Source organism: Dendropsophus ebraccatus, chromosome 11, assembly GCF_027789765.1.
Source record: "Dendropsophus ebraccatus isolate aDenEbr1 chromosome 11, aDenEbr1.pat, whole genome shotgun sequence".
Classification (NCBI taxonomy): domain Eukaryota; kingdom Metazoa; phylum Chordata; class Amphibia; order Anura; family Hylidae; genus Dendropsophus; species Dendropsophus ebraccatus.
The window spans coordinates 12,836,091-12,908,179 of record NC_091464.1 but is presented as its reverse complement, the minus strand read 5'-3'; the positions used below and the strand labels follow the sequence as shown (position 1 = coordinate 12,908,179).

Here is a 72,089-nt window from a genome sequence, read left to right as displayed (position 1 = left end):
AAAAGATTTAATACACATCGTTTTAACATTAAACATAAATACGGGAAACATAGTGTGTCCCGTCATTTCGCTATATTTCATAATGCTGACGATAGCCTACTGAAAGTATTCCCAATAGAGCAAATACATTTCTCACTGAACAGATTTGCAAAATTATGTAAAAGAGAAAGCTATTGGATATTTAAACTCAATACTTTAGTACCAAATGGGCTAAATGAAACAATAGAACGAGTATGAAAGGAGGGGGTTAATAAGGGAAGGGTTTTCCAACAAAGTGAAAGTGGAAGTGACATCACAAAAGGGAGGGTATCCTCTTATATTTAAATGTGTGTGTGCAGTATATGTATTATCGTTCCTGAGGAAGGAACTTGTAGTTCTGATACATGTCGGACAGAATAAAGTTTTATAATTGTTATAGTAATACTCACAGTTTACTTCCAAGCACGGTGTGCACCAATCCGGGTGTAGGGAGAACTCACCCGGGAGGATCACTACAGATATCTCTAATACACAGGCCGCAACTGAAGACTCTGGGAGGACTTCAAGCAGCAGAATATTGCCTTTTTTAATACAAGCTATCCGGGCAACGGAGGGGAATAGGTCGATCTCCCCTCCGAGAAGTGAGTGAACATTGGTTTATCTTTCCCTTTCCTTTGATTGCATAATAGAGCTGGTTTTGAAGTTGATCGCTCCCCACTTTTGTTCTTTCTTGTGCGTGTTGCTGCTTCCTTCTGCTCACACCCTCCCTGTAGAATGCTTAGGTCACAAATCATGCCAAGAGACCTCTCCAATACAAATGAATATGGTCTGGACCAGTCCATTGTGCCTATTTGCCTGGGGCGTGCAGTTACTTGCTTTTAAAATCAGCAATATGGCGGCCCCCATGATAATGTACTTAAAATAAAATAAATTACAATTTTAAAATAGAAACAGATTAGAAAAAGAATATTTCAGTGTCTGGATCTAATCAGCAAAAAAAAAAAAACTAGGCGCCACATTCACTTTAAATGTTCATTAACCTTGAACAAACTTTGCTTAAATCAATGGGACAAGCAAATAGCAGATATTGAGTCTTTCTCTATCTATATACATAAATATAGCTCCTATTAGTAAAAAATATCTCTTTCTCCTCTTTCTCCACTTTATCCTCCACCCCCACCTTTCTACTCCCAGCAAGACTACGTTATATGCCATACATAGATGTCTTCAGGAGCTGCAAGGTGAGAAAGAGGTAAACAGAGGTGATCTAGTAAGTGTTATATTGAAATCCAGTACTTGATTCACAGCTTACACTGCATAGTACTGCTCAATAACGTCTTCTACAGCTTTTGATGATGTGCTATAGACATAGAGGTGAGCAGGATCAGATTTTCTGTATGTGTTCAGTATAATATGCAGATGTGTGCAGATATAATAACAACCGGTCTTCACCCACCACCTCAGGGATATGAAGATGGAGCCTGCATGTAAAGAATGGCCAACTTGTCCTGAAATGTTTGTTGAAAGGTTAGTGATTATTTAATGCAGATTTCTCAGTAAATTGAATCAATAGTCTGTTATAAATAGATTGCACTGCGCTTTGATCCTTTATGTCCTGTTCATTGAATGTTTAACTCCTTTCAGAAAGACTTTTGGGATAGCACAGACTTGCTTTGTAAAAATTTGATTGTACTTAATTACCACTAATCTGCACTAAGGAAAGCTGAGTATTAAAAGGGTGCTCAGGTACCAGAAAGTTATACTGATCTGTAAATTATTGCTATTAAAAAAAATCTCCAGTCTTCCAGTACTTATCAGCTGCTGTAGTTCCTGCAGGAAGTGGGGTATTCTTTCCAGTCTGACACAGTGCTCTCTGCTGCCGCCTCTGTCGATATTAGGGCAGGGCAGGAGAGGTTTTCTATGGGGTTTGCTTCTGTTCTGGACAGTTCCTGACATGGAATAAAAGAAAAGTATAGGTCCTCAAGACAAGTCAGAGAATATTTGGAAATAGTGTCGTGTGATGATTGAAATAGTAATTGACATGACATGGACAGAGGTGGCAGCAGAGAGCACTGTGTCAGATTTGAGAGAATACACCACTTCCTGCAGGACATACAGAAGCTGATAAGTACTGAAAGGCTGGGGATTTTTAAATAGAAATATGTACAGATTTGTATATCTTTCTGACACCAGTTGATCTGAAAGAATTTTTCCCACTGGAGTACCCTTAAGCAATAGCTATAGTTATGATTACTTGTGATCAAATACTGGCCTTTAAAGGAGTTTTCCGGCATTAGAAAAACATGGCCACTTTCTTTCAGAGACAGCACCATTCTTGTCTCCAGCTTGGGTGGGGTTTTGCAAGTCAGTTCCATTGAATTGAATAGAGCTTTAATTGCAAACCACACCTGAACTGGAGACAAGAGCAATGCTGTCTCTGGAAGAAAAGTTAGGCTGCATTCCCACGTTCCGTGATCCTGACGGATCACGGATGTGGAATGCATGTATCGGAGTTCCCCCGCGCCCGGACAGCATCTGTAATGAGATGTATTCATATGTATTCATGTGAGGAGACTGTATTCATAAGCGCCGCGCTGTAGTAACAGCACCGCGCGGCTGATTCATTACAGTGCGGCACTTATGAATACAGTCTCCCCCGCTCCCAGCATCTAATTACAGATGCTGTCCGGGAGCGGAAGGACTCCGGTACATGCATTCCACGTCCGTGATCCGTCATGCCGTGTCCGTGATCGCTGTGCCCGCTAATTAGCTAATCGGAGGCAGCTGTCAAAATTGACAGCTGCCTCCGATTACCAGAGGCAACCGTTCCCTTGTGTCTACTGGGGGAGATCGCTCCTCCGGGACATTGTCCCAGAGGAGCGATCTCCCTGTCTGATGCCGCCGGGGACTCATCCAAGATGGCGCCGTCCCCGGCTCGGCACTCGTTTGTTTCCGGCTGCAGCAGCCGAAAGCAAACGAGTGCCGATCTCATTGATCTTTGCTGTATATCTATGCATTAGAGGAAAGTATTCAAAATTAGACAGTAAAAATTAAAAACACGAATTTTTCCAATAATATGTTTGTTTAGTTTGAAATTTCTCAATTTCACGAGGAACAAGAGAAAAAAAAGTACCCCAAAATTTGTAATGCAGGTTCTCCTGAATACAACGGTACCCCATATGTGGGCATAAACCACTGTATGGGCACACAGGAGGGCTCAGAAGGAAGGGAGCGCCAATTAGCTTTTTCAATGCAGATTTTGCTGAAGAAGTTTCTGAGCGCCAGGTGCGTTTGCAGCGCCCCTGTAGTGTCCGCAGAAGAGAGACCCCCCCTCAAAGTCACCCCATTTTGGAAAGTACACCCCTCAAAGAATTCATCTTGGGGTGTGGTGACCATTTTGACTCCACAGGAAGGACTCCGGTACATGCATTCCACGTCCGTGATCCGTCATGCCGTGTCCGTGATCGCTGTGCCCGCTAATTAGCTAATCGGAGGCAGCTGTCAAAGTTGACAGCTGCCTCCGATTACCAGAGGCAAACCGTTCCCTTGTGTCTACTGGGGGAGATCGCTCCTCCGGGACATTGTCCCGGAGGAGCGATCTCCCTGTCTGATGCCGCCGGGGACTCATCCAAGATGGCGCCGTCCCCGCCTCGGCACTCGTTTGTTTCCGGCTGCAGCAGCCGAAAGCAAACGAGTGCCGATCTCATTGATCTTTGCTGTATATCTATACAGCAAAGATCTCAATGAGAGATCAAAGTATATAAACTAGAAGTCCCCTATTGGGGCTTCTAGTATATGTGTAAAAAAAAAAAAGTGTTATTAATAGTAAAAAGCCCCCTCCCCTAATAAAAGTCCGAATCACCCTCCTTTTCCCAGGTTTTAAATAAAAGTAAACAAATAAATAAATAAATAAACATGTTTGGTATCGCCGCGTGCGTAATCGCCCAAACTATTAATTAATCACATTCATGATCTCGCACGGTAAACGGCGTCAGCGCAAAAAAATCCCAAAGTGCAAAATTGTGCATGTTTGGTTGCATCAAATCCAGAAAAGATGTAATAAAAAGCGATCAAAAAGTCGTATATGCGCAATCAAGGTACCGATAGAAAGTAAACATCATGGCGCAAAAAATGACACCTCACACAGCCCCATAGACCCAAGAATAAAAGCGTTATAAGCATGGGAATGGAGCAATTTTAAGGAACGTATATTTGTTAACAATGGTTTGAATTTTTTACAGGCCATCAGATACAATATAAGTTATACATGTTATATATCGTTTTAATCGTAACGACAAGGAACATGCATAATAAGTCAGTTTTACCCCAGGGCGAATGGCTTAAAAACACAGTTCCCCCAAATAAAAGAAATGCGTTTTTTTTTTCAATTTCACCACACTTTGAATTTTTTTCTGGTTTCACAGTGTACTTAATGCAAAAATTCAGCCTGTCATTGCATAGTACAATTAGTGACGCAAAAAATAAGTGCTCATGTGGGTTTCTAGGTGGAAAAATGCAAGTGCTATGGCCTTTTAACCCCTGCCTCCGCAGCCTGTTTTGGCCTTAATGACCAGGCTCATTTTTCAAAATCTGACCTGTCTCACTTTATGCGCTTATAGCTCAGTGATGCTTTAACGTATGCTAGCGATTCTGAGATTGTTTTTTCGTCACATATGACACTTTATATTAGTAGCAAAATTTGGTCACTACTTTGTGTATTTTTTGTGAAAAACATAAAAATATCATGAAAAATTTGAAAATATAGAATTTTATGAACTTCTGAAATTCTCTGCTTCTAAAAAAGGAAGTCATAGCACATAAATTAGTTACTAAATCACATTACCAATATGTCCTCTTTATTCTGGCATAATTTGGGAAACATATTTTACTTTTTTAGGGTGTTACAGGGCTTAGAAATTTATTAGCAAATTATCACATTTTGTGAAAATTTCCAAAACTGATTTTTTTTAGGGACCAGTTCTTTTTTTAAATAGATTTAGAAGGCTTGTATACTGAAAAACCCCCATAAGTGACCCCATTTTGGAAACTAGACACCTAAAGAATTAATCTAGGGGTATAATGAGCATTTTAACCCTACAGGGGCTGGAGGAAAGTATTCACAATTAGGCCGTAAAAAATCGAAAATTAAAATTTTCAAATAATATATACGTTTAGATTAAAGTTTCTCATTTTCAAAAGGAACATGAGAAAAATGCATGCCAAAATTTGTAACGCAGGTTCTCCTGAATACAACGGTACCCCATATGTGGGCGTAAACCACTGTATGGGCACACAGCCGGGCTCAGAAGAGAAGGAGCGCCAATTAGCTTTTTTAACGCAGATTTTGCTGAAGAAGTTTCTGAGCGCCAGGTGCGTTTGCAGAGCCCCTGTAGTGTCCGCAGAATAGAATCCCCCAAAAGTCACCCCATTTCGAAAGTACACCCCTCAAAGAATACATTTTGGGGTAGGATGAGCATTTTGACCCCACATGCATTAGAGGAAAGTATTCAAAATTAGACAGTAAAAATTAAAAACACGAATTTTTCCAATAATATGTTTGTTTAGTTTGAAATTTCTCAATTTCACGAGGAACAAGAGAAAAAAAGTACCCCAAAATTTGTAATGCAGGTTCTCCTGAATACAACGGTACCCCATATGTGGGCATAAACCACTGTATGGGCACACAGGAGGGCTCAGAAGGAAGGGAGCGCCAATTAGCTTTTTCAATGCAGATTTTGCTGAAGAAGTTTCTGAGCGCCAGGTGCGTTTGCAGCGCCCCTGTAGTGTCCGCAGAAGAGAGACCCCCCCTCAAAAGTCACCCCATTTTGGAAAGTACACCCCTCAAAGAATTCATCTTGGGGTGTGGTGACCATTTTGACTCCACAGGTATTAGAGGAAAGTATTTAAAATTAGACAGTAAAAATGAAAAACTTGAATTTTTCCAATAATATGTTTGTTTAGTTTTAAATTTCTCAATTTCACAAGGAACATGAGAGAATCCGCACCCCAAAATTGTAACGCAGGTTCTCCTGAGTACAACGGTACCCCATATGTGGGCATAAACCACTGTATGGCCACACAGGAGGGCTCAGAAGGAAGGGAGCGCCAATTAGCATTTTCAGTTCAGATTTTGCTGAAGTAGTTTCTGAGCGCCAGGTGCGTTTGTAGTGCCCCTGTAGTGTCCGCAGAGGAGAACCCCCCCAAAAGTCACCCCATTTTGTAAAGTACACCCCTCAAAGAATTCATCTTGGTTTGTGGTGATCATTTTGACCCCACAGGTATTAGAGGAAAGTATTCAAAATAAGACAGTAAAATTGAAAAACTAGAATTTTTCCAATAATATGTTCGTTTAGTTTGAAATTTCTCAATTTCACGAGGAACAGGGGAGAAGCTGCATGCCAAAATCTGTAACGCAGGTTCTCCTGAGTAGAACGGTACCCCATATGTGGGCATAAACCACTGTATGGGCACCCAGCCGGGCTCAGAAGGGAAGGAGCGCCAATTAGCATTTTCAGTGCCGATTTTTCCGAAGAAGTTTCTGAGCGACAGGCGCGTTTGCAGCGCCCCTGTAGTGTCAGCAGAATAGAACCCCACCAAAAGTCACCCCATTTAGGAAAGTACACCCCTCAAAGAACTCATCTTGGGGTGCAGTGAGCGGTTTGACCCCACAGGTATTAGAGGAAAGTATTCAAAATAAGACAGTAAAAATGAAAAACTCAAATTTTTCCAATAATATGTTCGTTTAGTTTAAAATTTCTTAATTTCACGAGGAATGGGAGAAAAAACGTACCCCAAAATCTGTAACGCAGCTTCTTCTGAGTAAAACGGTACCTCATATGTGGGCATAAACCACTGTATGGGCACACAGCAGGGCTCAGAAGGGAAGGAGCGCCAATTTGCTGGAGCAAAACCGCAGCTAATAATAGTTATTAGAATAGTGCAGTTACTAAAATACAATAAAAATTAGATTACAGGTAATGTGGGGTGGTCACGGGCAACCTGGGGTGGTCATGGGCAACCTGGGGTGGTCACGGGCAACCTGGTGTGGTTATGGGCAACCTGGGGTGGTTATGGGCAAGCTGCGGTGGTTACAGACAATCTGGGGTGGTTACGGGCAACGTGGGGTGGTTACGGGCAACGTGGGGTGGTTACGGGCAACGTAGGGTGGTAACGGGCAACGTGGGGTGGTTACGGATAAACTGAAGTGCTTATAGGTAATCTGGGATGGGTACCTGTAATTTGGGGTCGTTACAGGCAATCTGGCGTGGTTATGGGCAATCTGGAGAGGGTCACTGGCAATTTGGGGTGGTTAGAGGCAACGTGCGGTGGTTATAGGCAACGTGCTGTGGTCAGAGGCAACGTGCGGTGGTCAGAGGCAACGTGCGGTGGTCAGAGGCAACCTGCGGTGGTCAGTGGCAACGTGTGGTGATTAGAGGCAACGTGCGGTGGTCAGAGGCAACGTGCGGTGATTACGTGCAATCTGGGGGGTTACGGGCAATCAGGGCTGATTACGCACCATCTGGAGGGGGTCACTGGCAATTCGGGGTGGTTACGGTTAACATGTGGTGATTACAGGCAACGTGCGGTGATTATGGGCAACGTGCGGTGGTTATGGGTAATGTGTGGTGGTTATAGGCAATGTGCGGTGGTTATGGGCAACGTGCGGTGGTTATGAGCAACGTGCGGTGGTTATGGGCAACGTGCGGTGGTCAGCGGCAACGTGCGGTGGTTACGTGCAATCTGGGGGGTTACAGGCAATCGGGTCTGGTTACGCACCATCTGGAGGGGGTCACTGGCAATTTAGGGTGGTTACGGTCAACATGTGGTGGTTACAGGCAACGTGCGGTGGTTATGGGCAACGTGCGGTGGTTATAGGTAACGTGCGGTGGTTATGGGCAACGTGCGGTGGTTAGAGGCAACGTCGATGGTTAGAGGCAACGTGCGATGGTTAGAGGCAACTTGCGGTGGTTAGGGGCAACGTACGGTGGTTAGGGGCAACGTGCGGTGGTTAGGGGCAACGTGCGGTGGTTAGGGCAACGTGCGGTGGTTATGGGCAATGTGCGGTGGTTATGGGCAACGTGCGGTGATTACGTGCAATCTGGCGTGATTACGGGCAACCTGAGGCGGATATGGCCAACCTGGGGCGGATATGGGGAACCTGCGGTGGTTACGGGTAATCTGGGGGGTTAGGAGTAATTTGGGAGTAAACTGCAATTATTACTATAATAAAAAGTGTGTGTTTTATTTTTTGTATGTTTGTCACTTTTTGTACTTTATACATTCATTTTCACTGTATTACTATGATTACTGTGATATTTTCTATCACAGTAATCATAGTTCAGTGACAGAGACCAAATTGGTCACTTAAAATTTTCAGAGCTGGCTGGTTGTGGAGTGCATGCGCACTTCATAACCAGCTAGGACGTTGAGGAGGAAGGAGCTCCAGGATCAGGTAATGTATATGGGGAAGGGGGGGGGGGGTGACTGGGGGACGGGGGTGACAGGGGGGGTGGGAGGCGACTTGGGGGGCGACACACAGACACTTTTTATCCCCTGTCACCAATGATTTATGGTGACAGTGGATAAAAAGTGCTTCCCTGCACTGGGAACAGGCGATCAGCGGTATATAGTATATACCGCCGATCGCCTGCTCCGGGACCACACGGGGGGGTCCTCGATCACTGCCCCATGCTCTCCGCTTCCTCCGGTGGCGGAGAGCATGGGGCTTTGATCATTTATTAATTTCCATCCCTGCGAACAAACATCGTTTGTTCGCAGGGATGGGGGCGGCCATCTTGGATGTGATGGCCGCCCGGGGAGGGTTAGTGATCGGCCACTAGGGGGGCTGATCTGGGGTCTGAATTATACATTTTCATCTCCCCCCACCGTGGATTCACGGTGGGGGGAGATGAAAGCGATCGGCAGCGCCGGTAATACCCGTTACCGGCGGATCGCCGCTATAACGGTAATAGCGGTGATCCGCCGGTATCGGGGGACGAGGGGGGGGGGGCGGGAGGACACATTAGAAGTGGCGGTGGGAGGAGGCAACGTTCTGCAGCCTCCTCCCGCCTCCCGATCGGCGGGAGGACATTGAATCTCCCCATAGACGCTGCGGTCGCATTGACCGCAGCGTTTATGGGGTTAACTGCCCGCAGGGAGCGCGGCTCCCCTCCGGGCAGAGGCAGCGGGAGGATGCTATGTGACATAGCCTCCTCCCGCTGCCCGATCACTGTTAGGGACAGCGGGGGGAGGCAGGGAAGCCATGACGTTTGGGGAACTTCATGTTGCGGGAACTACTTGTTTTACATGACGTTCCCCAAACGTCATTTTTCGGCAAGGGGTTAAACACAAGGAGGAAAAACTGAAAACGCAAAAACGAAAATGGGCCCCGTCCTTAAAGGGTTAAATAGAAGTAATTAGCAAATCTATAAAACTTTATGGTATCTATTGATTCGAAATTTTTTTCCTGCTGGAGTTCTTCTTTACTGCCACCTCTGTGCATGTCAGGAACTGTCTAGCACAGGAGAGGTTTTTATGGGAAATACACCACTTTCTGCAGGACATACAGCAGCTTACAGTATATGTCAGGGGTGGGGAACCTTTTCCATGTCGAGGGCCGGTCGGGCATTAATAAAATCATTCGAGGGGCCGCATACTGTGCGCGGCAGTTAGTAGCGTGGGTTTGCAGCACATGGGGCAAGGCAAAGTATTATTCCCCCATTGCCCCTGCTATTTTAGTTAACCCCCAGTGATGCCCCTTGTAGTCTAGTTAACCCCCAAGTCATGTCCCTGGTAGCCTAGTTAACCCCCCCAGTGATGCCTCTGGTAGCCTAGTTAACTCCCATCAGGCATGTCCCTGGTAGCCTAGTTATCACCCCCATCAGGCATGTCCCTGGTAGCCTAGTTATCACCCCCATCAGGCATGTCCCTGGTAGCCTAGTTATCACCCCCATCAGGCATGTCTCTGGTAGCCTAGTTATCACCCCCATCAGACATGTCTCTGGTAGCCTAGTTATCCCCCCCATCAGGCATGTCTCTGGTAGCCTAGTTATCCCCCCCATCAGGCATTTCCCTGGTAGCCTAGTTATCACCCCCATCAGGCATGTCCCTGGTAGCCTAGTTATCACCCCTATCAGGCATGTCTCTGGTAGCCTAGTTATCACCCCCATCAGGCATGTCCCTGGTAGCCTAGTTATCACCCCCATCAGGCATGCCCCTGGTAGCCTAGTTATCACCCCCATCAGGCATGTCCCTGGTAGTCTAGTTATCACCCCCATCAGGCATGTCTCTGGTAGCCTAGTTATCACCCCCATCAGGCATGTCTCTGGTAGTCTAGTTATCCCCCCCATCAGGCATGTCTCTGGTAGCCTAGTTATCACCCCCATCAGGCATGTTCCTGGTAGCCTAGTTATCACCCCCATCAGGCATGTCTCTGGTAGCCTAGTTATCCCCCCCATCAGGCATGTCTCTGGTAGCCTAGTTATCACCCCCATCAGGCATGTTCCTGGTAGCCTAGTTAACCCCCATCAGGCATGTCTCTGGTAGTCTAGTTATCCCCCCCCCCCCATCAGGCATGTCTCTGGTAGCCTAGTTATCACCCCCATCAGGCATGTCCCTGGTAGCCTAGTTATCACCCCCATCAGGCATGTCTCTGGTAGCCTAGTTATCACCCCATCAGGCATGTTCCTGGTAGCCTAGTTATCACCCCCATCAGGCATGTCCCTGGTGGCCTAGTTATCACCCCCATCAGGCATGTCCCTGGTGGCCTAGTTATTATTCCCATCAGGCATGTCCCTGGTAGCCTAGTTATCACCCCCATCAGGCATGTTCCTGGTAGCCTAGTTATCACCCCCATCAGGCATGTCCCTGGTGGCCTAGTTATCACCCCCATCAGTCTTGTCCCTGGCAGCCTAGTTATCCCCCCCATCAGGCATTTCCCTGGTAGCCTAGTTATCACCCCCATCAGGCATGTTCCTGGTAGCCTAGTTATCACCCCCATCAGGCATGTCCCTGGTGGCCTAGTTATCACCCCCATCAGGCATGTCCCTGGTGGCCTAGTTATCACCCCCATCAGTCTTGTCCCTGGTGGCCTAGTTATCACCCCCATCAGGCATGTCCCTGGTGGCCTAGTTAACCCCCAAATAAAAAAAATAAACATCCCTCTCACCTTTCCTCCGTTCCCACGCTGCCCAGGTCTTCTTCTGTCCCAGGTCCTCTGTACCGGTCTTCTCCTGCAGGCGGCGCGCGCTGAAATGACGTCATCGCGCGGCCCGCAGGAGACTGAAGACACACGCCGCTCTGCTGGGGAAGAAGCCGGCATAGACAGCGGACACCGGAGGATGCTGTGTATGCCGGCTTCTTCCTCCTCCAGAGCGGCGCGCATCACAGGGGAGCTGCGGGCTGCGGGCCGCGGGCCGCATCGGGAGGTCTCAGGGGCCGGATGCGGCCCGCGGGCCGGAGGTTCCCCACCCCTGGTATATGTACTGGAAGACTTGAAATGTTTTACTAGAAGTTAATTACAAATCTCTGGCACTTTCTGGCCCCAGTTGATTTAAAAAGAAAAACTATTTTGGTGAAGTACCCCTTTAAAGGGAATGTGTCATCAGAAAATGACTTATTGTTCAAATAATGTTTTTATGTTAAACATTTTTAAACTATTTTTTGTGAAATTTTTTCCAAATTTTTTTCCGAATAATCCTGAAAACACAGAAAGGTTATGTTCACACACTGTTGAAATTGAGTGGATGGCCGTCATTTAACCCCTTAAAGACCAATTTATATGAGCCCTTATGTTTTTGCGCCACTAATTGTACTTTGCAATGACAGGCTGAATTTTTTCATAAAGTACACTGCAAAAGCAGAAATAAAATAAATTTGTGGTGAAATAAAAAAACAAACCCGCATTCTGTTTATTTGGGGGGTATTTGTTTATACGCCGTTCGTCCTGGGGTAAAACTGACTTGTTATATATGTTCCTCAAGTCGTTACGATTACAGCAACATTTAACATGTAACTTTTATTGTATCTGACGGCCTGTAAAAAATTCAAACCATTGTTAACAAATATATGTTCCTTAAAATCGCTCTATTCCCAGGGTTATAGCGCTTTTATCCTTTGGTCTATGGGGCTGTGTCAGGTGTCATTTTTTGCATTATGATGTGTTCTTTCTATCGGTACCTTGATTGCGCATATGCGACCTTTTTATTGCTTTTTATTGCAATTTTACAATTTTATGACATTTTACAAGTTTTATTACATTTTTGATGCGCCTAAAAATGCGCAGTTTTCCACTTTGGGATTTTTTTACGCTTACATTGTTTACTGTGCAAGATCAGGAATGAAATAAATTAATAATTTGTGCGATTACGAATGCGACAAAAAATGTTTATTTATTTATTTTTATTTATAACATGGGAAAAGGGGGGTGATTCAAACTTTTATTAGGGGAGGGGGCTTTTTATTAATAACAACAATTTTTTTTTTACACTTATACTAGAAGCCCCCCTGGGGTTAGGGTTATTCCCCCTGGGGTTAGGCTTATTCCCCCCTGGGGTTAGAGTTATTCCCCCTGGGGTTAGGGTTATTCCCCCCTGGGGTCAGGGTTATTCCCCCTGGCGTTAGGGTTATTCCCCCTGGGGTTAGGGTAATTCCCCCCTGGGCGACTTCTAGTATAAGTACAGCATAGATCAATGAGATAGGCACTCGATTGCTACCAGCTGCTGCAGCCAGAAGCAATCGAGTGCCGAGATGGGATCAGCGCCATTACGGTGTAGACACCCGGCCGGTACGGACATGTGGATCACTGGGGGGGTGGGGGGCGATCTACCCCACTAGACACCAGGGATAAGGCTGCATAAAGGATTCAGATGTAGCTGTCAAATTTGACAGCTGTATCTGAATCCTTAATTAGTGGGCACGGCGATCGGACCGTGCCTGCTAATTGCCGCAGTCCCGGGCTACATGCCACACTCGGGACCACAGCGACCTCGCTCTGAACTCCCCGAGGTGGTCGCAGGGCATAAATATAAGCCCGCGGTCGTTAAGGGGTTAAAGGAGAAGTTCGGCAAAAACCTATATTAAAGTATTGTATCTCCCCCCAAAAGTTATACAAATCACCAATATACACTTATTACGCAAAATGCTTATAAAGTGCCTTTTCCCTTGCACTTACTACTGCATTAAGGCTTCACTTCCTGGATAACATGGTGATGTCACTTCCTGGATAACATGGTGATGTCACTTCCTGCATAAAATGATGATGTCACTTCCTGGATAACATGGTGATGTCACTTCCTGGATAACATGGTGATGTCACTTCCTGGATAACATGGTGATGTCCCTTCCTAGATAAAATGGTGATGTCACTTCCTGGATAAAATGATGATGTCACAACCCTACTCCCAGAGCTGTGCGGGCTGTGGCTGCTTGAGAGGAGTGGACAGAAGCGCACACATCTCCATACACAGGACACGCTGTGAGAGCGTATAGGTCTTGGCACACAGGACGCACTGCCGGCACACTACCAGACATAGACACAGTACTTATTACAACAGGGACTATCAGGAGTTAGATCGGTGATAGCCACTGCTACACTGAGGTCCTGACCCAACCACAGAGGTTCTTTAAGTAATGTTACAGATACAGCTGCCCTGAAAGGATTGAATTATACTGACACTACAAGATTGAACAACTTGGTGTTGTTTATTACCTATATATATAATTTTGGACTGACCTCTTTATTGCCCCTGATGTCATAACATCTAATGACTTAAAGACGTTTAGACCGACACGGGTCTTTTGAGCTATGCATTTGTCGTTTTTGTTGGACTGACACTGGCCAATATATATGTTTGGACTGACAGGAGTCCTAGTTGTTCTTTTCTTTGCTACGGACCGACAAGGGTTTTCATGTGTACTATGGAACATAACAACAGTCCGAACTTGACAGGGTATTTATAACCTGGACGTGCAGTCGGGCTGATCTTTTGTTTGTAAATATTTTTGTATATAGAACAAATATTTAGGAGACTCTTTTACTTGCCGTGATTTTTAACGGCCTGTGATTAATCACATTTATTACGCATAACCCTAATTTCAGTTTTTTTTTTTTCTTTTGAATAAAGTGCGAGGGTTCTTGTTACATCATGCATAGTGTTTGCTGTACACACTGTAGATTTTTATTGGGCTGGTTAGTGACCTGATTAATCTCCACACAACCCTCTGCTGAAGAATTGTGAGCAGAGCTGGTGTGTGTGGTGGCTGGAGCAGCAGAGCTGAATATGACAGCAGTTCCCTCTGGTAGCATTTTCATGGTGACGGGTTCCCTTTAATATAAGTAGTGCTATTAAATTTCAAGGATTTTATGAAACACATTACAGTAAATTTTCAGTTTACTGTGTATGAACTGATGCATGCTTCATGGTATTTTTTTTTTAATAAAGAAACCTATACACAAAATTTTTGCTTAAAAATAGAACTGATGGGGCAGTATTATTAGGTTTATACACCATAAACTGAGAACTAAATGTCATTCACAACTGCACTGGACTTTAATAACACTAGTTATATTAAGTAGCAATAATTCTTAGGATCATGTAATCTAGTAGAGGATCATATCCAAAAATTTGAAAAACAAACTGCTTTCCCTCTCGTTGACTGATATCCTTTAAATTCCTTCACTCCAGGGGCCTCTTTAATTAAATGAAGATTTAAAAGAATATCAATGTATAATCCAATTAGATCAGAAGCTGCTGGTGACTTAAAACCTTCTGCGTGAAAAAAATTGTTAAGTCGTGAACTGACAAAGAGCCGGAGCAGACAGGTTTTCATCTATTAACCATTTAATGCTTTGGTGTGGGATACATTGCCTGTACGCTTTAGTATAGTCTACTAGCAGCTGCTCACGTGGAGTATATGGCTATGGCAGTGCAGTCCATAAAGCGTGCCCGGAAATATCTACTGGAAGTTACAGCAGATATCTGGGAGTTAAACCAGAAAGCAAGTATCAAAAAATAAAATCTAGTACATTAAAAAATATTACCTTCTTTATTATGTGATCTAAAAAAATGGCTAGATGAAGGGGGTCATTTTGTTCCAGTACAATGTACAGTGATGAGCTCAATGCTCCTTGTGGTGCTTGGTTAAAAAAAAAAAGCTGGTTGAAAGGCCAATAAACGGACTTTAAGGCTGCGTCATCTTCTCCTTCATCTGCAATGGAGTCGGGACACTGCTGATTGGCTGAGAAGACACTGCAGGAGTCTCTGCACAGCCAATCAGCAGCTATAGCAGTGTCCCACCTCAACCACCGATTGGCTGATTGCAGATTAAGATAGAAACAACGCACGTTGGGAGCTGAGGAGGGAAAGTAAAACCCCATTCCCTCCCAACATTTAACCCCATGGGTGTCAGACTGGATATGCTGTGCTTTGGACCTCACTTAACCCCCTGGGGCCAGACTGTGCTCCAACTGGTATTATTAGTTTGGGGAGGGCCAAAATAAATGGCCCTTCCCATCCTGGTATTACTAGGCTGCTGCTGTTTGGCGTTTTACCTGGATGATTATGGAAAAGAGGAGGGGGTCCTACATGCTTTTAAAAAAAATAATAATAAAAAAAATATATATATTTATTTTTTTCTAAGGTTTTCAGGTGAACCAGAAACCCTCCCCCCTGCCAAAGGAAGCTGGTTAAATGCTCGGGTCTCCCATTGACTTTAATGGGGTTCGTTACTCAAGTCAAGCACTCAAGCATTTTAGTGTTTTCTCAACACTAAAGAGGATGTAATAAAGAATGTAGTGTCCCTGTACGGGTGGTCCACTAAGTTATACCACCCAGGTAAAGTATCTCTGTTAGGTATCACACAGAGGGGGACAAAGCTGTACTTAGCAACATAGACTATATGAGCACAGCTGAAGGTTAAGGATTTACTGTTTCATTTACTGTGTTGACCAATCAGGTGCAGGTGCTTAACATGGTCCTCTACCAACCAAAATTCTTTCTCCTGTTTCCTATGCAACCCCAACAATAGGAGGTAAGACCCGGTCACCCATATATACACCTAGCTAGTTCCTGGTGGAAGGTCTATTGTTAGAGGATGGTGGGTTGAAAGACTGAGACAAGATACAGTTCCTGCTACAGTAAAGCCAGGCCTTGCCTAGGCCAGAGCTCTTGTCAGGGACTACAGACAAAGCCAGAGATTTTCTTCAGAGAGAAACTGTTCTTATAAATCAGTGCTAAACCCACAGTAGGGCTAACCGTCCTATAGGGACCACCTTGTCCATGGCAGGGATCTCTCTTTACCAGTCAGGACAGTCCAAAGGAGTCAAAAGACTGCTCCTCAGTAAGACAAAGCTCTGTAAAGCCGACGTATCTTACTGGTTTTGCACGGCTGTAAAGGGGAAGTATTGGGAAGTCTGCTACACCCACTTGTAACGGTCTGGGGCTTGCATTACCCAACCTGGCACTCTCTGATATGGTTGGGCAGAAGGGGGTAAGACATCTATACGTGAGTACGAGTATCCTTCTTCTTTATTATCCTCTATACTAATCCCGGCAGAGTACACTACTACATTGGACAAGGACCCCCAAGACTGTCCCTACACCTTCTCTACTGTCAAGCCTTACTTCATTTCTACCTCTCTCTGCTACTGCACGTACTATAGTCACCTGCACCTGTCCAGATCTGAGTATTGTTTCCTGTATTGCACTTAAGTTTACAAGTAAAATCTATTCCTGCTTAAAGGGGTATTCCAGGTTATTTTGATATTAATTCTACTGATTTCTCTTGTAATATAATTAATATATCTCATTGGTTTCTATAATAAATTTTGTCTCTTTCTCTCTATTTTTATGTAAGTCACGTGTTTCTGTGACGTCACCGAACCGGAAGTGTGGGGACTTCCCCGACTCGGCCGGCCTCTTGGTGTTTATGTAGTTAGAAAGCTAGCAGAGCTTTACAAACGGCCTCCCTGCGCACGGGAGGTCACATGACACCCTGTTCCCGGGCGGCCTGTCAGTGTGAAGGAGGTCGCATCCACCTCCTGTATAATCACTAAAACCCTCCACCCCCTGCCAGTATAATCCTCCCGATGTCTCCCCCGGCCCCCTCCATCCTGTGTATACAGTCCTTTTCAAAGATCTCTCACCCCATCCCCCGGTCTCGGCACCTCTTGCACTCAGCTGACAGGCTCTCTCTCTCTCTCGCTGTGTGTGAAGCAGGAGAGATTTCTTTCCTGCTCCGTACACAGTGCCTGTCAATTGCCCCGATAAAACTCAGCTGCCAGGAACTGTGTACGGAGCAGGAAAGAAATCTCTCCTGCTTCACACACAGCGAGAGAGAGAGAGAGAGAGAGAGCCTGTCAGCTGAGTGCAAGAGGTGCCGAGACCGGGGGATGGGGTGAGAGATCTTTGAAAAGGACTGTATACACAGGATGGAGGGGGCCGGGGGAGACATCGGGATGATTATACTGGCAGGGGGTGGAGGGTTTTAGTGATTATACAGGAGGTGGATGCGACCTCCTTCACACTGACAGGCCGCCCGGGAACAGGGTGTCATGTGACCTCCCGTGCGCAGGGAGGCCGTTTGTAAAGCTCTGCTAGCTTTCTAACTACATAAACACCAAGAGGCCGGCCGAGTCGGGGAAGTCCCCACACTTCCGGTTCGGTGACGTCACAGAAACACGTGACTTACATAAAAATAGAGAGAAAGAGACAAAATTTATTATAGAAACCAATGAGATATATTAATTATATTACAAGAGAAATCAGTAGAATTAATATCAAAATAACCTGGAATACCCCTTTAAGTGCTGGACTCACACCTAGTGCTAACCTTTCAGATGCAGGGCTTATGTGCCCGTGGGTGGGTATTACCGCTCCTAGCCACCGTGACAAGTGTTCCAACTACCTAAAACTAGACCCCACCTGCTGTATAACACCCTCAGCATCCCGGGCCATGGCAAGAAGATCATGTTTTACTAATAATGAGCATGCCAGACTACATTTCTTGTATGTCATAATTATAAAGTGTATAAGGACCTTTACATGCATTTTGCATATGTTTGGAGAGTTTGTCAAGGTAGGGTGTATTTTATTTTATTTTATTTAAACTCAAAAGGTGTCCATTAAGGTGAGATTTGTATCGACCGATCATGCCAGTGGGAGTGGCTGAGCATCTATGTGTATGGTGAATAACTGCAGTGTCCCACTGTGTGTCATCTATTCTGCCTTAGTGTTGTCAGTTACCCCCAAGTACTGTACTTATGGTTGTGTGCCCCATTGTATCTGTTACTTGTTACTATGTATTACTGTATACATGTGGTTTATATGTACGTAAAACACTGAATGGACTGTGATTGTGTAAACCTGCAGAAGGAAGACAGGGACCTCCATCTCCTTTGTTCCTTGGCTTTGGTCACCTACTTCTAAGGAATTACTGTCATTTATTGCCTGATTGGCTGAGAGTATCCCTTTACTGGATTGGATCAAGTTAAGAGGACGGCCATTATAAATCATAAGCCATTGTGTCTGGCATTGTCTTTCTGCACTTTACCACCAAGGACACCCCAGTGTCCATCACACTTGACGCCTTCTCTATGGAGTGCACTGGGAGAAAAAAGGGATCCTTGCCTACACTGTGGTTCCCAAGTGTCTTACATGCCCTCAAACATTTTTGTGAGTGGCCGTGGCACTGCAAGGCCCAGCAAACGTGCAGGTTCTATGTCCCTAAGAGGTGTTCCTTCTGTGCTTTGCTTTGCTTAGAGCAGCATATGAAATGGCACTTTTAATAAATTCTACTTCAAGCATAAAAAAATTATCCTTCCCAATAAAAACCTTTATTATTCCCAAAAAATGAAAAAACCCAAAACATACATTACTGATATAACCGCATTTGTAACAATCTGTACTTTCTGTACTTTTAAACTATGAAGTTATTAATCCCACACAGTGAACATAATATATAAAAAAGGCCAGAATTGCTGTTTTCCGTTATCCTGCCTCCAAAAAAGTGGAGCTAAAATGATCGCATGTGCCGCAAAAATAAAAAGTCTTATCAAAGGATTAGTCTGTCGAAATTTGTCAGCTGCCAGGGGCAGGGGGAGCAAAATAAACAATCACTACTCACCTCTCCCTGTGCCACCGTAGCGCTGGGTCGCAGGCTCCAGGACCCCGCCAGAAGACATTTTTCCACATGGATTGTCCCATCAGCCAATCAGTGAGTGCAGCCGTGTCCCTCCCCAGTCACTGACTGGCCAAGTGGGCCATCCATCAACTGAGTTGTGATGTTCCAGCCAAAGCAGATACCAGAGGCGAACAGAGGGACCAGCCAACACTGCAGAGTCACAGGGAGAGGTGAGTAGTGATTTTTTTTATTATGTTCCACCCTGCTTCCACCGGTTGACTAGTTTTGAAAATTGACTGACTTCTCCTTTAAGGACCAGTCTTACCTGTCTAACTTTATGTAGTTATAGCTCAGTGACGCTTTAACTTACACAAATGCGATTCAGAGATCTTGTATTTTAGGTTAGGGATGCATTTTGGCCAATATCCTTATGATTAAAAATGCCCCATTTCCTGAAAAAAATGGCAAAATTTCCATTTTTCTAACTAAATTTTTCCACAGTCATTGCGTGTGCATCATGACACACGTAGTGATACCAAATGTGCACTTTTCTACATTTATTATTTGCATTGGGGCATATGGGGATTATGAGTTCATTTCACTTTAGTTATTTAATTATTATTTTTTTTTTTTCATTTTATTTTACTATTGCACCTTTAATTGCCTGATAACAGGTACGTTACATAGGACTTGCCAGATATCCCTCCGGAAAGGACCCAGCCAAGGGGTGGCTCCTGTATGGAAACCACTGTACCGAGTGGCCCTATAAGTCAATGTAATGACAAGGGAAAAACCAAGGCCGGGTATCCACCCACAGACAGCTGTTTTGGAATGTTGCCCCTCATCAGTTTGGGGCAGGATTCTGGCTAGATGGGAGCAATGCCTAGTAAAGACATAAGAGAAACAGATCGCTGATCTCAGGGAGACCAGCCAAACGATAACACTGCCGGCTGCTAGTGAAAGCGCTCAATGCAGAGAAATCCTAGGTGCATTGCCCCCCGGGAAACAAGAATATGCAAAAGAAGAGCCCGTTGAGCCTCGTTCAAGAGACTCAAAAAACAGTCCTGTGTTCCGAGACTGTTGAATAAGGCTCCGATGGCTCTTTTTTATAGTTACATCCTTGGTCCTGAATCGGTTGATCTCTGAGTTTTTTGTGTTTACATTTTGTTGTTTCCATTTCAATATGATGAATTTTGCTGTTTGATAATGAAAGTCAGCAAGAAACAGATTGTTTTGTATGGCATATAGCAGAAGATATTTTAGCATCTCTTCAAAAGATAAATGTCTATCCTTTTCAAGAGTTTAAAATGTATACGAGTATAAAATGTATTTGTTAAATGCATACACAAACACAGTGTGAACCTGGCCAGTCACCATGAATTGCAGTTTATGCTGATTGAAGCAGCATTGTGTGACAATCAGGTGAAGGGGCGACAGCATAGAAAGTTGTGTTTCTGCCAGAAGTCTTCTTTTACTTTTATTCATTTACATTGGTGTCCTACTGCCACCTAGAGGCAATGTGCTGGAAAATAAAATTCAACAATATTAGAAAATTTCAGCACCCTTTAGTAATGACCATTGCATTAGTAAAATAGTTATCTGTGCTTTAATAAGAAAATCCTCTATACTCGACTTGTTGGAGTCACCTTAGAATCACTGGTCTACGCCTTCGTCTGTTTGCCATTTTCATCATACTATTCATGTGCCAAGCCCCTTATCCTGCTGAGAGGTCACTGACATTAGGGAATACCATTGCCATGAAGGTCTGCATCAGTATTTGAAGGTAGGGGGTACATTCCAAAGTAAAATCTTATGGCCACTTCCTTGGTCTTTCTTCACTTTTTGAGTGTTTTTAAATTGTTTCTGTATTGCTGCTCCAAACCCCCAGTACAGTTCATTAGCTTTTCTTAATCCATGCCTAGTCCTGGGCTTCTCTTGTCTTCTGGTGCTTTTATTCATGTAAAAAACTTCTGTTATTCCGGGATGAGGCCTTAGGCATCTGTGCCCTAGGCCTGCCGAAGGGCGAGCCAATGAAGAATAAAGGCAGGGAGAGAGGCGCTGCAGGCCTAGGGCACGGATGCTATAGGCCCCGCCCCTTTGACATCTCACCACTGCAATAAAATAATTTTTTTACTAGCCTTAGAGCTGCATACTACTTTTTCACCCACGTTCAATCAATTGCTACACACTCAGTTTGCTCATCTCTACATATGACTCTATGGGGGAGATTTATCAAAGGGTGTAAAATTTAGACTGGTGCAAACTGCCCACAGCAACCAATCACAGCTCAGCTTTCCTTTCAGCACTGCCTAAAGCTGAGCTGTGATTGGTTGCTGTGGGTAGTTTGCACCAGTCTAAATTTTACTCCCTTTGATAAGTCTCCCCCTATGTATCCAGAAGTGTACCAGCGGTGGAAGGGCAAGGAGGCAAAGTCCACTCACATGGGGCATTATTTGGTAAGAGTATATTTATTCAGTCATTCAGGGGCGGATTAACTTTACCATAGGCCCGGGGCTGTTCACCAAGCCTGGGCCCTCCCTACCCCACTGTAACTATATCTTTAGTATTGCTCCTCCATAGTGCAGACTGTACAGGACCTGTGGTGACATCACAGTCACATGATAAGGTCCTTTAGTATGTTCTTTAATGTTACTGAATTGTCTCCCAGCTACAGTTTTGCCCTGATTTGTGCAAAATAGCGGTAAAAAATCTGCAATTTTTTGCAAATCATGGCAGAACTGTAGCCAGGAGACAATACACCTCTGAAAGTATATGTCTCTTGGGTGGCCATGGGCTCCCCAGGAGCTTAGGGCCCCAGGCTACCGCCCGAAACGGGCCTATTATAATCCACTACTGCAGTCATTAGGTGGTTCCCTCTGTAAGTGGCACTATTTTATTATTGTAATGTAATGCACAATGCTAGACCATGGCCTGTGATTGGCTGAGCATCCGACGGTCTGTCAGTGCAGAGAAGGCAGAGCTGCAAACACCATGGAAGGCCTCCAAGGACACCAGAGAAGGCCTGAGGACACCAGGGAACATGGTAAGGTGAGTTATTACTTTCTTATTTTATCCTAAAGGCAAGGGCTGCAAGGACATTGCTAACGAGATTATATATATATATATATATATATATATATATATACTGCCCTTGCTATCCAGTAGTGGGCTCGTCTAATTGTTCAGTCAACGAGCTTCAATCTAGCAGATCGGTGCTCGTTTACAGTTTATGATCGGGCCGTGTAATAGGACCCTAAGGCTGTATGGGACTAGAACATTCCTGATGGTGGCCCTGTGCTGTGGGATAGACTGGAGTTATTTAAATAAAATGGTATGGACAAAAAAAATCCAACCACATTTACCTGAAATATAATAACTAAATACAAATACAGCTAAAAAAGACACACAAGTTTAATGGAACGGTTTGGCAACAACTTTATTTATATTAGACGAAGAATATAACAAATATAAACAGAACTTTTCTTCCCTTCATTTTTTTTCATGACAAATTTTTTTAGAAGTAATTATAATTACAAGCAGAATGTAAACAATACTGGATGTCACCGCACCCCGAAATATATCATTCTAATGCCTAGCTATGATTTAGAAGGTGGAGGGATAAGGATGGGGTTAAAAAAAAGCAGGTGAGGCTAGGCATGAATAAAAAAAGGAACAGCCATCTAAAACAATGGAAGGTAAGTGGGCATTCACACGTTTTCCCTGAAACACGGAAAGTACAGACGGGTAAGCGATGTATTGGAATAAATCACCGCCTGGCATCATGAATCAACATGATGTCGGGAGCAGGGAAAGTATTTGAATTTTCGGGGAACCGAGTTATTACAAGATTCAAACACTTTCCCTGCTTTCGGCATCATGTTCATTATTTGCCATTATATGGCGGCCATCCACTCAATTTCAACATTGTGTGAACATAGCCTTTCTGTGTTTTCAATCCACTCCTGGTTTTGGTTGCAAAATACTGAGCAAAAATACTGTGTGGGAACCTAGCCTAAAACTTTCTTCCAGAATTAAATACAGAAAATTCAATCAATGGGTATAATAAAAACAAGGTCGCCAGCCTCACTAGCCTCTCCTTAGACATACAGCAGCATCAAGCCCCTTGTCCCCTTTTCATGGCAACTATAGAAGCCCCAGTGTGCTGCTCAAATCAGACAGAAGGTGCCAGGTAGAATATTGGAAAAGGTGTAAGACATCTTGTATTTGATCAGGTGAATAATGTGACTCTAAAGGCCCTATTACACGGAACGATTATTGTCCATATTCAGCCGATATCAGCCGTTACGGACGATAATCGTCCCATAAGAGGAAGCAACGATCAGCCGACATGAACGATGTCGGCTGAACGTTGCAGTTGTTTGTCTTTCAATAGCAATGATCTACTACCGTCGCTCTGAGGAACAGGATCGGCGGCAGGAGACCGCTGCTATATGCTATGGGCTGCCCGGACGATCTAGCCCCCCGGAACACCCCCCCCCGGACTCACCTGCTCGTGTAATAGCTGCAGGAAAGGAGGAGCAAATGAGCACTGAAAGCGCTTGTTTGCTCCTCCAGTCGCCCCGTGGAATACAGCCTTAAGGATACCCCCCATTTTTCAAAGAACGACCTCCTGCCCTTTTCCTTGTGATGATCAATTTCCTGTCTCTCCGTCCCTCCACTCCTGGTAGCTACTGCAACAGGTGCTGCTGCCCGAGGACACTCTTTGCCACCCAAAAGATTATACGAACTATCATAGGGAAAGACTAGACCCCAGGAGGGTCAATGATGCTTGATCAATACTATGAAAAAAAGGAGAACAATGGCACCAAGTGGGAGAGGCAGTTTCCAATTACCGTATTTTCCGGCATATAAGACAACTGGGATATACTCGCCCTATAAGACTACCCCTCTTCCAACGCACATCAAATAAAAATGAATAAAAACCATCAGACAGCAGTGAGATCTGAGAGGCAGAGAAGGAGGTACAGAAATACAGGTAGGATACAAGGACGGGCCAGACAGGTGAGAGAGGTGTGTTTTTCCAGGCACAGCGCCACTCTACTATATCTCTTTTTTTTCCATATGCAGGACGCCTGCAGCTTCCTCTATCCTTCATACGGTTGCTGCAAACCGTGGGGATGTGACAATTTTTGAGCTCCCCCCACCATCACGGACCCTATAAGACGACACCTGGCGTATAAGTTGACCCCTGACTTTTGTGAAGATTTTCCTGGGTTAAAAAGTAGTCTTATATGCAGGAAAATACAGTATCTCCATGTAATGATTCACCTCTTTCCAAAATCGCTGCACTTGTGGGCACAGCAAGATGCCATGCTAGAAGTTGGAAGCTGGTTAGTGTTGATGATCCGTCCTTCCACCTACACCCCTCCACATAGAGAAGCCGAGACACTTGCTGCAGTCCCCTGTACCTCCAGGTACAAAAAGAATTATCCCCCCTTAACTTTTAATCCCATGTAAGTTAAAAGCCATAGTAGTGTATCAGACTGGCAAGATGCAATGCCTTTTCACTTACATTGGACTAAAAGTTATCCTGGATTCCTTCCAAGACATTCTTGATTTCTTATTTTCACACTTCTCAAGTACCAGGTGACTAGTCCTTGCCCAACTCTGTGCACCCTCCAAAGAAGTCTTGTTTGCTATCAATGATTTTTTTAAGTGAGCTAATTCCTACTATCTTTTATTTTTTTTATTATTACCACTTGCATTATATATATATACATATATATATATATATATATATATATATATATATATATATATATATTGTTAACACACAGTGGTCTCTTCTGGACCACTTCAAATAGTATTTCTTTGTGTCTTGAAATAGTATTCAGTTTTCTCCCCACCCCCACCCCCCGACCCTTGCCTTCTGAGACAGCAGTTGTACAGTTGCAGTCCACTTTGACTGCAACTTTGTAGCTTCGTTGTAATGCTGAGAAGCTTATTCTGAGGTCAAGTAGCTGGTAAACTCACTGTGATCCATTGCTACAAAGTTGCAGATAGGGACTTGTTTACATAAATCTTGGAAGGGAGAGGGAAAAAGCAGCAGCTCAGAACTGGGGGAAGGAGACTGAATAGATAATAACCAGTATTGAAATAAATTGTTAATCTCACCATGGGCAGCAACATATCAAAAGTTATGTTTTAGTGGAATACCCCTTAAGGCTGCGTTCACACTACGTATATTTCAGTCAGTATATGTATATTTCAGTCAGTATTGCAACCAAAACCAGGAGTGGATTAAAAACACAGAAAGGATCTGTTCACACAATGTTGAAATTGAGTGGATGGCCGCCATTTAATGGCAAATATTTGCTGTTATTTTAGAACAACGGCTGTTATATTGAAATAATGGCAGTTATTTACTGTTATATGGCGGCCATCCACTCAATTTCAACATTGTGTGAACAGATCCTTTCTGTGTTTTTAATCCACTCCTGGTTTTGGTTGCAATACTGACTGAAATATACTGACTGAAATATACGTAGTGTGAACGCAGCCTTAGGGTGCGTTCACACCTACAGGATCTGCAGCAGATTTGATGCTGTGTTGAGTTATTTAAATGAAATCTGCTGCAGAAAATCAGCTGTAGATCCTGTAGGTGTGAACGCACCATTAAGCTCCTTCGTCTAAAGAGCATTACAGACATTGATGTAGTGCCCCAAATTGCAAGACTCTAAATGTCAGGAGTGTTCCTCTTTCCTCTGTCTAATGCGGTCCTCTGATTTCAGCTGAATCTGGCTTTTCTTCATTGCATCCTAGGTTTTTGAACCGCTGACAACACAGATAATATATGCCCACATTCAGAGTAGTCACCAACAATTGTTATAAACAGTATAACCACAGTGAAGACACAGACAGAAAACATGAAGTAGCAGAACACTTGTAGTTACATTATTGGAAAATTTAGTCTCTTAGTAGATGTATACCACTCCGAACCATGGGCAACATCAAATTCAGACATCCTTCGTTTCAGAGAAAAAATGTACATGAAGCTGATCCATGGCACTGGGAGTAGTGTCTGGGGGCGGGCTACCCCTGTCTGTCTCAGCTCGAATGATAGGTCTCTTGCTAGTTGTGTATAGGGAGGATCCTGCCATTATTTAAAATGTAATACATATAATTGTTTAGAGCAGAGTTCTGCGTGCTAGTTTATATGCTATTGTCTGCCCATAATATAACACGTGTAACCCCTCATACAGGAAGATGCCAAGGGCAACCCGTATGTCAGTTGGTAACGTGTCCTCCTTCTCTTCAATGGGCAGGGTTATAATCACTAATCTGGCCCATTGAAGGGAGGAAGGATGGGTGTTCTCTGTCCTAAAAGGTGGGGGCCAAAAGCAGGACAGAGAGGACTCCTTAGCTCCTTTTTTGTGTCCAGAGGGGGAGCGAGTTAGGGAAAATAGCCAGAAAACAGCTCGAAACACATAATCACTTGCTTTGAGCAACATGTTGACCTATGGGTGGGCTATTTAATAGAAAAGTTTTATATAATAAACTTTTTTTTTTAATAATAGAAAAGTTTTTGGGTGGAATACCCCTTTAAGTAAGCAAAATTTAAAAATGTCCTAGTGCTCCATAGGAGTCTACCTAAATTACCGAGGCACCAAGTTATTTATTCACATATACATTTTCCCATTTGACTTGATGTCTTTCATTATCCGTCCAAACATTCAAGTAGAAAATAAAGCTAATTCTAGTACTGTAACATGTCTGTACAATCCCGTCAACAGCAGGCGCTCCCATGACAGTCTTCTAGAGGAGTTAACTTGATGGATTCAGTAAGATGACATTCTCTGCACTCACGGTACTGTGAAAGAATATACAGATTTGTATAAGATATACAATGATTGAAGTAAATATAACATTTTTTTCAGAAAATAGAAACAATTCTCTCCAGCTCAATATAAAATGTATTTTTTAATAACTGAACTCAGCTAGGTCTGATATATCATATACACATATATCATATTAATGTTTAAAGGTTATATAAAGTATAAAAAAAGATGCTGACACGTCTATCATTTCATAATGACTTGTCAGAATCTGTGATTGGAGGGTGGTCAAGGTGCAGTGTCCCCGTTTACCAGTATGAATAATATAGTCTTATTTCCGCTTCAAAATGAGGTCTGTCCAAAAAAGACAGCTGAAATATGGCCAAAAAAAAGGCGTTGAGTGGACATAGCCTAAAAGTGTACGGTGATCTCAGTCTCGGCCTGCAGCTACTTTGTTTTAAAAAGAGTCGCAAGTACGGTACATGACCCACCGCTCAGTTCATTCCTATGGAGGCCTTGGAAAGAGCCTAGTGCTATACTCTGCTCTCTCCAGTAGCTCCAATCACTCTCTATGGAGGCGCCGGTTAGAGCAAAAACTTGGCTTTTTCCAGTTGCTCCATACGAATGAAAAGAGTTGCAGGTTATATGCAGTCTACGGACTTATAATGGGAGCCTATGCAACTTCCGTCCGGAAGTTCCAAAGCCTCCATTTTAATTTCGTAGACTGGTTCTATTAGCAGTTATAGAGTAGATGATATGGACCCCCACTGATACACACTTCTTACATGTTGCTATGAGATGTCACATGTTTTTACAAACGATAGGCACCCTTTATTGGGGATTTTCTTGTGGCACTGTTATTGAGCTTTAATGGGGGTATTCTTGTGGCACTGTCATTGAGCAACATGATATAAACACGCTCTTTGTGCACTATATGTTCTGATGTGATGGATTTACTTATTTATATTGGACATTTCTGCTTGGCTTTTTCCACATTGCTTCTATGAGAGACACATGCTGATTTGTAGGACTGTATGTATATATATATATATATATATATATATATACAGAAATTATTAAATGTTTCTTACACAACACTACTATAACATGGTCTCCTTTATTGCTGGAAAATGACAAAAAGACAAGAAAAGTAATGTTATACTCACGTGTACTAGCGCTTCCTTTGCAAGTGTCTCGAAGGCCAGGTCCACATTGATGTTGTCTTTGGCGCTAACTTCAAAGTAAGGGATCTTTCTTTCTTGACACCAGGAAACTGCAAATTCCTGAGAGACCTACAGTGTTTTCCAATAAATTAAAAAAATGAGCTTTAAATAAAGGTCACTGGGGGTCTGTAAATATAGGTCACTGGGGTCTGTAAATATAGGTCACCGGGGGGGGGGGGGGGGGTGTAAATATAGGTCACTGGGGGTCTGTAGATATAGGTCACTGGGGGTCTGTAGATATAGGTCACTGGGGGTCTGTAGATATAGGTCACTGGAGGTCTGTAGATATAGGTCACTGGGGGTCTGTAGATATAGGTCACTGGAGGTCTGTAGATATAGGTCACTGGGGGTCTGTAAATATAGGTCACTGGGGGGTCTGTAAATATAGGTCACCGGGGTGTGTGTAAATATAGGTCACTGGGGGTCTGTAGATATAGGTCACTGGGGGTCTGTAAATATAGGTCACTGGGGGTCTGTAAATATAGGTCACTGGGGGGTCTGTAAATATAGGTCACTGGGGTGTGTGTAAATATAGGTCACCGGTGGTCTGTAAATATAGGTCACCGGGGGGGTCTGTAAATATAGGTCACTGGGTGTGCTGTAAATATAGGTCACTGGGGGTCTGTAAATATAGGTCACTGGGGGGTCTGTAAATATAGGTCACTGGGGGGTCTGTAAATATAGGTCACAGGGGGGCTGTAAATATAGGTCACAGGGGGGCTGTAAATATAGGTCACCGGGGGTGTGTAAATATAGGTCACTGGGGGTCTGTAGATATAGGTCACTGGGGGTCTGTAGATATAGGTCACTGGGGGTCTGTAGATATAGGTCACTGGAGGTCTGTAGATATAGGTCACTGGGGGTGTGTAGATATAGGTCACTGGGGGTCTGTAAATATAGGTCACTGGGGGTCTGTAAATATAGGTCACTGGGGGGTCTGTAAATATAGGTCACCGGGGTGTGTGTAAATATAGGTCACCGGGGGGTCTGTAAATATAGGTCACTGGGTGTGCTGTAAATATAGGTCTCCGGGGGTCTGTAAATATAGGTCACTGGGGGGTCTGTAAATATAGGTCACAGGGGGGCTGTAAATATAGGTCACAGGGGGGCTGTAAATATAGGTCACTGGGGGTCTTTAAATATAGGTCACTGGGGTCTGTTCTCATTTACTTCAGAGAATCCATTGCAAGAAAATTCTTTACAGGAAAATGATTCCTGCGTGCAGCGCTAGTTTTCCCATTGACAGAGACCTCGGTGGAACCTGATAAACTCCATTATAATTCTATGAGATTGGTGTGGACACTAGCAGTCTAGTGTTGTTTCCTTTCGTAACTACCCCCATTACATATGCGAACATATCTGGTGTCCTATACTCTATAGGGTCTTCATCTATCTTTCCCAGAACCCTGGATGACAAAATTGCCATGGTATGTATATGCATCTCCTATTCCTGTACAGCTGTTTATAACTATAATTGATGTATCCTTTTTCTCTTAAGGCTCAGACTCCATTAAATCCTCTTCTCTTCTAGAACTATTTCTATCCATTTATAAGACATCCCCTGAAAATAAGACCTAGTAGAGGTTTTGCTGAATTGCTAAATTTAAGGCCTCCCCCGAAAGTAAGAACTAACAATTTTCTTGTTTGAAAGCATGCCCGTCGCACAGAACACAAGCTGTGATTCTTTTTAGCCCGCCGCCGTTGTCTCCTACCATCACTGCCCATTGCAAAGCAGCTGCATGCAGGACATGAAGACCGTCACATACAGGTACATTCAACATTTTGATCGGGTTTTATAACTTTTTGAGGAGTCAAGATCAAACAAAGTAGTAATTCTGTCATTGTTTTATATTTATTATTTAAGGCACTTGCCATGCAGTATAGATGAGATGTAGGGGTTATTTTGCAGGTCATTACAATTACACCAAGTCCTAATATATGTATATTTCCAGACGAGACTGGAAAAGCAGTGTAGTGCTGGGAGAGAGGACAAGTTACTCTTCTTCCTTCCAGATTGCCCCTTTAAATGAACACAAGTGCGTAACAACTATTGCTGACAATGCAATAACTCAGATCATGTCCTTACCTGCCGATCCTCCAGGTCAATCTTGTTTCCTAGAATGATTATCGGGAAATTGGTCGCTGGTGACTGTATTTTATCCATAAAGTCTGTCCTCCAGGTCTCAAGACCTAAAAAAGATTCCATATCGGTGACATCGAAGACCAGAAGGCAGCCGTCAGAGCCCTTATAGAAGGAGGATACCAGGGAGCGGAACCGTTCCTGACCCCCTGTGTCCCAGATCTATTGAACAAGAAAATATATTGTTATACTTAGATTTCACAGATTTCCAGACTAAGTTCTTGGCTACAAAACCTTGAACGGATAAAATGAGTAATCTGTGGAAAATGTTGAGGGGGGTTAGAAGTCAGTCTGTCACCCTAATTCCCAAGTATTGTATAGCTAAAGCTTGGTTCACACTGCTTTTTAACCCTGTATAAGCATTAGCACTTCTGATGCGCACGGTTATCATCTATTTTTTTTTGTTAATTCCATATGGAACTTCTAATTCGCATTAACCCCTTAGTGACCAGGCCAATTTTCACTTTTTGCACTTTTTTTCCCCTTCTTTTTAAGTAATGGTGGTTTTACACGGAACGATTTATCGTTCGAATTTGCACGATAACGGTTGAATTTGAATTATAATCGTACGTGTAAACGCAGCGAACGATCAAGCAACGAGCGATCTTTTAAGATCTTTGATCTTTTAACAACTTCTCAAATCGTGCGATCGGGCGAATTATCGCTCGATGTAATAGCGCTGGCATTTTTTCACCTAGAGACCCACATGATCCCTTATTTTTTGCAACATTAATCGTACTTTGCAATGACAGACTTAATTGTTCCCTAAAAAATGCTGTGAAAACGGAAAAAAAAAAATTTGTGCAGTGAAATTGAAAAAAAAAAGGACCCGAGGCGTAAGTATGACGGATCGCACCGCAGCAAGCCGATTCCTCCACCGGAACACAACTGAAGACTTCTGGAAGCCATTTAAATGATACTGTCAGTTTTGATAGTCGCATTTAAATGGTTAAAGAGGTATTCCAGGAAAAAAATAACTTTTTCCTATCCACAGGATAGGGGAAAAGTACCCAGTACCCCCTGGCAATCTCCGTATTGCCCCCCCCCTATCTTTTTCCCCCCTTAATCCCCCACCAAGAAGTGAAGTAAACTACTTCTTACCTAATGACTGTTGACCCCAGGCTGCTCTGTGGCAGCCATTTTGTGACAGTGATATCATCAAGAGGGAGGCGAGTCTAAGCCCTGTTAAGCCAGCCTCCCTTTGTCAGGTGACACAGGTTGCTCATCTCTGATTGGCTGAACAAGCTGTAAGCTATCTAACAGTTTTACAGAGTCAGTTAGACATCACAGGAGACAAAGTGCATCATAAGAAAGCAAAAACTAGGAAGTAAAGAAAAAATGAAGCCACTAACTGAAGCTTCAGGGACCTGCAAACAGCGGGAAATTCAAATTGAGAAAGACTTAGGAGGGATGGTAAGTGTAAAAACTATGTTTAAATGATTCATTGTTTTTTTTTTTTTTTTTTATCAGCACCGGAGTACCCCTTTAAATTAACCGGCACAAACGACCGGTGGGTAAAAGCCACGGTCCCTGACTGCTGGTAGCAACACAGTACAGAGGGGGCGCAGGTCGTGATCCCTCTCCGTACCCTCTTAATGGCAGCATGATGTACATAGACATCATGTTGTGTTGAGGGGTTAAGGCTATGTTCACACACAGTAAGGGCCCATTCGCACAGAGTAAAATTCAAGACCAGAAACCCCGCCACGGACTCTGCTCAGAATTCTGTCTGCCTCATTGTCTCAATGTGATGTGAATCCTAAAGTGTTTTTTGTTAATCAAAACAGTATTTAACTTGATAAAACATGTTATGTTTTTGCCCCACTAACCTGCATCTTTAGGGTCTTACTTTCCAGCTGGATGGTTTTGCTTAGTATGTGCGCCCCCAATGTGTTCCTGTAGTCACTTCTGAACCATTTATGTACATATTGATTTAGAAGGGAAGTCTTTCCGGTTCTGTAAAGACAAGATTGTCATTTTATACAGGGCTTTTTTTATTTTTTTTTTTACTGTGGCATGTTGGCATCAAAGCTGTTCACATCATTATAATAGGACTAAGACACCGGCCGCTCCGTGATCCGGCCGTGTTACGGAACGGCCGGTGTCAGAGAAGATCATCCCTGCCGGTACTGCAGGATGATCTTCACTGCCGCTGATTTCAAATGTAGGCGCCCGCATCCGAATTCCCTGCTGCTCACAATGGAGCATGTGGCCAGAGCCGCTTGCTCCATTGTGTGCACTGACAGGGTTTTCTATGGCCGTTATTCAATGACAAGTCAAGATGCAGCACTACGTCAGTACTGTAGTAATCATGGCCGTTGTTGCATATGGCGGGATATAACAGTAAATTTATCATGGCAACCAATAAGTCCTTAGAAGGTGTTAGGCTTGTTAAATACAGAAAATAAGGCAAGGTCTTACATTATTTTTCATAAAAAAAAATGGCTAGGTCTTATTTTTGTGGTAGGTAGTATGCCCCTACACTGTAGCTCTACTCTGTATGATAGCCTACATACTGTATGTCCCACTGTTGCTAGGCTCCTATACTGTAAGTTCTCCTGTAGTTAAGTCTTCATACTGTATACCTACCCCCTGTAGTCTTTTCCCCATACCAATACTGTATACTTCCCCATACCAATACTGTATACATCCCCCTCTGTAGTTCTTTCCCCATACTGTATACATCCCTCTCTGTAGTTGTTCCCCCCATACTGTATACCTCCCCCCTGTAGTCTTTCCCCCATACCCATACTGTATACATCCCACTTTGTAGTTCTGCCCCCATACTGTATGCCTCCCCCTCTGCATTCCCTCTCTTATCCCTTCTGCCTCCCTGCAGCTTGTGTTGAGCAGGTGGGGGAGGAGCTTGGCAAGTCTGCCTCTGATCGGTTGATGCTCAGCACCAGTGTCAAGGATCTGGTTGGCTGATTTTATTTAGGGCTTATTTTGGGAGTAGGGCTTAATTTTGGAGAAACACAGTATTTGTGAACAAGGAGTAGTAAGTGTAGTGTTCCACTATGTGTTTTTTCTTCTCTCTTACACCTAGGTGTAGTATGTTGGAAAGTAATGGGTTAACTTGCTGGCTGCAAAATGTTACAATATTATGTACATCTGTCTGGTTGCTGGGTGAGGTTGGCAGTCTGAGTCTAAGGGCCCTATTCCACCGGACGATTATCGTTCAGATAATCGTTAAATCGTTTGAATCTAAACGATCATCGTTCGGTTGAATAGCAGTTAACGATTAACGACCGAACGAGAAATCGTTCATCGTTTGAATAGACCTGGACCTATTTTTATCGTTGCTCGTTCGTAAATCGTTCGCAAATTTAGCCGTGAAATAATAAATCGTTTGATCGTTCATTGGTCGTTAGTGGGTGTGCTCAAGTGCAAAATTCTATTGGCTAAACACATTGATTGACAGGGACCATCCTCCTTTGTTTCTACATGTGCGTTTTTTTTTTTTAATCGGTAGTGGATTGTCAAAATATAGACCATAAATGTAAAATGTTTACAAAACACACTGTGCATCCGCCACAGTCGAACAGTTTTATTATTAGCCTGTTCTGTACGCGCAGGCATGCCTTGTAAAACACGCAAAAACGATAGCTGCCACGTGGCGCTGGCTGCGGCAGCCTTTATTTCCGGTCGGTGAAAGATGTCGAAAAGTACCTGTCTTTCGTACGCAAAATCTTCGCTTAGCTTGACGCGAACGATTTTAAAATAAAATCATTCGGGGTGGGTCCCCTTAGCCTTTGGTCGACCGGAAGTTTAGCCGCCCAAGCCAGCGCCACGTGGCAGCAACAAAGGCAGCGGCATGTGTCTGCGAGCGTTGTGCGATTTTATTAGAGGAGGAAAAGTTAAAGCATATGAAGGTTATAGGGCGAAAGCTTTTAGTATTTTCCTCGCTTGGCTGGCGAAATTACGTAGCGTGGAAAGGGCCTTTGGTCGACCGGAAGTTTAGCCGCCCAAGCCAGCGCCACGTGGCAGCAACAAAGGCAGCGGCATGTGTCTGCGAGCGTTGTGCGATTTTATTAGAGGAGGAAAAGTTAAAGCATATGAAGGTTATAGGGCGAAAGCTTTTATTATTTCCCTCGCTTGGCTGGCGAAATTACGTAGCGTGGAAAGGGCCTTTGGTCGACTGGAAGTTTAGGCCGCCCAAGCCAGCGCCACGTGGCAGCAACAAAGGCAGCGGCATGTGTCTGCGAGCGTTGTGCGATTTTATTAGAGGAGGAAAAGTTAAAGCATATGAAGGTTATAGGGCGAAAGCTTTTATTATTTCCCTCGCTTGGCTGGCGAAATTACGTAGCGTGGAAAGGGCCTTTGGTCGACTGGAAGTTTAGGCCGCCCAAGCCAGCGCCACGTGGCAGCAACAAAGGCAGCGGCATGTGTCTGCGAGCGTTGTGCGATTTTATTAGAGGAGGAAAAGTTAAAGCATATGAAGGTTATAGGGCGAAAGCTTTTAGTATTTTCCTCGCTTGGCTGCCTTTACTATGCCAGTACTATGCCATTACTATGAAGTACTATGCCATAAATATGAAGTACTAAATACTATGCCATTACTGCTATTTTACTGGGCCACCCACCTATCATCTCCAGTTCAGGTGTAGTTTAGGTATGGAATACAAAAACCCAATATTCAGGCAAGAGATTTGCGTACTTAATACACCCTTATGGGCATGAACAAAAAAAAAAAACCCACCTACTTGAACGATAATCTGATGCTTTTCGTTCAGTTGAATCACTGAGAAGCGAGCGATCAACGAGCTGGAACGACCGCAAGAACGACTTGATTTAACGACCATCGCTTCATTGAAATGTGAAAACGATTTTAAAAAACTCGCTAAGCGGTCGTTTGAGATCGTTTATCGTTAACGATAATCTGAACGATAATCGTCCGGTGGAATAGGGCCCTAACCTGCATGGAATAAAGTAAGCAGCCCAAAAGCCTGGTCTCTGTTCATACACTTCATTTTGGCGACGAGGATGGCGAGATTCCTGGATTTACCAGCTATTGGACCTTTTGATGTGTCTGGAGATCACACTAGTCTGTCACAGTGTTGGGACAAATGGAAAAAGGGATTTCAGTTCTATGTTACAGCTACAGGAGTGACTGCACCTGCTCAGAAGAGAGCAATGCTGCTGCATACCTCCCAACTTTTGCAAAGAGCAAAGAGGGACATGTGCGCCGCGGTACCCATAGCCACGCCCCCATAGCTACCTTCTATAGCCACTCCCCTACAGTCACCACATGCTGCTGACGGAATAGTGCCCTATACAGTTTCCAATCCCCCCAAAAATGCCCTATATAGTATCCAATCCCCCATATAGCGCCCCACATAGTAGCCAATGCCCCCATATAGTGCCCCACATAGTATCCAATCCCCCATATAGTGCCCCACATAGTATCCAATCCCCCACATAGTGCCCCACATAGTATCCAATGCCCCCATATAGTGCCCCACATAGTATCCAATGCCCTATATAGTGCCCCACATAGTAGCCAATGCCCCATATAGTGCCCCACATAGTAGCCAATGCCTCCATATTGTGCCCCACATAGTAGCCAATGCCTCCATATAGTGCCCCACATAGTAGCCAATCCACCCCATATAGTGCCCCACATAGTAGCCAATGCCCCCATATAGTGCCCCACATAGTAGCCAATGCCCCCATATAGTGCCCCACATAGTAGCCAATGCCCCCATATAGTGCCCCACATAGTAGCCAATCCCCCCATATAGTGCCCCACATAGTAGCCAATCCCCATATAGTGCCCCACATAGTAGCCAATCCCCCCATATAGTGACCCACATAATAGCCAACCCCCATATAGTGCCCCAAATAGTAGCCAATCCCTCCATATAGTGCCCCACATAGTATCCAATCCCCCATAGAGTGCCCCACATAGTAGCCAATGCCCCATATAGTGCCCACATAGTAGCCAATGCCCCCATATATGCCCCACATAGTAGCCAATGCCCCCATATAGTCCCCCACATAGTAGCCAATGCCCCCATATAGTGCCCCACATAGTAGCCAATCCCATATAGTGCCCCACATAGTACCCAATGCCCCCATATAATGCCCCATAGTATCCAATGCCCCCATATAGTGCCCCACATAGTAGCCAATCCCCCATATAGTGCCCACATAGTAGCCAATGCCCCCATATATGCCCCACATAGTAGCCAATGCCCCCCATATAGTGCCCCACATAGTAGCCAATCCCCCATATAGTGCCCCACATAGTAGCCAATGCCCCCATATAGTGCCCACATAGTAGCCAATGCCCCCATATATGCCCCACATAGTAGCCAATGCCCCCATATAGTGCCCCACATAGTAGCCAATCCCCCCATATAGTGCCCCACATAGTAGCCAATCCCCATATAGTGCCCCACATAGTAGCCAATCCCCCCATATAGTGACCCACATAATAGCCAACCCCCATATAGTGCCCCAAATAGTAGCCAATCCCTCCATATAGTGCCCCACATAGTATCCAATCCCCATAGAGTGCCCCACATAGTAGCCAATGCCCCATATAGTGCCCACATAGTAGCCAATGCCCCCATATATGCCCCACATAGTAGCCAATGCCCCCATATAGTCCCCCACATAGTAGCCAATGCCCCCATATAGTGCCCCACATAGTAGCCAATCCCATATAGTGCCCCACATAGTACCCAATGCCCCCATATAATGCCCCATAGTATCCAATGCCCCCATATAGTGCCCCACATAGTAGCCAATCCCCCATATAGTGCCCACATAGTAGCCAATGCCCCCATATATGCCCCACATAGTAGCCAATGCCCCCCATATAGTGCCCCACATAGTAGCCAATCCCCCATATAGTGCCCCACATAGTAGCCAATGCCCCCATATAGTGCCCACATAGTAGCCAATGCCCCCATATATGCCCCACATAGTAGCCAATGCCCCCATATAGTGCCCCACATAGTAGCCAATCCCTCCATATAGTGCCCCACATAGTAGCCAATCCCCCATATTGTGCCCACATAGTGGCCAATGCCCCCATATAGTGCCCCACGTAGTAGCCATTCCCAATATAGTGCCCCACATAGTATCCAATCCCCACACATAGTGCCCCACATAGTATCCAATGCCCCATATAGCGCCCCACATAGTAGCCAATCCTCCCCTTTGTGTGGCCCGACCAGAAAAACAATAAACCAGTAACTCACCTGTCCGCCGGTCCCAGCAGGTCCTCTCCCGGCAGAGCACGCACTCCCGTCATCCTCTGGGGCGGGCAGCGGGGTATACAGACACTGACTGTGCTTGAAGTGGTTCATGATGGAGGCTGCAGGTCACTTCTGGCACAGTCAGTGTCTGTATACCCCGCTGCCCGCCCCGGAGGATGACGGGAGTGCGCGCTCTGCCGGGAGAGGAGCTGCTGGGGCCGGCGGACAGGTGAGTTACTGGTTTATTGTTTTTTTTCGGTGGGGCCACGTATAATGCGGGACACATAGCGTGCCGTTCCAGGATCGCGGGACAGCACCCCGAAAACAGGACTGTCCCGCGGAATCCGGGACGGTTGGGAGGTATGCTGCTGCACTTAGCTGGGCCAGAAGTCCAGGACATCTTTGAAACCCTGGGAGATACAGGGGAAGATACAGACTATGAGACAGCCATGAACAGACTGATTGAGTACTTTGGGCCAAAGAAAAATATTTCATATGAAAGATATAGGTTTAGACAGGCTGTGCAAGAAGTGGGAGAAACCATTGACAGGTATGTGAATAGACTGAAATATCTGGCAAAGTCTTGTGATTTGGGAAGTGTAACAGAGGAAATAATGAGAGATCAGGTTATTGAGAAATGCACCTCCATGCAGCTCAGGAGGAGATTACTGAGAGAACCCGGCCTGACACTGGCCAAACTGCAGGAGATTGCAAGAGCCATTGAACTGTCTGAGATCCAGGCTCTACACATTGAAAAGAAAGAGACTGCAGTTTCAGTCAATGCAATCTCCAAATCTGCCTATGATAATAGGAACACCAGGAGTAGAAAAGAGAGAACTGTATGTGTAAGCTGCAGTAAATGTGGCAGAGAGGGTCACACAAGCCAGGAGTGCACTGTGGTACAGAATAAGACATGCTATGCTTGTGGAAAGATGGGGCATTTTGCAGCTGTGTGTAGAAGCGCAACCACAGAAAATAAAACCAAGGGATTGACTGCAAAAGTAAATGTTATAGCTGCAGACAGGGGCGTAGCTAATGTCTCCTGGGCCCTGGTGCGAGAGGCCAACTTGGGCCCCCCCCTCCTTTCACGACCAAGTGATGCTATTGTTGTGTGTGTGTGTGTGTATATATATATATTATATATATATATATATATATATATATATATATATATATATATATATATATTTACACAGTGGTGCCTTGGATTATGAGCATAATTCGTTCCAGGACCGTGCTTGTAATCCAAATCCACTCTTAAACCAAAGCAAATTTTCCTATAAGAAATCATGTAAATGCAGACAATTGGTTCCACACCCCAAATATATTTATTATTCTGTACTGTACAGTAATGGAGAGGATGGGAAACACAAGGGCTGACAGAGACTGCAGGGAGCATGAAGGAATGAGCAGGGCAGATGTGGGCACATACATGCAGCACTCTCTGTCCGGGGAGAGAGGGGTTACAGCTATGGAGAGATTACCCCCCCCCCACACAGTCCTGTCCCCTGATGTAAGCCCCACCCTGAAGGGGATCTGCTATGATTTGGAAGGTGTTTAGAGTACAGTGCTGTAGACCCCGCTATGCAGGCCATGCCCCTTCTCCACTCGCGCTCCCACCCAATACAGGAAGTTCTTAAACCAAAGCAATGCTCTTAAACCAAGTCACAATTTTGAAAAACTGTGAGCTCTTAAACCAAAACGCTCTTAAACGAAGTTACTCTTAAACCAAGGTACCACTGTATGTATATATATATATATATATATATATATATATATATATACACACACACACACACACCAAGACAGATATTACCTATTACCGCCATACTGTTACCGACCAAATCCTGTATACTGAGACCAATATTACCAGTAATACCAGTATATAGGGAGGAAACATTACCGCCACACCACAACCACTACCATCACCACCATATTGTTACTGACCAAATCCAGTATACTAAATCACCTCACCCAGTCATATAGAAGTGGCCCCAGCTCTACACAGGCTCTATACACCATATACATTACTGTGCAGTTATATCAGGTGACTCACAGGAGACGTCTTCTCTGATCGGAGTTCTTTCCTTTGCATCTTCTTCTCCATCCGTCCTAGTCGGTTGTGAGAACTTCTCCGAGCCACGAATCCACAGAATCTGCCAGACAGACATATTAGGCTCCACACTCTGACACCATCTCCATCTATATACACACTGCACATCTGTACTGTCCCCTTTACACCCTCATTTAGTGGGTAGCCCTGACTCTATGTAACCTCCTAATAATATATGCCCCCCTCTGTGTATTCCCTCTCCCCCTCTGTTGCCCCCCCAAATAGATGGCCCCCTCTACCCCCCTCCCTTATAGATGGCCCCCTCTACCCCCTCCCTTATAGATGGCCCCCTCTACCCCCTCCCTTATAGATGGCCCCCTCTACCCCCTCCCTTATAGATGGCCCCCTCTCTCCTCACCCTCCCTTATGGATGGTCCCCTCTCCCCTCACCCTCCCTTATAGATGGCCCCCTCTCCCCCCACCCTCCCTTATAGATGGTCCCCTTCCCCCCCTCCCTTATAGATGGTCCCCTTCCCCCCCCCCCCTCCCTTATAGATGGTCCCCTTCCCCCCCCCCCCCTCCCTTATAGATGGTCCCCTTCCCCCCCCTCCCTTATAGATGGTCCCCTTCCCCCCCCTCCCTTATAGATGGTCCCCTTTCCCCCCCCCTCCCTTATAGATGGTCCCCTTTCCCCCCCTTTATAAATGGTCCCCTTCACCCCCCCTCCCTTATAGATGGTCCCCTTCCCCCCCCCACCCTCATAGATGGCCCCTCTTTCCCCCCACCCTCATAGATGGCTCCTCTTTCCCCCCACCCTCATAGATGGCCCCCTCCTTCCCCCCACCCTCATAGATGGCCCCCCTCTTTCCCCCCACCCTCATAGATGCCCCCCTCCTTCCCCCCCACCCTCATAGATGCCCCCCTCCTTCCCCCCCACCCTCATTGATGCCCCCCCTCCTTCCCCCCCACCCTCATAGATGCCCCCCTCCTTCCCCCCCACCCTCATAGATGCCCCCCCTTCCCCCCCACCCTCATAGATGCCCCCCTCCTTTCCCCCCACCCTCATAGATGGCCCCCTCTTTCCCCCCACCCTCATAGATGCCCCCCTCCTTTCCCCCCACCCTCATAGATGGCCCCCTCCTTTCCCCCCACCCTCATAGATGGCCCCCTCCTTCCCCCCACCCTCATAGATGCCCCCCTCCTTTCCCCCCACCCTCATAGATGCCCCCCCCTTCCCCCCCACCCTCATAGATGCCCCCCTCCTTTCCCCCCACCCTCATAGATGGCCCCCTCTTTCCCCCCACCCTCATAGATGCCCCCCCTTCCCCCCCACCCTCATAGATGGCCCCCTCCTTTCCCCCCACCCTCATAGATGCCCCCCTTCTTTCCCCCCACCCTCATAGATGCCCCCCTCCTTTCCCCCCACCCTCATAGATGGCCCCCTCTTTCCCCCCACCCGTACAGGCTGATAAAAAACAAAACTTAACTCACCTGACATCGCGCTCCCACGTTGATCCTCACTCCTTCGATCTGTCCCCGGCTGCTGCGCGGCTACCGCGTCTTATCCCCGGCAGCGCGCGCATCCCAGAACTCCCTGCGCGCCGGAAACCGGAAGTCAGGGCCCAAGGCGCGCAGGGAGTTCTGGGATGCGCGCGCTGCCGGGGGTAAGACGCGACACCCCCGGCAGCCGCGCAGCAGCCGTGGGAAAGTCGGAGCCAGACTCTTGTGACCGCAAGCAAAACAATGCTTGCGGTCACAAGAGTGACTGATCGGGGGGCCCCGCGGGCCCCCCTTGTGGCGGGTCCGGTCGCGGCGGCGACCCCCGCGACCACGGTGGCTACGCCACTGGCTGCAGATAAAAAGACTGCCTCAGACTGTGAATTCATATTCTCACTGGGTTCAATGCAAGCTGGGACATTGCCCATCAAGATTGGTGATACAGAGATTACAGTACTGATTGACTCTGGCGCTACTTGCAATGTTATGGACATAGCTTCTTGGAACACTCTAAAAAGCAGAGAAAATCACCTTAAATTGTGCAACACAATAAACAGATTTATGCATATGGCTCCAGTGTGCCATTACAACTTAAAGGCAAATTCTGCACCTCTGTTCAAACACATGGGACCAGATCTCCTCTGTGGACGGAATTCTATGTTGTGGATGGCACAGGCTCACCTCTGTTAGGCAGAAAAACTGCTATGGAACTAGGGGTACTAAGGATTGGACTTAATGCAGACAGTGCAAATGTGAACACGTTGTCCCCTTCTATTTCTTCACTGAAAGAGGAATTTTAGGATTGTTTCTCTGGGTTTGGAAAGTTAAAGGATTTTCAGTTAGAGCTGCACATTGACCCACATGTAAAGCCTATTGCACAGCCAACACGAAGATTCCCTTATAGCCTGAGATCACCTGTAGAGCACAAGCTTACAGAACTATTGGAACTTGATATCATTGAACCAGTGGAAGGACCCACCCCTTGGGTATCTCCATTAGTTGTCATGCCAAAGGGGACTGATATTCGGATTTGTGTGGACATGAGGTGTGCTAACCAAGCGGTGCTTAGAGAAAGACAACCAATACCCACTATTGAAGATGTGTTACATGAGATGAATGGGGCAAGTGTCTTCAGTAAATTGGATTTGAAATGGGGCTATCGTCAAATTGAATTGACTCCGGCATCTAGAGTCATTACAACATTCTCAAGCCATAAAGGCCTGTTCAGATACAAGAGACTGATGTTTGGGGTATCCTCAGCACCTGAGGCCTATCAACATGTGATCCAGCAAGTGCTACATGGATGCAAAGGCACACATAATATTTCTGATGATATAATTGTGTGGGGAACAAACACACAGGAGCACAACGAACATCTCCGGGCGGTGCTGAAACGCCTACAGGACAAAGGATTGACTTTAAATGAGAAGAAGTGCAAATTTCAAATGAATAAGATGACTTTCATGGGCCATGTGCGGTCTGACAAAGGCATTGGTCCAGAAGACAGTAAAATCAAAGCAGTGTCTGATGCCAGGAACCCTGAAAACCCTGCAGAAGTACGAAGCTTTCTTGTGTTAGTGAATTACTGTGCTAAGTTTATTCCAGATATGGCAACTATAAGTGAACCCGAGAAAGTTAACTCGCAAAGCGGTCCCCTGGAAGTGGATCTGTGTGGAACAAGATGCATTTAATGAGCTTAAAAGGCGTCTTACTTGTGCCACAACCTTAGCCTATTTTAATCCTAATGCACAAACTCAAATTATTGTTGATGCCAGCCCTGTGGGGTTAGGGGCCATTTTAGTCCAGAAGCAACGCACAGGCGACTATAGACCTATTCAGTACGCAAGCAGGTCCCTCACTGACGTGGAGAAACGTTATTCTCAGACTGAGAAAGAAGCCTAGGCTGTTGTTTGGGGATGTGAAAGGTTTCACACCTATCTCTATGGTCTTGATTTTGAAATTGTAACAGATCACAAACCACTGGAAGTGATATATTCTCTTCAATCCAAACCATCAGCCAGAATTGAAAGATGGGTTCTTCGTCTGCTACCATACCGATTTAGGCTGGGTTCACACTACATATATTTCAGTCAGTATTGTGGTCCTCATATTGCAACCAAAACCAGGAGTGGATTAAAAGCACAGAAAGGCTCTGTTCACACAATGTTGAAATTGAGTGGATGGCCGCCATTTAATGGCAAATATTTGCTGATATTTTAAAACAACGGTTGTTATATTGAAATAATAGCAGTTATTTACTGTTATATGGCGGCCATCCACTCAATTTCACCATTGTGTGAACAGAGCCTTTATGTGTTTTTAATCCACTCCTGGTTTTGGTTGCAATATGAGGACCACAATACTGACTGAAATATACGTAGTGTGAACCCAGCCTTAAAGTGCGATACAGACCTGGACCTACTAATGCAGCAGATGCACTGTCCAGATTGCCACAGTCTTCAGCACCATTTCATAATGTAGCAGAAGAGTACATTCGCTTTGTTGCTGCTAAAGCCATTCCCAAGCATTGACACCACGTGAGGTTGAAGAGTTATCATCAGTGGACCCAGAAATTGCACAGTTGAGAAATTGTATAAAACGAGAAACCTGGGAGGATTGTGACCCAGGATATCGCAGAATCAAACATGAACTGAGCATTGCTGGACAACTAGTGTTACGTGGGAATCGTATATTGATGCCTAAAAAACTACAGAAACAAACCTTGCACTTAGCCCATGAGGGCCACCAAGGTATGGTGCGCACCAAACAACGATTACCTGAGAAAGTTTGGTGGCCGGGAATTGACAAGGATGTGGAACATATGGTCTCCTCATGTCGAGCCTGTCAGCTGGTGGATAGCAAACCTAAGCCAGAACCAGTAACACACACTGTTCTACCTGCTGGACCATGGGAAGAGCTGGCTATTGATCTGTGGGACATTCCATCTGGATACCATCTCTTAGTTGTTGTGGACTATTATTCAAGGTGGCAAGAGCTGGTAGTTCTTACTAAAGCAACTTCAACAACAATAATTGAGGGTCTGGAGCGCATTTTTGCTTCTCATGGTTTGCCTAAACTGATTGTGAGTGATTTTGGTGCCCAGTTCACGTCTCAGGAATTTCAAGATTATCTCAACACAAATGCCATTGAACATCGTCGTACAACTCCATACTGGCCTCAAGCTAATGGAGAGGTGGAACGCCAGAACCGAACCCTATTGAAAGCTCTATGTATAGCTCATTTGGAGAGAAGAGATTGAAAAAAGGAACTGTGGCGTTTTCTTTTGGCTTATCGTAAACCCCCCATGCAACAACATGAGTGAGTCCTGCTGAACTTCTTTGTGGTCGCAAATTCAGGACAAAATTGCCGGATATTGGGGGTTCTTCTCCTATAAGTCGGGAAATGTTTCCAGGAAATTCATGAGGAAAGGAAGATCCGAGCCGAACAATATGCGCCATTGTCAAACTAGTGGCCTGAAACAAGGAGATAAGGTGTTGCTTCAAAATGAACGGTTTAACAAATTGTCCCCATCCTTTGAACCTGAACCTTATGTGTTAAAGGAAAAGAAATGCATTCAGGTGGTTCTGGAGGATTTAGATGGAAACACAAAAGTGCGCAATTCATCCTTTGTGAAGAAATTTATTGATCCAGAAAGCCAAGGCCTGAAGGACCATGAATCAGCAGAAAGTAGTAGTGGAACCTCCAGTAATTCAGACAACGACCCACAGCCATCTACTTCAGAAACTTCAGACTTGCCAAGAGCAAAGCGAGCAACGAATCCACCGGCCTACCTAAAAGACTATGGGAGGCATTTATTAAGTCCGGCGTTTTTTACGCCGGACTTAAAAATGCCCCCGCAGCTCCGGCGGTACGGGGATTTATGTAGAGGCGGACTGCCTGTACATAAATCCTGTGCGCGCCGGTGCGCACCGCCGAAAACCTACGCCAGCTGAGGACTGGAGTAGGTTTTCGGCGTACATTTGGGCGGAACGGATGATAAATCGCGCGGACTCTGAGTCCGCGCCCTCCGTTCCGCCCACTTCCCGCCTACTTTCCGCCCCCTGGCGTACTCGGCGGAAAGTGCCGATTTGCGATTATTTTATTCGCAAATCGGCCATTTGCGTATAAAATAATACGCAAATCGGCACTTTCCGCCAAAAATCATCCGTCCGCCGGATGATACATGTGGCCCTATGTGTATGGACAGGAGTTAACAGTTTAAAGTGTTAGGGGTTTCCCCTTGACAATTAATTGTTTATTGCTGTTTATTGTGTTTGATTCCTAGTTCATGTTCAGATGCTGTTCTTCAAGGAAAGGAGGGATTGTAGTATGTTGGAAAGTAATGTGTTAACCTGCTGGCTGCAAAATGTTACAATATTATGTACATAGCTGCACACACCCCCTTACTTCCATAGTAAGAACTTCCTTTGTTTTAGTGGAGAGTAGACTTGTTTAAGACCAGCTAGTTACTCAACCTTAATAGGTTGCTAGATAAACCCCCAGGAAAGCCGGAGACAAGGGAGTCTCACCCCTTGGCTACGTTGTGGATTTTTCTTACTTTAGGGCAGTCAATCATCTAAAGAAAGAAGAGGACTGTAAAGGCCGTACCCAAGTAGAGCACAGTGCAAGTTAGCCGCTCTCTACTGACTGAAACTCGGCTGAGTAGGTAGTACTAGCTAGCACCATCCAGTGACAGAAGACCTGGGACTGCAGAAGGCAGTCATATATGCAGGGAAATATATATATACACATGAGTATGCAGCAGGGGCTGGCTGGCAAATTTTAGCCTGGGGGGCAAGCCCACAGCACTGGCCCATGAGTAGCGGCTAGCGGCCCATCCTTCAAGGACCACCCTGTCCCTTACCTATTATTACCCTCCCCACATCAGTGCAGGGAAGGTAGATGGTAACTTGGAACTGTACGTCCTCCAGCAGCCATGTTCCCACAGTTCAGATAACGTCTTCGGGCCTTCCACTCATTTGTAAACAGGGAATTCCAATTGCTCCCTGTGTCACTTTCCTGTATGAGGCTATGTTCAAACACTGTATGACACTGGCCATTTCGTGACCCGGCTGGTGTCAGATAGTATCATCCTGGCCGATACTGCAGGATGATCTTCAGCGCCGTTGAATTCAGATGCGGGTGCATCCGTGCGCGCCTGCATCAGAATTCTCCGCTGCTCACAATGGAGCATGCGGCCGGAGCCGGACGCTCCATTGTGTGAACTGACAGGGTTTTCTGTGGCTGCTATTCAATGAATGACATGCTAGTTTCTTGCGGCACCACTAGGGATCCCGGCTTCTATACGGGACAGCGCACGCTCCACCGCTGTCTCCACTCAAAGAAGTGACATGTCACTTCTTTGAGTGGAGAGCGGCGGCAGCGGAAGAGCGCATGCTCTCCCATAGAGAAGCAGTTTCACACTGAGACAGGCGGGATTCTGCGGTGGAATCCCGCCTGTCTCAGTGTGACTATTCCGCCTGACTCCACAGCCCTGGTGTAAACATACCCTAAGTATATGGGACGGCTCATCACAGAAACAGAACCGTCCCATAGACTTCTATTGACAAAGTGACTTCTGGCCCCTTCACACAGAGCAGTAGAAATTCCCTGGTTACAAATGACCAGAAGGGCTGGAGAAGTTATCCGAACTGTCAGAACATCGCTGCTGACAGAAGTACAGGTCCGGGGTGCCATCTACCATCCCTGCACTGATGTGGGGAGGGTAATAATAGGTAAGGGCTGGAGTGCTCCTTTATAGGGAACCAATTAGCACAATTGTGCTGATGTGGTTTTCAGCTGCAAAGTATAGATCTACTGTGCAGCTCCCCGAGGCTACCAACCACTGAGTATAAGGGTATAAACCCACACACCGTATACACAGCGTATTTACTGCTGCGATACGCAACAAATACGCAGCAGATTAGATCTAAATAACTGAACACAGCATCAAATCTTCACCATCAAACTTTTGCGTATCTGCTGCGTATTTGCTGCGTATATGGTGTGTGGGTTTGTACCCTAATGCTGCGTTTACACAGAGAGATTTATCTGACAGATTTTTTTAAGCCAAAGACAGGAATGGATTTGGAAAGAGGAGTTATCTCAATCTTTCCTTTATGACCTGTTCCCTGTTCATAGTCTGTTCCTGGCTTTGGCTTCAAAAAGCTGTCAGATAAATCTCTCTGTGTAAACACACCATAAGATGGTGGGAAAGCTGGATAACCTCCATTATACTGACTACAGGATGCTGGAAAGCTGGGTGACCTCAATTACACTTACATACATGATGCTTGGAAAGCTGGGTGACCAGAGTATACAGAGAGGGGGCAGGGGATCCCCTCACCCATGTACTGTTCAGGGCCTGGCACCCATATAGACCCCCCTGCATATTTGGGCCCAGGCCCTGAACAGTACATGGGAGGGGGTACAGATCCCCTCTTCCCTCACAATACTGCTTACTAGGCCATGGTGCAGGGGAGAGGGGATGCTGTATAATTCATAATAAACATCTTACCCATATACTGTTCAGGCCTAGTGGATGGGCCCCCGCCCACGAAACTCCGCCCCTGCAACTTTGGCCCCGCCCACTTTCACCCGCGACCCTTACCTAGGCCATAGTAGATGGGGGTCCTCTCCATCAGTCCCAGGCAGGAGGGGGTGGTCTGTCCTCTCTTCCAGGGCAGTGGGCAGGAAGCTGTGAGCTGTGCTGCCTGCTCCATGAGTGAAGGAAGAACCACACAAGTAAGCACCCTCTCCCGCAGCGACCGTGGCCCCGCCCCCGCGATCATGGCCCCGCCCACTCACCGGCGACCATGGGAGAAAAAAAAACCTTTTCCCCTTCCCCTGAAGGTGCCGTCCTAGGCAAATACGGCCTGAATGTGCTTTAGCTGTTCCTGTTGCCTGTGATATGTAGAAACGGCCCTGCACAGCAGCCTTACTGACATCCGGCTGCCGCAGCCCTTGGTGTGTTGGGGGGACCGGCCCGGGGGGCATATGCCACCCTGCCCCCCGGCCCAGCCCGCCCCTGGTATGCACATTTCTACAGGACGCTATAGAGACACTTCACTGCATGCTGGGAGAGTACTCACTAATTAGGCAAGGGACATTCCTATATGGTCCCTGACACCTTCATCTGGTAACTTCTTCTATCAACTCCCCTAATTCCTATTGGTACCTGAGCACTGTTACTGATATTGCACTAAAGATATTTTTTGCTACATAAAGTTTGGACTTTGTTTAAATTAGGACTTTGTCATCTCTGCCACAGCACCTGCACCTACACTCTGCAACCCACATCTGTGCTAACCAAGGTCCGGTTGCTGTGTGTCCGGGGGTGGGTGTTACCACTCCTGGCCACTGTGACAAGTAGCCTCCAAAACATCAGAACCCACCAGCAGGCCTAACACTAGTTCCAGCAACCCTGGCCATGGCAGTAAGTCCATCCCTGACTTTATATTGACATTATATGAATACAAGTTATTCCCCTAGTTGATGACATTAGGGATTTTTTTTATTCCACAACCAAGCAGGTTGTTTCAGCTTTCCACATTCTATATCCAGCATCTCCTGTGATGTGGTTAGATACCAGTTACTCAGTTGTTGATCTAGTCTGCCTCTTAAGTTCTGGAGCTTGAGGGGCACAGGATTTACAGATGATGCTTCATATTTTTTTTTTTTTTCACATTTCCTGCTGTTAGACTACTCCTTTAATGTATTGTCCCGGACCCTTAGAAATGACTTTTCAATCATAGGCTATGTTCACACAATGTATGAGACCGGCCGGGTGAGCTTTCCGGACGCAGAGCTCTGATGCGGGCGCATCAGCGTGCGCCCACATCAGAGCTTACCATAGCACACAGTGAAGCAAGCGGCCGGAGCCGCTCTCTTCACTGTGTGAACTGACAGGTCTTTCTGCAGAAAACTGACCTGTCAGTTATTTGCGGGGCCGCACAGATCCCGCCCGGAGCGTATGCGATGTGTGTACGCTCCGGACGAGATCCCATTGCTTAATAGGCTGTGTTCCACTGCACAAAAACTACGTCCGTTGTTGCCATCGGCAACAACGGCCGTAGTTTTACGTAGTGTGAACATAGCCATATTATGTTATTTGTTACTTTACTCATAGCGACGAAATGTATAGTGGTGTTTTCAGTAAATCTCATCTCGAACTTACCCCATAGGGCCAATAATATTAACTTTCAGATCCACTTTCTGATTAGAATGCATGAAGAGCTGAAAGAAGGAGAACAGATATATGCATTATTGTTATTATTCAGTAGGTGAGGTTTGGAAGCTATGCATGTAAAATGAAATAATTATACCCTTTCCAGACCGCCGACCACAGCACAGGGGAGGTAATATAATATTAGGAATATTTGTGTCTGGGTCTATTTGTCCAGGAGCCAATGCAAATACATTTATAAAATGAACACCTTACCCTACTTTTATACCTACACATATACAAACACTGTGTCAAAGCCTGCAAGGGTAGGTGGCGGGGGGGGATTATGGCATTAAAGGGGAAACAGTCCAGGACAGGAATTCACCATCTGTTTTGTTCGTGTTCCACGGACAGGGCACAGAACGTGTGTATGCAGCCTAATTCTAGCAGACTATTACATAGACAGCAATCCATCTAAACCTGTAATACCACATTTTACTGTTGGAGCCCCTGCAGAGAAGATATATAGCTGCACACTAAATCTGATGTTTGTTGGTCAGCTTCCATATGAAAAAGGATGTTTATGATATGACAGCCCCTTTAACCTAATATAAACTTTATTCCTACGGTGTCTTCTTCTCACATTTGCTGAATGCATTTATAGGGCTGTCAGCAGAAATATTTTTGCAAATACGGTCATTTAGGAAACTTTCCTCCTCCTCCTGGGGCTCTTTGCCTCACATTGTTGACAGCTGGTTGTCTGGGTTCCCAACCAATAGCAGTGGGCTGGCTGGTGTATATATAGCTATAGTACACACACAGAGATATATACAGTATAGTGTATATCTATATTATACAGTACAAACATACATATACACAGTATATATATTATATACAGCACACACATATATTTATATATACAGTATATGTACTGTAGCTATATATACCCCAGCTATTTATATATAGATATTATACAGTATATATATATATATATATATATATATATATATATATTACATTATAATATAATGTATAATCTCTGCACATCTACACAATGGGGGAGATTTATCAAACATGATGTAAAGTAGAGCTGGCTTAGTCGCCCCTAGCAACCAATCAGATTCCACCTTTCATTTTCCAAAGAGTCTGTGAGGAATGAAAGGTGGAATCTGATTGGTTGCTAGGGGCAACTGAGCCAGTTTCACTTTATACCATGTTTGATAAATCTCCCCCTATAGGTATACATCCTTCATGTGATTAATTGAATGGTTGTGTGCGTCCTCCCATTTGGCCGTATAACGGGTCCCTTACACATAATTGCAGAACCTACATGATTACTTCGGCTCTAGTAATATAAACAAATAAACATAATAGAACTGTGTAGATTAGGATTGCACATGCCAAAAAAATAACAAAACTTTTTTTAAAAAAAACTTTTTAGGGCTATATGGCAAATCTTGGTAGCAGGACCAGGAACTTTCTGGCTGTGCAAACAGGCAGTGCAACACAGTGGTTTCTACCAACCAATCAGAGCTTAGCTTTTATTTTACCAGAGCAATAGGAGGAATGATAGCTAAGCTGTGATTGGTTGCTATGGGCAACAAAGAGATTTGCTAACTCCCCCTCATGGTCTTTGAGGCCTCTCCTTAGTCAGGCACCTGTCATGTCTTAGTGGCAGCAGAAGCATAACTATGGGTGCCTGCACAGGGGGCAGCCATACCTAGTCCTTAGAGTCTGAGAGGTCTCAAAAGGTCACAGGACCATATCAAGTGGTCAGTGCTCTATACAATGTGTGAGAATTGGGGGGCCCTGTCACAGATATTATATTGGGACCCAGGGGCTTCAATGATAGATGAGCGAAGCAGGCTTCATTAAGGGTTCTTTCGAAGCCAAACTCTCAAATTCTGAATCCTGCTGTCTGCTCGCTCTGTGGAAAAGGTGGATACTTCCTGAGGACTGCCTAGAAAATATATATACAGTCATAGGCCATAGGCTGTATCCATGTTTTCAAGGCGGGACAGACAGCGGGATTCAAGGCGGACAGACAGCGGGATTCAGAAGCCGATGGTTCTGCTACATATAAACCCTTAATGAAGCCTGCTCCACCCATCTAAAGCTTCAATGTATACGTCTAAGCAGTGAATATAGTAAGAGAACTGACCGATAATATAACAATGACGTAAATGCCATAAAATATATATATCCCTTATGCTGCTGGAATACAAAGAGACTTTCTTGATGTGTTTTTTTTTACCCTAAGGTGAAAACTGTACCTCACAAAGCAAGGAAGAATGACCTAGTTACTGAGTTACTCACCAAAACCGTTCTCGATACTTTCTTGGGCTACAGCAGACACTGAGAATACGGAAATTGTACAAGTCAGTAAAGTTATTGAAGTTCTTGTCTGTCAGTGGCCTCCACCTCCCTCATTCTGTGCAGTACAATGATGGGAGAAGCTGCAGTTTACATCATGGACTCTGTGATAGCAGCCGCCTGTTTCCCTGTGTGCCTCTCCTTCTCCTCTTACCCAGTCTCTTGCAGTTTTCCACCCTCCCTCCCTTCTAATAAAGGGGATGTCCTATACTGACAGTAACACAACATTGTTCACTTCACTTCTTCCACAACACATGGGAGGAGTGGTGTAACGTGTGAGCAGCTATTACAGTCCATGTGATTGTACAGCTGCAAGGCGTGCACAGCCCAGGGCTATGGGATAGTCCATGCTGCAACATTACAGCATTTTTACTTGACAGAATAAGTTGTAACCTAAATCTCCAGTTAAACAGAGAGGTCCCTCTAACACTGCCGCTTGCCTTTTTCCATTTCTCCAACTGGTAAAAGTGTCCCTCATTGCATCTGACAGCTCAGCAATATCACCGCATAGACAGTGGCCATTTGCAATATCTTCCTGGCTAGCAGAATCCAACTTGTACCAGGCTCTGTAGATAACATCATGCTGCAAATGCTCCTGGGGTTGCTAGATGGTAATAGCAGTGGGTTAGGTGGAGTTTTGGATGGGCACACTTGTAAGGGTGGCACAATGTGTGGGTGCAGGTGCAGAGGACAGAATGAAATGAGTGCAAAAGGTAATGATAAAAATTGGATTGTGTCCTTTTCCCTTGACGGACAACACAGACAACTTCGGTTCAGGTGCTTGAAGTGTTGAGGCAGCACTAGGTAAAGGTTTGCAGGTAGGAAGCAAGGGTTACTTGAGCCTGCAGGTGCAGGGGCTGTCTTGAGGCCTTGCCTAATAGTACAGTACTCTGCTCAGATGGTTTTAGAGTGTTTTGGTGTAGAAGACGATTCTCTTACTCACAGTTAAGATATAGACTGCCCTATGCCAAACAAGTCCAGCGAGTGTCAGGTTTGGTAGCACGAGTCCCAGGGTTGCACAGCTAGGCAAAGCTAATCGCTCAAGGTTTCCCGAGTAGCCGAGCAAGGTTGAGTGGAGTCCTTTAGCTTATGCTATTTGCTCCACTGTGGATCAGTCGCTTCTTGGTGGATTGTCCTGACTGTATAAGAATCCCAGGTGTAGGGAAGGTGTACCCAGGTAACAGTTACCTCCACCTTTGGGTTTAGCACTGCATAGCTTGTAAAGTTGCTCATAAAGGAAAGCTGTTATTCCTGACCTGGCCCAGGCCCGATAATAATCTTCCATAGGTGCTCTAATTGTTTGTCTGTCTCTCTCTCTCCACCATACACTAAAGAAGACTAGAAAGACCCACCAACCATGAACTAATTCTCCTCAATAGGGGTGAAATGGACACCGCAGAGATCCCAGAGCCCGACGGGGGGTCCAAAGGCCGGTCCGGTCGTTCACCGCAGGCATGCGGAGAGTTAAGTTCACACGTGTAATCCATTTCCCCCTTGCCGCTGTCGAATTTAAAAAATGGCCGGACTTCTCCTTTAAATGTCATCTTTAGAGGGTTTGTGCATAGTAGTTGTAATTTAACGATGTATGTTAGTTGATTCTTTTTAGATATAGTAATCAATGTTCCCAGTCGTTTATTGTGGCAAAGTAACAGATTTCTTTAGTTCGTACTGTGACAAAAGATGACTCTCTATTCATGTGATCTGTATCATAGATGAGAGGCTGTAGCCACTATTCATAGATCCACCCCTCACCAGACTCCTTGCGTTCTTCCAGAGGTTGTGAGACGCCCCAGCCATGCACGGTCTGATCTGCCACTGCGTTGTCTGTACTTACTGGTAAATGTCAGCGTTTTATCAATGTTCGTCAGTAGTGGATTATAATAGGTCCATTTTGGGCAGTAGCCCGGACCCTAATCTCCTGGGGGGCCCATGGCCACCCAAAAAGACTTATACTATTAGTGGTATATTGTTCCCTGGCTACAGTTCTGCCAGGATTTACAAAAACACAGCTTTTTTTTACTGCAGTTTTGCTCAAATTAGGGCATCATGACATTATCGCCTGGTAATCTTACCTATACATAAGCTTACATACAGATTTGAAATAAAGGTTTCTTTTCCTTTTAGAATTCCTGAAGTAAATGAGGAAATAGGGACTTTTTCTTAAAAATATGACACAAAATCCCTCCAAATGTCAATAACAATAATTCCCCTTTGGTTAGTTAACTGGAAAGAAAACAAATACATTTCCAAGTACATTAAAGGGGTAGTTCACCATTTATTTATTTTTTTCAAATTAACTGGTAACAGAAAGTGGCAGAGATTTCTAATTTACTTATATAAAAAAAAATCCAAAGTCTTCCAGTACTTATCAACTACTGTATGTCCTGCAGGAAGTGGTATATTCTTTCCAGTCTGGAGAAGAGGAGAAGTTTTCTATTGGTACAGTTCCTGACATGGACAGAGGTGGCAGCAGAGAGCACTGTGTCAGACTGGAAAGAATACACCACTTCCTGAAGGACTTATAGCAGCTGATAAGTACTAGATTTTTTTTAATAGAAGTAGATTACAAATCTCTAGCACTTTCTGGCACCAGTTAATTTTAAAGTGCCCTCTCCTTCACTCAAAGCAGGACAATGAGCACAGCGGGATTCCGCCATTGTTGCTCAGTGTGAACGAGGCCTTTAATGATAATTGCCCTCAGCTGATATACAACCTGCATGATGGACAGGGGTCTTTCCTTGTGTGAGTGCACAGAGGACGGGGATTTCCTATATTTGGAGGGAGCATGGAGCACAATTTGGGCGTGTGTATAATATTGATTTAAAGCAGAACCACTGAAGGCGGCCGACCCACCCTTAGTGGGAGAAAACCCTAGCCCTTCTATGATAGGGTTCCATTGATTCTAATGGAGTCACGTTATGGAGGGGCTGGGGTTTCTTCCCACTAAGGGTGGGTCGGCCCGCCTCCAGTGCTTCAGCCTGGGCCTGGTGGTACAGTCACTTTAACTCCTTCCCCATCACACATCTTTGATATGCTGACCCTGCCCACAATATCAGTAGAAAAATGTGATGCTTCTTCAGTTGCCTGGTTATGGTGTATTTAGGGTATATTCTACAAATGGCAGGAAGAAATTATTGACTCTTACTGTAAAGGTGTGAGAAAACATTTTATTATTTTTTTTTAACGTTAAATTGTTGAAAAAAAAAAACTGTAAAAATGTGTATGTTTGGCATATAGTATATTATGAGCCCAGTGTACTATCGTTTTGGCCCAATGCTCCTAAGGAAGAATATCTTTAAAAACAGCAAATGTTTCATATACAGTATGTATCTCTCTCTAAACAACATATCTCAGCTTCAGCATAGAGAGTTGTAGTAGGTCCCTATAGACTACCATTGGTGCTATACCTTCTGCACTGTTAGCTTGTATGCACCTGTACTTACAGACCAAAAAGACAAGAGCAGAGAAGAGCAGAGCCCTCTGTACTGTGTTGCAATCTGTTTTGCTTTGTTTAGCGTCTCCCTTAGAAATAGCAGCTGAGTCACCTCCTAACACGGCCAAGTATAGTTACATAACAGATCACCCGCCAATGACTGTGGGCTGACGAGGAATCAGCCGTCTAACAATAGGCTGAAATAACCAAGAAAAACAGACTCAAGACCTAGAATGACAGGTTTTAGAGATGAGGCAGCTTGACAATGATTTACAATGACTGAAAGGAGGGTTCCTGTTTTTCAGTTTATAACTGATTAATATAGTGAACTAGGCTGGAGCTTATACCTAGCCTTCCATTCTAGGTGCATTTCACCTAATATTACTTATGGGCCTGAAAACAGATTTAGATTTGTGTTCACACAACGTATCAGACCAGCCGTTCCGTGACCCCGGCCAGGTCAGGGAATGGCCGGTCTGTGCTCGGATCATCGTGCCCGCATCAGAGCTTCCCATAGCGCACAGTGAAGCAAGCGGCTCTTCACTGTGTGAACTGACAGGTTTTTCTGCGGCCTGAATTCACATGTCAGTTATTTGTGGCCCCGTATGGGATGCCGGCCGGAGCGTATACTATGTGTATACACTCTGGCCAGGATCCCATATCAGATAAGGTTATGTTGCGGTCTGCAAAAAGTACGTGAACATAGCCTTACTGTAAAGTGTGAACATAGCCTTACTGTTTAAAATGAATCAACATTCCAGCACAGTTTGCACCCAAAATCTGGACCATATTTAGCACTGTGTTTCTCCAAAAATAATGCAGGGTCTCTGAAAAAAGGCTAGGGCTTGTTTTAAAGGTAGGTCTAGTTTTCAGAGAAACACAGTATGCCCCTACACTGTAACCCCACTCTATATAGTAGTCAGCTGCTATACTGTATGCCCCACTGTTGTAAGGCTCCTCTAATGTAAGTTCCCTTGTAGTTAGGCCTTCATACTGTATACATTACAACAGAGTACAGACAGTAGGAGAAGGAAGAGGGCCCTGTGTGGGAGCAGAGGGAAGATGAGATGCATTTTGTAATTTTATTTGGTAAGCACCTATTAGGGGTGTCATTGGGAGGGGGTGAAATTACCAACTGGAAGCATCTAGTTAATTGGGGGTTAACTGCCTACTGGGGGCATCTACTTGTTATTCCTATCCATAGGATCTAAGTTTCTATGTTTCTAATTGCGCACCCCTTCTCTAGATCAGTGGGGTGCCCCCTAATGATCGGCTTGTTATTTCCTTCCTAATAGGAAGGTAAAAGTTGTATACCTAATGAATGAGTTACCTACTGTACCTACTCTGCGTATGTACCTAATAGGGGGTTCTACCTACTTGGGGGGGGGGGGAATCATTTTTTTTTTTATCAACTGGTGCCAGAAATGTATACACATTTGTAATTTACTTTTATTAAAAACAAACAAACAAACAAACCTAAGTCTTCCAGTACTGGCACAGACAGGGGTGACAGCAAAGAGCACCATATCCCACTGTATACAGCAGATGATTATTTTAGCAGGCTAGATTTTATTTAAATAGAAGTCTTTCACACACCTACTGGGGACTATCTAATCCGGGATTACCTTCCTACTAGGGGCATCTGCCTAATAGAAAGGAATTACCTACTTATCCAATTCCCCTACACATCCCCCAGCCCACTTTACCCACTCACACAACCCACTTCCTCTCTCATAAATGTAGGACACCACAGAGGTATTATTTGGAGCAGCCAGGGTACGGAAAAGGTGTGGAATGTGCTGGAAAAGTCATGGTTGTATTAAGCCTTCATAGTTGGCTGAACCAAACAGAGAGGAAAAGGAAAGAGAACAACTCCCAGATGATGCCCGCTTTGAGTCACTGGATGTATCGTCAATATAATGTCTTTATACTGTTTGCAGAGCCTGTGTAGAGGTGGGATCAGACCCCTGACCCCCTGTGAGTCACTGAGTGTAAATGCAGTGTAACCTTTTATACTGTCTGCAAAACTTGGATCAATATTATCTGGGCACAGTATGGGGGACACTGGGGGGTGGGCAGTATTTTGCCCTGCCCTAGGCGCTGCTGATCCGTGATACACTACTGCACATACAGGCATGTTTAGATTTCCCTACTGTATATTTATCAACCACTTCTGCTGGAAATTTGTTCAGATTTCCCCTTTGTTTTAGTGTTTAATTTCTTATTAAAAGCACACCCCTCTCTTAAAGCTTTTTTAACTCTTTAACATATTTAATCATTTTGATTGTCGATGCCCCCCCCTTTCCTTTTTTTCTCCAGACTATACATATTGGGGCACGGCAAGTCATGGTTTATGCCTGCTCGGGAGCAGGTGTAGATATCTGTGCAGCACTGCCACAGGCACAGGTCCTGCTGGCATTACTAAGAGGAGTGCATCTCGTAGTAAATTGGGCCTGGTAAATGGTGGCGGGAATTCATTTAAGACTGGAGTACGAATGCACCTGTATTAATAAATGCCCCCCATTTAGTTCTTGAAGTCTTTTCTAATATGCTCCATGCTGTAGACCCTCCACCATTTTTGTAGCCGTCTTTTGACCCGTTCTATTTTATCACTTTCCTTTTGTAGGTGAGGTCTCCAGAACTGGACACAGTATTCCAGATGTGATGTCACTAGAGGTTTATACAGCAGGATCACAATCACCCTCTTCCTAAGGCCCAGTTCACACTGAGGAATCAGCGCTGAATCAGCGGGGAAAGTGTTCTCATGGAATTCTGTGCAGAATTTGCACAGAATCCATGAGGAAAGTGTTCCTAATCACCTCTGGCGGAATTCCGCACAGAATCCATGTGCATTCCGCATGGAAATTCCACATGGAAAAATGTGGGAGGAGACAGACATTTTTTTCCAATTTCGCCCGGATTCTGCACCGAAAAATTTCAGAACAGAAAATCACTGCTCAATTCTATTCAATGGGATTCCGCCAGCGGAAATCACCAGAAGAATTGACATGTCAACTCTTTTGGAGGAAAGCGAATCTGCTGTAAAACTTTCCGTGTGGAAATTTCACTGTGTGAACTACAAAGTCCAAATTCAATGAAATTTGGCTTTGCACTATATTTTCACACAGAATTTTCAGTGCTGATTCCTCAGTGTGAACTGGGCCAAATGGTTATACAGTTTAAGGCTAGGTTCACACTATGTAACTGTGCGGCTGTATTTTTTATGCGGCTGTAAATGTGCGGATGAAACTCCGGCCGTGGGAAAAAATAGACATGCGGCTCAAAACATACGGTCATTTACTTTGAAATCTGGTTCAACTAAAAATAACAAATAAAATCTTAAGAAAGTGATGCAAACACCTCTGGATGCATCTGGGAAAGCAGGGAAACAGTTTACATGAATCGCTATTACCGGGGTTTGCGATCCTCTGCACTAATGCCGATGTCTCTCATGGTTAATCTATTAAAATAATAAAACACATTTTCGTTGTAATAAAGTGCCTTTCGTTGTTCAATAATTAAATTTAAACTAATCCATCATTTTGCAATTAAATATACTGTTAAAATAAATATATATATAAATAAATGTATATTTATATATATATTTATTTTTTGACAGTATATTTAATTGCACAATGATGGATTCGTTAGAATTAAATTATTGACCAACTAAACTGAATTTATTTAATCGAAAATGTGTTTTATTAATTAAATATTAATTAGTACAGGAAGCTCCATAAGCCGTTAATTCATATTGCCGGCAAAAGAGCTTTCTGTACTAAGCATCACTTTACTTTAATGAAAACATCAAATGTTTCTTCTAATTATGTTATCACAATAGCATTATTAGAAGAAACATTTAGAATTATATGTGCGCTCAGCTGATTGGCTGATCGGCTGAGCGCACATATAATTAGCGGGTCCGCAGCACAGTGACTTCATTGTGCTGCGGACCAGCGAAGAGGCAACATCGGGGTGAGTATAGAGCTCTCCCCACCCCCTCCCCAGCACTGCACCCCTCCCAGCAAGGAAGGGGGGGTCAGTTAACCCCTTCCTTGCTGGGATGGGTGCAGTCTGACATCAGTCTGGCCCCCAAGGGGTTAAGGGGGATGCAATACATCCTCCCTTAACCCCTTGGGGGCCAGACTGTAAGCAGCGATCTGTAAAGATGCTGCATACTGTAAGGTGCACAACACCGCTCACAATGATGGGTGTTGTGCTCCTGTTTGTGTGTTTTTTGTGTGTTTCTCCCTTTTTGTTTTTAAGATATCGGTATCCTGTGGATTACGTCGGATTCCGTGGACTACGTCGATGACCAGCGTTTTTTTAATGTTTTTTTTTTTATAAAATAGTCAATGAGGGGTGTGGGGGTGTTTTTATTTGAATAAAAATTTTTTTTAACTTGTGTCTTGTCTTTATTTCTTTACTTTATACACTTAGTAGTGGAAGCCGTCTAATAGACGGAATCCATTACTAAGTTGGGGCCTAGTGTTAGCCGGTATAAAATGGCTAACACTAACCCCCTATTATTACCCCAGTACCCAATGCCACCAGGGGTACTGGGAAGAGCCGGGTGCAAGTGGTCCCGGAGCGTCAAAATTGGCGCTCCTGGACCGGGCGGCAGCAGGCTGGTAAGATTTAGGCTGGGGAGGGCCTAAACCAATGGCTCTTCCCACCCTGGTGTTACCAGGCTGCTGTCGTTTGGTTTTTAACCCGGCTGGTTATAAAAATAGGGGGGACCCTATGCGTTTTTTTTTAATTATTTATTTATTTAAAAAAAAAATGCATAGGGTCCCCCCCTATTTTTATAACCAGCCGGGTTAAAAACCAAACGACAGCAGCCTGGTAACACCAGGGTGGGAAGAGCCATTGGTTTAGGCCCTCCCCAGCCTAAATCTTACCAGCCTGCTGCCGCCCGGTCCAGGAGCGCCAATTTTGACGCTCCTGGACCACTGGCACCCGGCTCTTCCCAGTACCCCTGGTGGCATTGGGTACTGGGGTAATAATAGGGGGTTAGTGTTAGCCATTTTATACCGGCTAACACTAGGCCCCAACTTAGTAATGGATTCCGTCTATTAGACGGCTTCCACTAGTAAGTCTATAAAGTAAAGAAATAAAGACAAGACACAAGTTAAAAAAATTTTTATTCAAATAAAAACACCCCCACACCCCTCATTGACCATTTTATTAAAAAAAAACATTAAAAAAACCGCTGGTCATCGACGTAGTCCACTGAATCCGACGTAATCCACAGGATACCGATATCTGAAAAACAAAAAGGGAGAAACACACAAAAACACACAAACAGGAGCACAACACCCATCATTGTGAGCGGTGTTGTGCACCTTACAGTATGCAGCATCTTTACAGATCGCTGCTTACAGTCTGGCCCCCAAGGGGTTAAGGGAGGATGTATTGCATCCCCCTTAACCCCTTGGGGGCCAGACTGATGTCAGACTGCACCCATCCCAGCAAGGAAGGGGTTAACTGACCCCCCCTTCCTTGCTGGGAGGGGTGCAGTGCTGGGGAGGGGGTGGGGAGAGCTCTATACTCACCCCGATGTTGTCTCTTCGCTGGTCCGCAGCACAATGAAGTCACTGTGCTGCGGACCCGCTAATTATATGTGCGCTCAGCCGATCAGCCAATCAGCTGAGCGCACATATAATTCTAAATGTTTCTTCTAATAATGCTATTGTGATAACATAATTAGAAGAAACATTTGATGTTTTCATTAAAGTAAAGTGATGATTAGTACAGAATGCTCTTTTGCCGGCAATATGAATTAACGGCTTATGGAGCTTCCTGTACTAATTAATATTTAATTAATAAAACACATTTTCGATTAAATAAATTCAGTTTAGTTGGTCAATAATTTAATTCTAACGAATCCATCATTGTGCAATTAAATATACTGTCAAAAAATAAATATATATATAAATATACATTTATTTATATATCTTTTTATTTTAACAGTATAATTAATTGCAAAATGATGGATTCGTTAGAATTAAATTATTGACCAACGAAAGGGACTTTATTACAAAGAAAATGTGTTTTATTAATTTAATATATTAACTATTAGAGGCATCGGCATTCGGCATCATTGCCGGCTATTTTTGAAGTACTCCGTACGGAACGCCTGTCAATCCTCAGCCGCATGTCCAGCCGCAAACAATGGTCTTGTTCATTTTTTACGGTTCCGTTTACGATCGGGCCGTAGATTCATACATAGTGTGCACTGTGCAGCCGTATATCCTATACTTTCCAGCGTACGCATGAACCACCAAAAATACCGCCGCACAATTACAGCCGCAAATACAGCCGCACAGTTACATAGTCTGAACCTGGCCTAAAGAAGGGGTCTGTGGAGCCTCAGTTGCGAGTCTCAAAACACAGGAATAGCCAGAGAAAGAAGCCTGTTGCTAAGGGGTGCCTCCCAGTGGGGAGAACACCAAACCACCCTGATACATAGCCCCTCACTCTGTTGCGAGCATTGGGACCTAAATAGGGAAACACCAGTGTGGCCCCTATAAGTCAAAGTCTAACTCTGTTGCGAGTGTAACGACATGACCCTTGTCTTATATCGTTACAGAGTGAGGACCTTAGGGGCTACGTATCAGGGTGGTTTGGTGTTCTTCCCACTAAGAGGCACCCCTTGGCAACAGGCTTCTTTCTCTGGAGAGAGGGATATCTGGCTATTCCCGTGTTTTGAGGCTCGCAACTGAGGCTCCACGGACCCCTTCTTTGCATATTCAAATTTTGTAGGGGGCAATCAATGGAGACTCCTAAATGAGTACTTCATTGATTTTTTTCACTGATCTCTCCGAGCTCAGTGATTGTTGTGTTTTGTTGGTCTATACCTGTGTACAGTCCAGCATTACACTAGAATGGGGAGAAGGCACAATCTACAATCTGGAAAGGGCAGATGCATGGCTATAGGGGGGTACAGGGATAGCAGTAAATTTAAGACTCTGGTGCAAATCTTAGGTATGTGTTACAGATTGTGTGCTGGGGTCTAGATGTTATAGAAGGGTTACCTGTCACCTAGATGTCATGCAGTTGGCAAGATGCCACTTTGAGGGACTGGGCCATTTACGTTATTATTTCTGTGCTGTATAATCAACCCTTTCAGGAATTAAAGAGGACCTGTCACCCCGCTTTCTGGGGAAGAGCCCGCCCGACCCCCCTTGGTGGAGCCCTATATACTTAGTACTACCGCCGAGAAATCGTCGTCGGAAGCCCTGCGCGCATGCTTATTACCAGAGATGAGTCCGACGTCTATAGAAAATGACTGGAGCAGTCATTTTCTTTGGACATGGGGCTCATCTCTGGTAATTAGCATAATGCACGCGCAGGCTTCTGGCGGCGATTTCTCTGTGGCAGGACCGGGTCCAGGAGCGGGACTTTGTGGAAGGGGTAAGTATATGGGGCTCCACTGGGGGGGTTGGGCGGGCTCTTCCCCGACAACTGGGTTGACAGGTTCCCTTTAAAGGCCCTCCAGCTGTTGCAAAACTACAATTCCCATCAAGCCTGGACAGCCAAAGCTAAAGCTTTGGCTGTCCAGGCCAAAGCTGCTAAGCCACATATCTGTAGTTGTATATACCACCAGGGCAGTGGGCATCATGCCACTTACAGAAAAGCCTATTAAATGCTGAATGTAGCAATTTCTTCCCTGAAATACACAGAGTAGATAGATAATGTCTGTACACAGGGCATGTTACAAGAAGACCTCCTCTAATCATGTGTCCATTGTATCTATAATCAGAGGTAACGTTATTTTCCATGACACCAGGTTGTCCCATGACCAATGTACCATCCAGAAGAATGCCAAGCATGTGAACATCATTGGCATTGTGGTAAGATTACGCCACAAACATCTGTGAGTCAAACACATCCCCACTTCTCTTTTTTTCACACACAGGCCGGACTAGGTTACAAAAGGAACTGGTAATATTGTTAGTGGTTGTTAGAATAAGTTCTTATATGTAGCAATGAAAGACTAGGCCTATGGATTGTGGAGGCAGTTACATGAAGCAACAGTCAAAAGAATAAAACTCACTAGTGCGTTTGTATTGCTGTCCATGTAAGTAGTGTGAGCCAATCTGACCCGTATCCTTCAGAAGGTGTTCCTCTGATCACCACTAACCAATACAGGTAGAAGCACTGTACATTGTATTCATGACTAAATGTCAGGAATGACTGTGATGTAGCATTATTCCATGTGCAATTAGCCCGTATTAGTAACATTTCAGAATCCTAGTGTCATACACATAAAACGGGTCTAAATCTGGCAAAAATGTTTCTCTATTAAAGCAGATGGTATTAAAAAGTTATATAGATTTGTAATTTACTTCTATTGAAAAGTCTCAAGTGTTATGCTATGTTATGCCTCCAAATATGTTGGACAAAAAATAAACCCCCTGCAGGGTGTGTAACTGCGCCCCCAAATATGTTGGACAAAAAATAAACCCCCTGCTGGTGCGTAGCTGCACCCCCAAATATGCATTGGCTTGTGCAGCCTGTTACAATCGGTGGGGCCTATCTTTTCCTCTGTAATATCAGCTGCTGTTTCATAAAAAGTAAGTGCCTGTGTGTGTGTATTGTGGATGCATGTATGTGATGTGCAAGTCTGTTTATATATGTAATGAGCACAGTATGTCCCCCTATCCCCCTTCCCTGCATCTGTGGAGTCCCACCACGGTTGCTGCTATTGGTTGCACCGTTCATAAAAGCCTGTACTTATTGTGAGTTGGTGGTGATGAAAGTAGTGATAAAGTTTCACCACTAGATTTTGCTGTTATAGGTATGTGTACTTAGATGCTTCACAGCTGGAGTATGGAAAGGGTTATTTTTTATTTGTGTGTCACATGGATCTGTGAACCTATGGGAATGTTTTCCTTTTCTATCCTATCATCTCTCACTTTACTACTTCTAATACACTCTTCACCCACTCCTTAGATACGCTGAGAATGGAAGTCACGCGGGAGACAGGAAGAGTAGAGCAGTCTCAGTCAGGTCCCCGTATGGATAGGAAGCAAGACAAGATGCAGCTAACAGTTTCTTCTCAGCTTACTTCACACAACACTATGCAGTGTTAAAAGTCTTACAGGAGAGGACAAGTCAGAGATAACCTCAACCCAAGCCGTGGACTAGGAGAGTCACAGTGCAAGACAGTATCCACAGACAGCAATAAGCTAGGAATTGATCCGGATAGAGCAAAGTTGCTAAGAGGAACTAGGAACTCTATCTCGCAGCGCAGTTGTCAGCAGGAAATCCTCAGCATTCCGCTCATCCCAGGTAACAAGGTCTGGGACCTTGTGTCACCCTCTAGGACGGGTCCCCAAAACTGGTAGGGCATTAGGTGGTGCGAAGACCCAAAGTTCAAAACATGGGCACAAGTATTCTCTTCTTCTTCTAAGTATTCTTCTACCTCATCCTCCAACATCTCGGCAGAGCACAGTACTACTTGGGTTGGAACTCTCACGACATCCTCCTTTCTGCTCCTCTGGTTCTTTGTATCTCTCAGCACACAACTCAGTCAGCATGACTGTACTCTTCACTGTCTCCCTATCACAGATCTGGTTGCTGTATTATCAAGTGTACTACCGAGTCTTTTGTCAAGTGTTTTATCAAGTTTTTAATCAAGGGATTCATCAAGTGTATCATACCCTGTCAAGGGAAAGCTGTATAACTTGCTGCACACAAGTACTTTCAAAGTAAAAACGAGATTATTTATGGTAAAGAGACTCTGTTTCCCACCCCACACCAACACAGTGTATACCCCATCCTTGGGACATTTCTCCTTTCTATGGGTGGCATTTCCAGTACCTCCACACCGGGGGTCACTACACATCCATCCCCTCCTTGGTTGATCTTGATGGACATGTGTCTTTTTCAACCGTATTAACTATGTAACTATGTGTGTGGTGTGTGGATTACTGATGTATGCATGTATGTATGTCCAGTATGTGGCTGTGTGTGTGTGTGTGTGTGTGTGTGTGTATGATGTGTGCATGTATGTCCAGTATGTGGCTGTGTGTGTATGATGTGTGTAAATGATGTGTACATGTATGTCTAGTATATGGCTGTGTTTATGATGAGTGCATATGATGTATGCATTTATGTCCAGTATGTGGCTGTGTGCATATGATGCATTTGTGTATGTACAGTATGTGGCAGTGTGTGTTTATGATGTGTGTATATGATGTATGCGTGTATGTACAGTATGTGGCTGTGTGTCTGATGTGTGTAAATGATGTATTCATGTATGTACAATGTATGTGAATATGATGTATGCATGTGAAAACCAAAATCAAATAAACAGCATCTTTCTTATGCAAAAGTCATTGCTTTTTATTCTGCCATATTGCATATACCATTGAGGCGAAAGCAGGGGGTTGCCATATGCTGGGATAGCTCTGGTGTTGTGGCAGCTGTGTGGGTGTAGGGTCACTTGGCCATTTGTCACGGTAGCCTGAAGTGCCATTGGTACCCTTCTGCAGGTTTGAGTAACCCAAGAGTAACCTGCAGTGTAGGTGCAGAATGGCAGAGTCCAGTAGCTTAACCAGAATAAAAGTTGTTTACTTAAAATCTTCAGTGAAATAAGTTACTGTAGGTGCAGGCAAGAGGTTGAAGAAGTATTAAATGTAAAAATGAGAGTAGAAGAGCGTCTTAAAGGGCCCTGTCCAAGTAGGGCCGGTTTTAGACTAAATGTGGCCCTGGGCAAAGTTGAAGGTGGGGCCCCAAATGCTGAAATATTGTAGCAACAATTTAGGATCCCAATACATTTAACAATTTTGCTGGTAGTACCTGCTGCTCGTGGTGGGTTCGTCCATCAGTGTAAGGTGTATGGGGCTCTCTGAACAGTCCTCTAGCACAGTGCTTCTCAAACTTTTTCTTCTGGAGCCTCAACCAACAGACAAAATGATACCTGGGCCTCACCAGACTGACCAAGAGGATGCTAGGGCCTCACCATCTATGGTAGATGTCCATGCAAACATAAAAACTATTGCTCAGTCTACCCTTTATTTGTCTCCTAATCTCTGTATAACATACAATAAGTACAAAATGAGTCAATAATGTTCCTAAACCAGAAATTGTTGGAGGCAGGGAATGCAGCTTATGGTCACTGTTGTGAGAACTGCCTCCTAACCTGTGCCTCACCAACAACTAGGGAGAGCCTCGCTGGTGAGGCCCGCTTCACAGTTTGAGAAGCACTGCTCTAGCAGATTATATTAGTGGACATATGGGGTCGGGCTTGATAGAAAATCGACATCCAACCTCTTTGTTCTCAGAGAGACAAGCCACCATTAGATCTGTCTGGCTATGGCTTACCCCTCCTATAGAGAACACAGGAACACTCAGATGTGCCGAACATTCCTGTGTATGGGGAGGACGGGGTCGTATGGGAGAGATAATTGTCAGCTGAAGGATTGTTCAGCCAGCAGCTACTGATAGTGTATTGCCACTTTAAAGGCCATATTGCACAGCCTGATATTCCGGAGAAGTGATGCCAATCTGGTAGAATGGAGCTCGCTCAGCGAGCCTACTACATGGTTCAATTATCGTGCAGCAAAGGCTGTATATATATATATCATTAGTGATGTGTGTGCAGCCCTTGCTGTATATAGTAAACAATAAAGATATATACTACCTGATCACGTTCCCCGGTGTCCTCAGGCCGTGTCTGTGATATATACTACCTGATCATCAGCCACTGATCAGCCAATGATACTATATACAGACTAATATTACTGCCTTAGACTGACGACCGTATAATGACTTTATATACACTATATACCAGGGGTCTCAAACTCACGGCCCAACTGCGGCCCTCGGGACACTAGTTTGCGGCCCCCACCTCAATGGTAATTTTACTGTAAGTGCGGCCCAGCCCCGGATTAAATGCCTGCCTCCCCGAATCTTTTTTTTCCCCGACATCTTGCGATCCAGATGCGGCTCTTTTGATGGCCTCATCTGGCTCGCAGGACACGTTGATTGGAAGCGTGCAGCACGGCCGGCCGCAGCGGCTCCACACTCCCTCCCTGCGCTGATTTGATTGGACAAGGACATCCGGGCACTACGTCGGGTGGGCGGTGTGAGGCTGCCGCTGCTTCCCGAGGTGAGGAGGCCACTGCGCCCGGGATGTGGAGGCCGGTGGGGATAAAGAGGAGGCCGTTGGGGAGAAGGGGGATGCCGAAGGGGAGAAGGCAGATGCCGGTGGGGAGAAGGCCGGAGGGGAGAAAGGGGAGGCCGGAGAGGAGACATGGGGGAGGCCAGAGAGGAGACATGGGGGCGGCCACCGGGGGGAGGGGAATAGACACTTGGCCTGCTGGTTCCTTGGAGGGGTACTCCGGGCTAGAGTACCCCTTTAATGCAAAAGTTGTGTGTGTGTGTGTGTGTTGGGGGTCAGGCAGTGTGTGTGTGTGTGTGTGTGTGGGGGGGGGGGGGTCAGGCTGTGTGTGTGTGTGTGTGGGGGGGGGGGTTGGGTTCAGGCAGTGTGTGTGTGGGGGGGGGGGTCAGGCAGTGTGTGTGTGTGTGTGGGGGTCAGGCAGTGTGTGTGTATGTGTGTGTGTGTTGGGGGTCAGGCTGTGTGTGTGTGTTTGTGTGTTAGGGGTCAGGCAGTGTGTGTGTTGGGGGACAGGCTGTGTGTGTGTGTTGGGGGGTCAGGCTGTGTGTGTGTGTGTTGGGGGGTCAGGCTGTGTGTGTGTGTGTTGGGGGGTCAGGCTGTGTGTGTGTGTGTGTTGGGGGGTCAGGCTGTGTGTGTGTGTGTTGGGGGGGTCAGGCTGTGTGTGTGTGTGTGTGTTGGGGGGTCAGGCTGTGTGTGTGTGTGTGTTGGGGGGGTCAGGCTGTGTGTGTGTGTGTGTTGGGGGGGGTCAGGCTGTGTGTGTGTGTTTGGGGGGTCAGGCTGTGTTTGTGTGTGTATGTGTGTGTGATGCCCTGACCCGTGAGGGCCACTCCGCAGTGCAGGTGTTACTAGTAGGCAGGAACCGGGGCAGCTGCAGGGTATAGAGTTGTCACGGTACTGGCACAAGGGTGGCACAGCTGTAGGCCGGTCTGCGGTACTATGCGGGAAACTGGGCATGCGATTCTTCGTTGTACCTAGTCAGGGCACCAGTAAACGGACACCAATGCCAGGGTTCAGTAACAGCGGTGGTTACAAGTTTATTGTAACTGAGGTAACTGGTAGCAACAGTCTCTTCCGGATGCAACCGGGTATATAACAGGCTTAAACAGACAGAGCAAAGGTGGTGCTGCATAGGCTGAGGTGAAGCGTGCCGGATGATGGGAGTAGTAGTGACAGAGGAATAGAGAGGCTGGGTGGATTATAGTAATTGCGGTGAATATCTTGAGTTGATGAGGAGATGGAGAGCAGGAACGACACCCAGATGAGAGGATACTCCAAGCACTTGAGCAGGCGGACAGCCAAGAACTGTTACAGCAGAGCACAGAGTCCACTCTTCTGAAGATGAAGAGGGACGCAGGAACACATCCGACCTCTCTGAGGTAGAGGGCAGAACTCACACAGACAACCTATCCCCTTTGTGGCAGGGAATAGACTGACTTGCAAAAGAAAATCACATGGTAACCCCTGCCCAAAGCTCGACGGCCATTGGAGGAACCATGGTTACGGGCACGGTCACGTGATCACCAGCCTTTGCATACCACGACACATAGTTATGCACACAAGATATACACATGAACCTGAGAATAATAGGGACTACACAGTAAATAGTTGCAGTGCATATAGTTTCCAGGACAGGCATGGCCATAGCAATAAAAGTAAACTCAAGTGAGAAACAGACAGCCTGTTCTGGGACACTGCATACCTCCCTAGCAAGTTTGAGCTGACCTCGGCGAATCTCGAGGGGTACATGAATGGACTGGACAATTAGACAACAGGAATGAATGGTGACTGAGTGTTGAAGTGTGTGTTTCCCACGCTCAAGGCACAGGCGGCAAAGTGACGAGAGAGAAAACCCTGGTGGCAGGACTTCATCTAGGGGTGCCTAACGTACTCTGGTTACAGGTAGTTAGTGCATGAACCATCTGACATGTAAGCCAGGACAACTTAACTGCTGGTGGGTGACCCTCAATATTCCAGCCAGTTAGACAGTAGGTTTTCAGTGAAAAGTGTTACCCTACTGGAGAAGAGAAAACTGTGAAGAACTGTGTATTACCTTGGGTGTTTGTGTGAAGTGTCCTGGACACCTGAAAGAGAAAGAAGAAAATAATAAAAGCAAACATACATCTGGGTACCCTCATACACACCACTCAATCATACCACACAAGCACTCCATAGGCCGAACACACGAAAAGGTATCCAGGGTTCAATGTGTATGGACAAGTGTAGATGTTAAGTATGACTATGTGTGATAACTACTATGTTGGGACAAGACAGAGGTGAACAAACACTGAAAACACAAGGAGGGAAAGACAAAAGACAACAAATAATGCGAGGTCTTGAGGTGAACTGGCTCAAATAGATCTGAAGACTTCTGAAGAAAACTGGCTAAAATAATCTTCCCAGTTGTAGATATAATAATACTGTAATGGAAAACACAAACTCCTACAAATACACTCCTACAAAACTATACTTTCTCTGAGATGTATATATGAACTGACTTCTCTTACTCAGAGGAGGAGCTATCTGACTGACACCAGAAAAATATATATACTGTTTTTTTTTTTTCAAAAGAGGCACTCTACTCTGAGGCTATCCCAGTGACCTTTGCTTACTCAGAGGAGGAAATACACAAATACCCTTGATACTACTGAAGTATGATACTAGAAATAAGTGCAACACTGAAATAAGTGCAATGATAACCTGTTGATATCACATAATCAGGCAAAAGTGCTTTAGGAAGAAATGGGTAAGTGTCTCTGTTAGGTATAGTCTCTTTTAGGCAATTGAAACCCATCGTCCATGTAAAAGGCTCTGGGACAGGCACTGAAACTTTTTATTTAATGTGAGTGTTATAACGCCTGGAGTAGTGGATCCACTGGGCCGTCACCAGCGATGGCACTAACTTCACCAGGGAGCAGAGTCTAAAGGGCCGCTGGTTTTCACCAGAGCCCGCCGCAAGGCGGGATGGACTTGCTGCGGCAGGCGACCCCCAGGTCGCTACCCCTGGCTTGGTTGCTAGTGACGGCAGGCGAGGCGTTGCAGGAGCAGTAGGCAGGAGATAGTGCAGGCAGAGGATAGTAGACGTGCTCGCAGGTGGCGGACAGGACTCAGGAACAATGGGAAGGCAGCGGGCAAGGACTAGGGACAAGGACTGAAGACAGGAACAAGGGACAAGGACTAAGGTCAGGAACAACAGGGAGCTGGGCCAAACGCTATGGGAAGCATATAGAGGCTCCAACACCTGTAGTGGGGCAGGGTAGGAATTTATAGGGAGTGGTTGAGTGCAACACCAATTAGGGGCGGACTGGCCCTTTAAATCTGAGACAGCCGGCGCGCGCGCGCCCTAGGAGGCGGGGACGCGCGCGCCCGCCGGCACAGACGGAGACAGGAGCGGAGGAGAGGGGAGGCGCCCCCAGGGGCCGAACTAGCAGCAGCGCCGGGTCCCTGCACATGGACCCCGGCGGCTGCATGGGGCAGGAGGAGGTTGCGGCGGCGGCCCGGAACACAGGACGCCGCCGCGGCCGTGACAGTACCCCCCCCCCTTTGGCCTCCCCCTCTTTCTTGCCTGCAGATGGAGGCATCAGGCAAGTCTTGGTATTCCGCCGGTAGGCCGGACAAAGGCTTGGCGGGCTCGGGTGACAACATAGAGTACTTGGGCTGAGATGACCTCAGACACTGGTTGGAACAGTCCTGACCCCAACTAAGAATCTTCCCGGTTCTCCAGTCCAGCTTAGGGGCATGTAATTGCAGCCAAGGGAGTCCCAGGAGGATGGTGGAAGAAGAATGGGGCAGGACGTAGAAGGAGATCTTTTCCAGATGTGAAGTGCCCACCTGGAGGACTAGAGGTGGTAGGTCTGGTAGTGCACATGGTCGGTAAGAATCTCGCCCGTGACCGAGGAGATAGTCAGGGGTCTGGCTAGTGGGGTCACGGGTAGCCGCCATCTCTGGACCAATGTAGCTGCAATAAAATTGCCTGCTGACCCAGAATCGAGAAAGGCAGTAGTCTGGTGAGTTTGTCCTGAGGGTGTCTGGATGGAAACTGGCACAGACAACTTTGGAGAGGTGGCATTCACACTTAGGGAGACCTCTCCCACCGGACCTAGGTGCTGCCGTTTCCTGGACGCTTGAGGACGTTGGGGACATCTCAGCCGAAAGTGATCCGAACCACCGCAGTAGAGGCAGAGATTCAGCTCCAGACGACGAATTCTTCAGGTGAGCCCGTTCCACCTGCATAGGAATCTCAGGAGTCGACTGGGACACCGGAACGTCAGGATTCTGGAAGACCGGCGCCAGCTGGTGATGGCGACAGGACAGGCTTAGTCGCCGTTCATGCCAGACCTCCTCCTCTCTCTCAGAAAAACGAGTATCGACCCTGGTGGCCAGTAGGATGAGTTCGTTCAGGGAGGTAGGTAGGTCTCGGGCGGAAAGCACGTCTCTCACCCGACTGGACAGGCCCTTCTTGAAGGTGGCTATTAGAGCGGCCTCATTCCAGTCTAATTCTGCCGCCAGTGTGCGGAACTGGATGGCGTAGTCACCAACAGAGGAGCTCCCTTGAGAGAGGTTGAGGAGAGCAGTTTCAGCTGAAGAGGCACGGGCAGGTTCCTCAAAGACGGAGCGAAACTCGACTAGGAAGGTACGGAGATTGGCAGCAGCAGGGTCATCTCTGTCCCACAGCGGCGTGGCCCAGGCCAGAGCTCTACCCTCCAATAGGCTGATGATGAAAGCCACTTTAGAGCGCTCGGTGGCAAACTGACTGCTTAGAAGTTCAATATGCATAGTGCACTGAGTCAGGAATCCTCTGCACAACTTGGAGTCACCAGAGTATTTGCTTGGGAGAGCCAGTCGAAGTGTAGAAAAAGCAGCAGGAGGTGGTGTGCGCTGGGCTGTAATATGCTGCTGTAAGGCGGCAGTGAGTTGCTGAATCTGCTGCGACTGTTGCTGGATTTGTTGAGCCTGTAGGGCGACCACTTGGGCTATGTC

The 72,089-nt window shown here is 45.4% G+C and overlaps 1 protein-coding gene across 1 annotated transcript; it reads right to left on the bottom strand.

Moving 5' to 3' along the window:
* Window positions 1-25,579: 25,579 nt before the first annotated feature.
* On the bottom strand, window positions 25,580-51,723 carry LOC138767194 (ras-related protein Rab-7b-like). The gene is made up of 6 exons (XM_069944532.1): window positions 51,493-51,723; window positions 49,189-49,247; window positions 32,087-32,213; window positions 30,204-30,419; window positions 28,061-28,186; window positions 25,580-26,929 (listed from the first exon to the last, which is right to left on the bottom strand). The coding sequence occupies exons 2-6, from the start codon at window positions 49,239-49,241 to the stop codon at window positions 26,846-26,848; spliced, it is 606 nt and encodes a 201-aa protein (XP_069800633.1). The 5' UTR covers window positions 49,242-49,247; window positions 51,493-51,723; the 3' UTR covers window positions 25,580-26,845.
* Window positions 51,724-72,089: the final 20,366 nt, after the last annotated feature.

What these genes read in the sequence shown, in the direction of transcription:
- LOC138767194 (XM_069944532.1), bottom strand. Translation starts at nt 49,241, where the DNA reads ATGCATTCTAATCAGAAAGTGGATCTGAAAGTTAATATTATTGGCCCT. An exon ending in AATATTATTGGCCCTATGGG is followed by an intron (nt 32,214 to 49,188) that starts GTAAGTTCGAGA and finishes TTGTCTTTACAG; the next exon opens with AACCGGAAAGACTTCCCTTC. An exon ending in GTAAGACCCTAAAGATGCAG is followed by an intron (nt 30,420 to 32,086) that starts GTTAGTGGGGCA and finishes CTTGTTCAATAG; the next exon opens with ATCTGGGACACAGGGGGTCA.